Here is a 72,089-nt window from a genome sequence, read left to right on the forward strand (position 1 = left end):
GTACCCTATTGTTGATGTTGTTCTTATTGTATTGCTATGGTTGTTATTGTTGGTATATTGTATTGGAGGAGGCACTTGTTACAGGGAAGATGATGCCCAAATTTACATAAACGAGCTACTAGTTTAAGTTGCGGACTTAGCCTTTACTCAACACTGATTTTAAATCTCCTTATGCTTTGGTAGATTGAGTTGAGTTGTTTGAAGAATTGCTTGGAAGGTATTAAGGGATCAAAAGAGTTAAGGTATATTAAGGTTGTCCCTTCTTTACTTTTGGCATGATCCATATGATACAAATGAAACGAGCAAACACAAAACTTTCACAAATAACTCTATTCTTAGAAGTGCTAGGGGTGCCTATGTTCTTGATTCCCCATGTGTTCTATTATTATATCGTCTGTTCATGGGTCTCAGAAAATATGTAAGTTGATAAAGTTTATTTCATGATATTAACCGAAGGCATATTGATCTTATGACATCCCGAGATATCGTTTTGACTTACTTCTTATGCATTGCATTCATTTATACATATACATTGACCCATGACCAGATGGCATTGTTTAAGTGTATATTATATATATATATATATGGGGTATGTGGAAAGGTTATGACATTATATACGTACCACCACCTGATCAGCTGATATACGTTGATGATTTCGCCCACAAAGGCTGAGATGATATGATGGGATGCCCTCATAGGCTTGATGATATTATGTACGCATATACTTATGCATGATATCACATTTATACACATATGCATGACATTATAAATGTTTCATGATTCACAAAGCTATTCAGACTTACAGGTTGAGTCCTTTACTCCAAGTTTATTTCATGTCTTTTTTATACTATTTTTCATGCCTTACACACTCGGTACTTTATTTGTACTGACATCCATTTTGCCTGGGGACGCTACGTTTCATGCCTGCAAGTCCCAATATATAGGTTGATAGTCCTCCTAGTAGGCTATCAGCTCAGCGGAAGGTGTTGGTGCACTGCACTTGCTCCGTAGTTACCTATTTGGTCAGTATACTTTGGACATGTATAGATTGGTATGGCGGGGCCTTGTCCCGGCCTTTATGACATTTATGTACTCTTAGAGGCTTGTAGACATATTTCATGTATATGGATGATTGTATGACCTTGTCGGCCTATGTTTTGAGTGTACAAATGATCATTTCAATCCTATAAGCCCTTATGTCATATGTATAAGTTTGTATTCCATGTTGGGTCGTCCTATGTCGAGTGTTCCCTTATGTTTTATCCTGGTTATCTCATGACAGTTATTCGCTCATTTACCCATTTTAGTATGATAAGAAAGATACGTTATGTGGGTACTCGGTTGAGTAAGGCACGAGGTGCCTGTCGCGGCCCATCGGTTTGGGTCGTGACAAAAGTGGTATAAGAGTAGTTCTGTCCTAGGGAGTCTACAAGCCGTGTCTAGTAGAGTCTTATTTATGGGTGTGTTGTGCACCACACTTATAAGCAAGAAGTTACAGGGCTTTTAGGACTGTCACTCTTTCTTCTTACTCTAGATCGTGTGGTAGAGCTCAATTGTAAGAATTCAAACTCCTAAGTTCTATTTTATTCATAATACAATGATACCTACGTCCAGAAAAATAGTGGTAAGAGATTGAATGTGGATGTGGAAGAGTTGAGTCAGAGGAACTCGATTTTACATCTTGCTTATGATGAGTAAGTGTAAGGTCTTCGACAAATCATGTGTGTACTAAGACGTGTAAGCTTCTTGATAAGGAGCCCTAAGGCATGAATATCTATCCACCCATATGGTAAAAAGCAACGAGAGAATCAGAAGGTAGATACAAGTTTCAACAAGCAAAAGAAGCAAGGTGAAGAAGGGTACGCGGTACCCAATTAGTGAAGCTTATTAGTATTTACAATTCAGGAAGAGATAAGCATTCTGAGTTACTTTCAACAATAATAGAGATATATACAATTGACCACACTCATCTTAGTTATGACCTATGGGAGCTAATATATATAGTTTAAGAGAATGATGGGACATCAATATACAGCTGGGGTTAGAGTAACCCAAAATGGTGGATGGATTGTTAGCGTTAGCTGACATTTCCGAAGGATATTGTAAACGTGGTAATAGTTCTCCTTGTCAGACACCCAGGCGGTGCACTCTATAACAGTACAGTCAGATATGAATACTTGAATGTACAAAAATTTCAGAAGATAGGCACTTGAATCCTTGTATGACTCTTGTCCCTAGTTAAGAGAGAATGGTAGGCCACCCGAAGAGCCAGTGGATGGAGCAAGGGGAGCTAAAAGTGAAAGAATGTTTTATTGAAGTGTTTAGAATAAAGTGATTGAAAGAAATATTAGCAGGAGAATAAGAAGAGAGTAAATGAAGCATTATGCGTAAGATGTGATAAATGAGTGATAACGGTAAATCAACATATGATAGAATGACAGAGTCTATCAAGTGAAGGAAAAGACAAGAGGTGACAGGCCTTGAGACAATAAAAATGCATAAGCCGTAAAGTCATACTCTCATTTAGAGAAATGAGTTGGTGACTCGAACATGATTACCAGAAGTCTAAGTTAGACTCCTGGAGTAATAGAAATCAGTATGGGCTAGTGAACAAGATAAACTGAACATGAATTAGGGATCAAAATATTTGATAATAGTCGGCATCGTGAGAATTTCAGAGATAGCGTTCCGGCAATAATAAAATGGACAACAAAAGAATAACCTTTAAAGTTCATTCAGGAAGACGCTACCCTAAAACAAGCATTGTGAGAAGAGTTAAGCTTAAAGGACTAAGTGTGCTAGTTATACTAGGAGTCACCATTGTGCATAAGGAATTCAATTATCCCTGGTACAGAAGGGTTACCGTAAGGCGAGTACGGGTAATTGATGATGTGAAAAGACGCCAAATATGAAGAGGTAAAACATCTATAGTTAGATCGTCGTAACACTAAATCTTAGTACTCCCCTAAAGGGGGAAAGATGGTGTGATGTGGTATTAAGTCGGAGTTAAGTAGTTCAGGTAACTATGGAATGGTAAAGGAAGAATGTGGAAAAAGGCGAAAGGGATGAGGTTGCATTTATTCAGATCTTATAGATATGTCGCGACTCTAGAACATTATGTAAGCACGATATCAGGGAGAGGTAATAAGAGTTCCCGGCCATGATGTTATTGATAATAAGTGCGAATGGACACTTGATACAACAGGAGCCAATGCGAGAGGTAAGTTAAGACAAAGGACGTATCCCAAGAGAGATTAATCGGAATATAGATATAAGAATGGACCAACGAGTAGTTAGTAGTTGATTAAGGAAGAGTCTAGTTATGGATAAACAAGAGGATATGGATAAATCAACAGATCATGCAAGATAAACTTAGTGAACCCCAACATAGGGAATTCAGTCTCGCAGATATGACATCGTGATCCTTGAGAAATATTCAGATAGGAGTTAAGGTAGTTAAAGGTACCGTATAGGCGTTATAGAAATAAAAGAGAGTGACACTGGGGAGACAATCAAAATTTCAGTTCAGAAGCAACCATACGAGCACAAGAGTGCGAAGATATGTAACTAAGGATAATTATGGGCAAGTAAGAACATCAAAAAAATCCTTCGAGTATATAATGTAATAAGCTCATAGCTTTACACAAGTCAGAGGGTCTCCCCTAAATACTACAATGAAAGACTAGCTGAGGAAATAAGGAAGAAGGCTTCAACCTAAGCATAGTGACCTAAAGAGGAAATGATCTTGTAATAACAGTCTCACTACAATATTGTATGCACTCCATAAAAAAGTGGCACCTATCGTGGCTAATGAATAGTAAGAAAAAAAATGAAAAGTGATATTTGAGATCATATTAGTTACAGGGAATTCAGTATTCGTGGGCACTAAGATAAGCCAAGTATCCATGCAGCAAGTGGCAAAACGACCAGGAAAAGTAATTGCTTATGTTTAAAGACAACTGAGAAGGCATAGAAGGAAATCTATGGTGCTAGCAAGTTAAAAGGAAAGTTGCTAGTAGCATAAATAGATATGTGTAGGTATCAAGCTAAAGTATGGCAGAGTGATAAGGTTTTAGGTAGATAGGAGTAAGGATAAGAAAATGTGAGTGAGAAGGTGACAAGAATAGGTAAGGCTTCGGAATTAAGCACATCAAAATGAGAGGGCTGATGGTTTTCATAAGTTATAGAAAGCTCAATATAGCTTGAATTAACTCGGAGGAGTCTAAGACTAGGAGCATTTAGAAGAGACGGAATGTGCCCTGGTAGTAAAATAAGGGTATAATTATGATAGATAAGAGGATGACATTAGTACTTTGATTGAGTATTGATTTAAAAAAAGGTATTTCATGAATTGCAAGGGATTAGAATACCTCCCATAAGATGAATCAGGTTGGGATGCTATGAAATATGTTTATTGAAGTATAGTATCGTCCCTTGGTGGATCATGGAAATCACTTCATATGTTCCCCGATGAGACGCGAGCCCTAGTGTCACGCCCCGAACTCGAGGAGCGCAACCGGCGCTCCACCGAGTAAACCCGATCAAGCAAGCCTGTTAGATACTTTCTACCCAAACTCACTTATGAATAAAGAGAATGCATATTTCGTTAATTAGACAATAAGGAGATCATGTGTACAATACCAATTCATTGCCATTAGTTACATCATTTTAAACTCTCAAATTAAACACATTTTATGGTCTGAAGTGGAACAAGTAATTCAAACACAACATAACGTGTTTGACTTCCCCAGCACTAATATACAACCCACACTATGTCTACAGAGCCTCTAATAGATACAAAAGATTACTATGACAGTGCCAACAACATGGCCCCAGCTATACCTCAGACACAATACACAAGGAACAAAAGATACATGACCCCGAAATGAAGTGGGACTCACCAAGTCAGCTGAGAAGAGGGTATACCACTGATCAATGTCTCTTGCTGTGGAACCACCTACATTCATTGAAGATGCAGCGCCCCCAGCAAAAGGGACGTTAGTACATATGGAATAGTACTAGTATGAATGACAAAACACCCTCTCAATAGAACGATTAATAATACAAGCAAGAACAATCATAATATTAGTGGAAGCCTCAAACAACATCAAACCTCAAGCTAGGACCAAGACAGTGTTCAAATAAATTTCCATATATTAAGTTGGTAGTGGAGCCATCTGAATGCTCGACTGGTAGCTATTATTATAAGCAAACTCCGCAAGTGGTAAGAAATGATCCCAAGAACCTCCAAAGTCTATAACACAAGTGCGAAGCATATCTTCCAATATCTGAATAGTGCGCTCTGACTATTCGTCTGTCTGTGGATGAAATGTTGTACTCAACTCCACCCGCGTGCCTAAATCACGCTGTACAGCCCTCCAGAAATGTGAGGTAAACTGCGTACCTCGATCTGAAATAATAGACATGGGCACACCGTGAAGGCGGACAATCTCACGAATGTAAATTTCAGCTAACCTCTCTGAAGAATAGGTAACTGCCACTGTAATGAAATGGGCTGACTTGGTCAACCTATCCACAATGACCCAAACTGCGTCAAATTTTCTCTGAGTCCATGGGAGCCCAACAACAAAATCCATAGTGATACGCTCCCACTTCCACTCAGGAATTTCTAACTTCTGAAGCAAACCACCAGGTCTCTGATGCTCGTACTTAACTTGCTGACAATTCAGACACCAAGCTACATGTGCAACTATATCCTTTTTCATTCTCCTCCACCAATAATCTTGCTGCAAATATTAATACATTTTAGCGGTACCTGAATGAATAGAATACCTGGAACTATGTGCCTCTTCAAGAATTAATTCACGAATCCCATCCATATTAGGCACACAAATACGGCCCTGCATTTGCAGTACCCCATCTTCCCCCATAGCAACCTGTTTGGCATCACCGTGCCGCACCGTGGCCTTACGGACAAGTAAATGAGGATCATCATACTGCCTCTCTCTGATGCGCTCATATAAAGAAGACCGAGCGACTGTACAAGCTAGAACCCGACTGAGTTCTGAAACATCTAACCTCACGAACTGATTAGCCAAAGTCTGAACGTCTGCAGCTAATGGCCTCTCACCAACCGGAATATATGCAAGACTGTCCATACTCACAGCCTTTCTACTCAAAGCATCGGCCACCACATTGGCCTTTCCGGGGTGATACAAAATGGTGATATCATAGTCTTTCAACAACTCCAACCATTTTCTCTGCCTCAAATTAAGATCTTTTTGTTTGAACAAATATTGAAGGCTATGATGATCAGTAAATACCTCACATGAGACACCGTAGAGCTAATGCCTCCAAATCTTCAGCGCATGAACAATGACTGCCAATTCTAAGTCATGAACATGATAATTCTTCTCGTGAACTTTTAACTGCCGCGACGCATATGCAATTACCTTGCCATCTTGCATTAATACTGCACCAAGCCCAATGTGAGATACGTCACAATATACCATATACGATCTTGAGCCTGTGGGTAATACCAATACTGCTGCCGTAGTCAAAGCGGTCTTGAGCTTCTGAAAGCTCAACTCACACTCGTCTGACCATCTGAATGGAACACCCTTCTGGGTTAGTCTGGTCAATGTGCTTGCTATAGATGAAAACCCTTCCACGAACCGACGATAATAACCTACCAAACCCAGGAAACTCCGGATCTCTGTAACCGAAGTAGGTCTAGGCCAATTCTGAGCAGCCTCAATCTTCTTAGGATCCACCTTTATGCCTTCTGCCGATACTACATGTCCGAAAAGGCAACTGAGTCTAACCAAAACTCACATTTTGAAAATTTGGCATATAATTGATTATTCTTCAAAGTGTGAAGCACACTTCGAAGATGCTGCTCATGCTCCTCTCGACTGCTGGAGTAAATTAAGATATCATCAATGAATACAACCACAAAAGAATCCAAATAAGGCTTAAACACCCGATTCATCAAATCCATTAATGATGTTGGGGCATTTGTCAACCCAAATGACATCACTAGGAATTCGTAATGCCCATACCGAGTCCGAAAAGTTGTCTTAGGGACATCAGATGCCCTAATCTTCAACTTATGGTAACCAGATCTCAAATCAATTTTCGAAAATACCTTGGCACCTTGAAGCTGATCAAATAAGTCATCAATTCTTGGCAGCGGATATTTGTTTTTGATAGTGGCCTTGTTCAACTGCCGATAGTCTATACACATCCGCATCGAGCCATCTTTCTTCTTTACAAATAATACTGGTGCTCCCCAGGGCGAGACACTGGGTCTAATGAATCCCTGATCAAACAAGTCTTGTAACTGCTCTTTCAATTCTTTCAACTCTGGCGGGGCCATACGGTATGGTGGAATAGAAATGGGCTGAGTGCCCGTAGCCAAATCAATACAGAAGTCAATATCTCTGTCGGGTGGCATCCTCGGCAGATCTGCAGGAAATACTTCTGAAAATTCATGAACAACTGGTACTGAGTCCATAAAAGGGACATCCACACTGGGATCGCGAATATAAGCCAAATAGGCTAGACATCCTTTCTTTACCATACGCCGAGCTCCCATATAAGAAATAACCCTGCTGGCAGAATGGCCAGGAGTTCCTTTCCACTCTAATCGAGGTAACCCCGGCATAGCTAGGGTCACTTTCTTGGCATGACAATCCAATATAGCATGATAAGGAGACAGCCAATCCATACCCAAGATGACATCAAAATCTACCATATCAAGAAGTAGAAGATCTACACTAGTTTCAAGATTACTAATAGTTACCACAGACGAACGGTGGACATGATCTACTACCACAGAGTTTCCTACCGGTGTCGATACACACAGAGAAGCATTCAGAGAATCACAAGGCACAACCAAATATGAAGCAAAATAGGAGGACACATAGGAATAAGTAGATCCTGGATCAAATAGAACTGAAGTATCTCTATGGCAAACTGGAATAATACCTATGATCACAACATCAGATGACTCGGCCTCAGACCTAGTTGGAAAAGCATAAAACCGGGGTTGGGCCCCACCACTCTGAACTGCGTCTCTAGGACGGCCTCTGGCTGGCTGGCCTCCACCTCTAACGGTCTGACCTCCACCTCTAATGGCCTGACCTTCACCTCTAATGGCTTGAACTCCATCTCTACCTGCTTGACCCCTACCTCTAGCTAGCTGAGCAGGCGGTGAAGCAACCGGTGCCGGTATGATGGCACGAGAATCTTGCCGAGATCTGTTACTCGCCAATCTAGGGAAATACCTCCTGATGTGGCCAATGTTCCCACACTCATAACACCCATCCTGATGTCGTGGCTGCTGAAGCTGAAGCTGACCCAGATGGGCTGGATAACCACTCTAGTAACTCTGGAGTAGTGGTGCACTGATAAGAGCTGAATGTGCACTGAATACTGGCTGCCCAGAGTAAGGCATAATAGGATCGTGAATCCCTGAAGCACCGGGAGATACATAAAGTGCTGAATGAAACGGTCTGGCAGGATGACCCCTACCAAAATTACCCCTGACTCCAGACGAGGCACCACTGTAACCACCGAACTGACGAGGCCTCTTATCGGACCTCTGCCCTCTTTCCTGTGCAAGAACCATCTCGATCCTCCTTGCGACATTAGCAGCCGCCTGAAAAGAAATCTCACTTCCGGTCTCCTTGGCCATCTGAAGTCTGATAGGGTGAGTGAGTCCCTCAATGAACCTCCCCACTCTCTCTCCCTCCGTAGGTAGTAAAAGGAGAGCATTACGGGTCAAATCCACAAAAAGGGACTCATACTGAGTAATAGTTATACTGCCCTGCTGTAGACACTCAAATTGCTTGCGGAATTCCTCTCTCAGTGTGATAGGGAGGAACTTCTCTAGAAATAGCTGAAAGAACTGCTCCCAGGTAAGTGTAGGTGATCCGACTGGTCGGGTCAATGCGTAATCTCTCCACCACCTCTTGGCAAAACTCGTCATCTAGAATACAGCAAAATCAACCCCATTAGTCTCAACTATGCCCATGTTCCGCAGCACCTCATGGCATCGTTTAAGATAATCCTGTGGGTCCTCAGAAGGTGTACCACTTAAGTGAACTGGAAAGAGCTTAGTGAACTTATCCAGTCTCAATAAGGCCTCAAAATACATGGCGGGCCTATCACCGGTCTGTGCCGCAACAACTGGCTGAACTACCCCAACTGGCAGGGCTGCTGGAGCCTGATTCTAGGGAGCCATCTGCTCCGGGGCGGGAGTAGTGGGAGTTTGTGCTCCTCCCCTAGCCTGTGAGACGGCTGGTGCCACTGAAAATGTACCATTCTGGTCCACACCCTCAATAAGACTCACCAATCGGACTAGAGCATCCTGAAGCACTGGAGTGGCTATGAATCCTTCCGGGACCTGAACCGGTCCAACTGGTACATTCTGAACTGGGACCTCCTCTTGAAGGTCTATCTGAGGTTCTTCAATAGGTGCAGCTGCTCGAGCTCTGAACTGAGCTCTACCTCGGCCTCTACCTCGGCCTCTAGCACGACCTCGGCCTCGATCTCTACCCCTGGCCATAGTTTCCACCGGGGGTTCTGGTATCTGTCCATCGGTAGAAGTATTATGCGTTCTCACCATTTGCGAGAGAATAATAGTAGAATGGTTCAATCATCGATGATAGAATAAAATCGCATGACAGAATAAGAAAGAAGTGATATTGTTCCTAAACTTCATAGCCTCTGAGAGATAAGTACATACGTCTATGTACCGATCCTTTAGACTCTACTAAGCTTGCTCATGACTCGTGAGACCTATGTAAGCTAGATGACGCATTATGGGCGTATCGCACTGCATACAAGACCCCCATAGGTACTTCTCTGTACAGGTTGGTTTATGGGAAGGCATGCCATTTGCTCGTCGAGCTTGAACACAAAGCATATTGGGCGATTAAAAAGCTAAATATGGAGATGGACTTGGCCGGTGAGAAGATATTGCTACAACTCAACGAGCTTGATGAGTTTCGATTGCATGCGTATGAAAATGCCAAATTATATAAAGAAAAGACCAAAAGGTGGCATGATAAGCACATCCAACATCGTGAGTTTGAGCCAGGTCAAGAAGTTCTCTTGTTTAATTCAAGGCTAAAGCTTTTTCCAGGAAAGCTTAAATCTCGATGGTCGGGTCCGTTTGAAGTGGTTAGTGTGAAATCTCATGGTGCGGTAGAATTGCGTGATATAGGTTCCAATGCGACATTCTTGGTAAATGGCCAGAGAGTAAAATACTATTGGGGTAGTGACATATCACGTCACAAGACCTCGATGGATTTAGTGGAGGCATGAAGAACGTGTTGCGTCGTGCCGCGACATTAAATCAGGCGCTTCTTGGGAGGCCACCCAAGTTAGTTAGTTCATTGTTTTGTAGGAATTAGATCTTGTATGTAAAAAAAAAAAAAAAAAAAAAACTCGGTCTAGATATGGGAAAGCAGAGGGGATGCGTCACATCCCCCTCAGCATGAAAAAAATTGACGAACCAATTGCTCAAGGCAGTGAAGTCTGTCTATAGCGTCCGCGTCGCGTCCAACCAATTTTTGGAAAAATTAGAGGGGATGTGTCCCGTCCAAGCTCGCACGCACAGGTAAGTGCTATATTTTAACACATCATAGGCAAAAAAAAAACAAAATTCAAATATAAGAGCAAATACGACACCCTAACATAAAAAGCCCGTCTCCCTCGTTCTTTCTTTAATCCCAATTGCGACGCATCCAAACGCGACAGGTACGCATCATCTTCTTCGTTCTTTCTTTTTCTTCTCTCCTAATTCTCCTCTCTTCCCTCTCTCAATGGTAGCAACAAGTTAGGTTTTGCCAATTTCAAATATCACACATGTGATTAAGAGAGGAACTGAAAAAGCCTGAGGTTTAGGGCTGTCGTTCTTATTAGTTGTAATGGTTGCGAGATGATAAACTATAATTCCCTTCATTTCATTAATTTTGGGAGGTTAGTCGCATTACCCAACTGATAGAATGAACTAGGCACAACTATTGCATATCACATGTTCGATGAATTGACCGTGAGGTAAATTTGGGCGCCGGTGAAGTCTGAGTAACCGAGCAACATTGGTATATGCTTGTGTATAAGTGTGAGGTTGTTTGTGTTGATTGTGTACAACAATGTTTTGAGCCTATGATATATTGTCTAAATGAATTGAACATCCGGCCCATGCTAGACATCTTGAATTATAAAGTGTTACTCGATTTACATTGTGTGAGCGCTATGCGTAATGATATGTCGTGAGAATAAGTGTGGGGTCGAGTGAGGTGCTATGTGCAATTGAACATGGTTAGTGAGCGTCGCTCGGATAAACCTCATGTTGGGCATAATGATATCTATATAGCCATGAGCTATAGTTTCATGAAGTATTGAATGGCATGACTCTGCGAATAATTGGAAGTGTAAGTTGTTGCAACTGTTTTAAGAGCTGAACTTCACTGTTTTATACACTAATTGTTGATTTCTTTGCATTGCAGGTAATTAGGTTCGTAAAATGGCAGCAACGAGTAAACCGTCCAAGCAACAAGACAAAGATAATAACAAGCAACCGCCCAAAAAGCCTACCGGAAAGGCAGCAGGTGCCCCAAATCCACAGAAAAAAAGGAAGCGGATGGAGAAGGAAAAGGAACTGCAGCCTAGGCAGTTAAGTGATGATTCAGAGCAAGAAGAAGAGGAACCATTAGTCAGGAGGACAGTGAAGAAGGGTATTCCAAAAACATCATTAAATCCACCAAGCACAGGGATAGAGATAAGAGAGCCTGTGACATACCAGAGAAAAGCCTCCAGAAAGAGTGATCCGACTGAGAAGGGAAAGGAGAAGATTACTGCAGAATCTGAATCCGAATCCGATTCGGATAATGACCTTCTATATGTCGACATGAGTGATGAAGATGAGGGTGAACCCATAGACCGAGTTGCCTGGGAGAAGAACTTTTTTAATGAGAAGGCATTCCGAGCCTATAATAAGATACTGGGTTCAAAGAAGTACATTCCAGAAAAGCCGATCAACATCGGAACACTTAAGAAAAAGTACCCAGAGTTTCTGAAATCAATTCGCGAGGTGCAACAATGGGGACCCATCTTGAAGGGTCACGGCAAAGCCAACCTCACTATTGTTAGAGAGTTTTACGCCAATTGGCGTCACGCCAGGGGCAACATTGTGAGAGTAAGAGGGGTAGATATTAATGTGTCAGCTGAAGCTCTGAATAATTTCTTAGGGGTGCCACACACACTAACAGATAGGTTTGACTCCATATGCAAAACATCAGATTATGCACACATTAAGTCTGTCCTATGCCCTACCTAGGCCTGGCAAGTGGGCCGATCCAGGCCCGGGACCGGCCCACGACTGCGGGCCAGACGGGTCAAACGGGCCAGGACCGTTTGGTCCGGTTTTAGCGGGCCTGGTCCGGTCTCGTGGGCCGGTCCTATGATTGGGCCCGCCAGGCCCGGGACCGGTTGGCCCGCCTGGGCCCGGGACCGGCCCGGTCCCCTTAGCGGGCCTAGCGGGCCCAACGGCTAATTGTTTTTTTAAAAAAATGTTGGACTGTAAAAAATAGCCGTTGGGCTGTCAAAAATAGCCGTTGGCTATTTATGAAATAGCCATTTAACCCCTCAACTTTGTTTTAATCCCAAACTTTTTATAATTATACTTTTTCCCTATTTTCAACTATAAATACCCATCATTATTTTATTTTTTCTTACAAAATCATCAATCTATCACAATCTCTCTCTAATTTACTTCTACTATTGCTTACTTTATTGTTACAATTTGTGAAACAATTGTGAAGTTGGTGAATTGAAGTCTTCAACGATAATCAATTTCCAACAAGTTGTTCGTCAATTCGGTAAATTCGTTCCAACTCTTAAGTTTTAATATTATAATTTTGTTTGTTTTATTTACTTTTCTTGATTAATTAAGATGGCTTATTCCTTAAAAACTATGTTTAGTAAAAATAAGGAAAAATCGAAGAGTGGTGAATCTAGTGGCCAATATGTTCCTCCTCCACTTCCCCCGGCTCCACGACCCAAACATGTTACCCGTCCTACACCTCCTATTCTTGATAGCGATAATAGTTTATTATAATTTACCGAGAGTCAATTTTTTCATAATATAGCACCCGGTGAACAATTAAACCATGAATATATGAATGCTCTTTATGGTAATCCAACTATTGATGAAAATGATGATGAAGAAATAGATTTTGATGAAACGCAACCGGATGATGATACACCTACTAGTCCTGCTCCTGAAGTTAACCCAAATAATAATAATCTAGATGATCCCCCATCTGACCCTCCTATTAGTGCCCCTACTTTTTCTAGACAACCTCCTAAACGGGCAGAAACATCTCTTGTTTGGTAATTTTTTACTCAACTAAGAGAAAAAAATAGGGCTAAGTGTAAAACTTGTGGCAAAGAGTTAGTTTTTCAATATGTTGGAAGTCGGGGGGGACGGGAAGTTTGACTAGACACATATTGCTACACCCTCAAGATAAAGCTAGATATTTTCGTATGAAAGCTTTGGCTGAGGGGACAAGTGCACCTAGTCAGGCTGACCTTAGTACCGGGTCAAATCAATTTCAACCGGGAATTAACACTGTTACCGGTGGTATTTTATATTTATGATCCAAAAAAAGATCGGGAAGAATTGGCAAAAATGGTCACTGTTATGTGCTTACCCTATAGTTTTCCTTCTAACCCCCACTTTGTGCATTATATTAGAAAATTTTTTAATCCTACTTATAAAGGTTTTCCTCGCACAACCGTAAAGAGTGATATTTATAAATATAAACATGAATATGAACAATATTTGTGCTATTTATTTACTCATATAAATTGTCGTCTTGCTATTACAACTGATATTGGTAGAAGTGGTAATGACTGTGATTACCTTATTGTTACCAGTCATTGGATTGATGAGCATTGGATAATGCAAAAGCGCATTATTGCTTATAGAATAATTAATTCACGTCATACAGGGCAGTTTATTTCTAGCACGATTGCGGATATTTGTAGATATTTTTGCATTAGTGATAAAATAATATCAGTTTCAATGGATAATGCTACTAGTAACACAAATACTGTAGCCTTGCTTACCACGATACTAAGTCCTGTATTTAGTAATATTTTTCATGTTAGATGTATTTGTCATATTTACCATTTAATTGTGGGTGATGGCATGCGAATTTTAAATGTTGAAATTGAAAAAGTTAAAATGGCTCTTAATTGGCTTTTTTATTCAAATCGTAGAAGTAGACTTAGAGAATATTTTAAAAGATGCGATGAATTTGGTCTAAGAGAAAGAAAGGTTCCTAAACCTTGTCCAACTAGATGGAATTACATGTATGAAAGTTTAGTTATTGCATATGAATATAGAAACCCCATAAACTCAACGTTTAATGCTCATGTAAGTGATGATGATGAGCACCTTACAAATGCGGATTGGGCTAATGTTAAAATGCTTGTAGATTTTTTAGAAAAATTCCATATTGCTACAAATGAATTTTCTGGACAATATTATCCTACTATTTCTAACTGTTTAGTTTATATTGCAGAACTTGCAAATTTGTTTGATCATTTTTCAGATGGTGGGGAAATTTATCAACTTGCTATTGATTCCATGAGAAAAAAGTTTAAAAAATATTTTTTCCCTATTCCCCCTATTTATGGTATTGTTGCATTGTTAAATCCTACTATGAAATTAGGAGGTCCTCAATTTTGGTATGAAACTGTTTATAATGGTTTAGCACTTGAAGATGAGGAGTTGTCTAAACTTCCGAACGCAATAGCCTCAATTAAAATAAATGTTCAAACTATTTATAATGCTTATCAAGTTGCATTAGATCATGCTAGACCAAATGTTCCAACTCCTTCTTCTTCTAGTTCTCAATCCTCTAAAAGAACTGCGGGAGTAAGAGCACTTAGTGCTTGGGCAGTGTTCAGGGGTTCTCAAGGTTCTAGTACTAGTGATTTTTCACAACTAAATGAGCTTGAAGTTTATTTGTCACAGGGAATTGAGGAAGTGAATCCCGACGGCTCCTTTAATATTTTGGAATGGTGGAAGGACAAAGAAAAATACTTTCCGATTCTTTCAAGGATGGCCCTAGATATTTTAACTATTCAAGCTTCAACAGTGGCATCAGAGAGCGCTTTCAGTCAAGCAAGACTTCAACTCAGTGATTATAGAGCGTCTATGAGGGAGAGCTTGGAAAAATCAGTACTTTTCAGAGATTGGATCCGTTCGAAAAGAAGAAATTTTGGACTTGCTGAATCACAACCAGAGATAGACGAAGCTTATGAAGAAATGCTAGCTGAACTTGCGGAGGATGATGCTTCGCCTGGAAGCGGTGATGAGCAAGCTTCATTTCCGCCACCACCAACGGAAATTCCTCCGAACCTTGAAGGATTTATGAAATTTGTAAGAGATACCATGTAAATTAATATGTAACTTGTATTTTGGCACATCTTGATTAGTTTCTTTTTCTTCTCAATGGTGGTATTAGCACCTTGTTGTGCTCATTCCATAGGGGGAGGAAGACTAAGAAAGATATTGCCATGATTTTTAATGCTATAATAAAAATATAACGCATTGATTTGAATATCTCTTTACAATATTTTTGTTCTTTTATATCTTAAGCTATACATATAGTATAATATAGTATAGTATATATATTATAGTATAGTTTAGTATACATATAAGCTTATATATATACTATACTATAGTCTATACTATATATACATCTCATAAGATATATAAACTATATTCGATATACTATATATACATCTTAAGATATACTATATATACTATACTATATATACATCTTAAGATATACTATATATACTATACTACATATACATCTTAAGATATACTATATATACTATACTACATATACATCTTAAGATATACTAAGTATACTAGATATACTAGATATATATAGTAGATATACATGTATATATAGTATATCTTAAGATGTATATATAGTATATAAATCGAATATAGCTTATATATAGTAAGATGTATATATATTATAGTATAGTTTAGTATACATATAAGCTTATATATATACTATACTATAGTCTATACTATATATACATCTCATAAGATATATAAACTATATTCGATATACTATATATACATCTTAAGATATACTATACTATATTCGATATACTATATATACATCTTAAGATATACTATATATACTATACTATATATACATCTTAAGATATACTATATATACTTATATAAGATATACTATATATACTATACTACATATACATCTTAAGATATACTATATATACTATACTACATATACATCTTAAGATATACTAAGTATACTAGATATACTAGATATATATAGTAGATATACATGTATATATAGTATATCTTAAGATGTATATATAGTATATAAATCGAATATAGCTTATATATAGTAAGATGTATATATATTATAGTATAGTTTAGTATACATATAAGCTTATATATATACTATACTATAGTCTATACTATATATACATCTCATAAGATATATAAACTATATTCGATATACTATATATAAATCTCATAAGATATATAAACTATATTCGATATACTATATATACATCTTAAGATATACTATATATACTATACTACATATACATCTTAAGATATACTATATATACTATACTACATATACATCTTAAGATATACTAAGTATACTAGATATATATAGTAAATATACATGTATATATAGTATATCTTAAGATGTATATATAGTATATAAATCGAATATAGCTTATATATAGTAAGAAATATCATTTCTCTTTTTGGCACTTTCTCGTATGACTTGATATCATCATTGTCATCTTTAGTAATGGAAGCAAAAGTATTACTTTGCTTAAAAGAAGTATCTTTCTGTTTTTGAGCAGTCAAATATGCCTGCAAATGTGCGTATAACGGACTATCTTCTGGAATATCTTCCAGATGGACGGATGGTCCAATCGATGATTCTTCTCTGAGAGATATCCTCTCATTGACTAAACTCCTTCTTCCCATTTGTATAACTGGGGAGTTTGATGAGGATCCGTATGACGATCCCTAAGGTGATGACCTTCCTTTGGACTGTGGGGATGATCTTCCCCAACCTCTACCTCTTCCCCTACCCCAGGGGGGTTCCATCCTGTAAATATTCACGAGATAAGAAATCTGGCAGAGAATTATCAATTCCCTTTTTATATTGTATTTCAAAATCAAAAGGGGCTAATTGAGCTTGCCATCTTGCAAATATCATTTTTGAGGCATCATGTTTAAAATCTTTATTAAACATATATTTAACAGATTGTGCGTCAGTTTTTATCAAAAACTTTTGATTGTATAAGTCGTCCTGAAATTTTAAAACACATTTTACTATGGTTAACATTTCATGTGCCACAGTAGCGTATTTTTTCTGGGCTTCAGACCATTTACCAGAATAAAATCTAATCAGATATTCATGTTTATCATTGGGATTTATCTGTTTTAATATCCCTCCATAACCAATATTAGACGCATCAGTCTCTATAATTTTTTGCCATGTAGGATTAGCAAGGGTTAAGCAAGGTAAAGATTTAACACGTTGTTTAATATTTTTTACCAAAGTAGTGTGACTATCAGTCCAAGGGCTTTTATAATTCTTTTTTAACCTATCATATAAGGGGGCTAAATCACGTGACAGATCTTTATAAAAAGGTGAAATATAATTTAAACTTCCCAAAAATCTTTGTAACTGAGTTCTATCAGTAATAACATCGGGAAATTTTGAGGCAAAATCAATCGATCGTTGAATAGGAGTAATCTTCCCCTGACAAATATAATGTCCTAGGAATCTAATGTTAGTTTGAAATAAGCTCATTTTTTGTTTTGAGATTACCAAACCATTTTGTATAACAATTCTTTTGAAAATATCTAAATGCTTAATATGCATTTCAAGTGTTTTGGAAAATACCAAAATGTCATCGATATATACAATGACGAAGTCTAGATAAGGGTTGAAAATATCATTCATAATTTTTTGGAATTCTGAAGGGGCATTTTTAAACCAAAAGGCATAACATTCCATTCATATTGCCCAAATGGAACATTAAAAGCAGTTCTATAAGTATGCTCTTTAAATATTTGAATCTGCCAATAACCAGATTTTAAATCAAATTTTGAAAATATATTGGCGTCATATAATCTAGACAATAAATCTCTTTTATTAGGAATAGGATACCTAACCCATTTCAAATATTTATTCAAGGGCTTATAATTAATGACTAATCTAGGAACACCACGTTCCTTTTCAGCTGCGTTATTAACATAAAAAGCTGTACAAGACCAAGGAGATTTTGAGGGTTTTATCAAACCCTTTGATAGCAGACTATCAATCTCTTTTTTGCAAAATTCCACCAATTCTGCATTCATCTGACAAGGTCGAGATTTAGTAGGAATATCATCCTCAGTGAAATTATCTTCATATGGAAGAGTAACAATATGCTTTTTTCGATTCTAAAAAGCACTAGGATGCTCAGCACAAATATCAATAGCAATCTGCTCGGAAATCAATTTGATTTTTTCCTGTACTTTAGTAGAATTCAGAGTATCAAATATATTCATACTAAACATTTCTAATTGTAAAGAATCAACATGTTTTTGCTTCATATCAATTAAAGCATTAATATCTCTAGTTACTGGATCTGTAACAAAAGTATAACTTATCTCTTTATCCTTATAAGTAGCAGTAAAACCTTTCGAGTCTATGCTAGTAAAAGGATAAACGGCGTTAATAAACGGTGTTCCAAGTATAATTGGAGGGTATAACTGGTTTTTTACCAAGAAAAAGAAGTGAGGAATACAGACTTTATTCTGACAAATACCCGTATTAGAAAGTTTATACTTTATATCTAAAGCATGTCCGGATGCAGATCTAACCATATGAGTAGTTTTTTGAAAATATTTCGTAGGTACTAAACCTTCTTGAATGCAGCTAACATCTGCTCCACTATCAATCATGGCAATGTTTGTAATTGAGAAACTATTATCAATGAGAATAGTACATTTGATGTACCATTTATGAGCAGTAATAATTTGCATCATTCCTAGAAACATATCATGTTTAGGATTAAAATTAATAGGTTTTTCTTCAATATCATTTTCAAAAATACCTTTGTTTTTATCATTAGATTTCTCAGCTGGAGAATTGATTTTCTCAATCTGAGTAATCCTATGATCACAAATCATTTGATTTTGTTTAAGAGATTTGATCTCTCGTTTTAAGTTTTCAACTTCAATTTTTAAATCATCGAAAGAAGAATCTCTTGCTGGAGATGCATTTTTGTTTAACAAACGGTTATTAACCTCTAGTAAGGAATAAGGCGGGAAATATTCAAATTCTTTTTCAAAAGGTTTTGCAAAACCAGAACTTGAACTAGCAGCCAAATTAATAATTTTTTCACGAAGTTTTTCATCATTAACTTCTTTTAAAAGTTCTATTACATTATCAGAAGTAATAGTTTTCATGTTTAGGTCTTGAAACTGTGATTGTAATTTATAAAATTCATCATCACAAGTACATGTATCACCTTTGCAAGTTGTACAAGTATTATCAATATTTTTATCACTATCAGATAAATCAAGCAAATCAATTTCAGCTTCGGATTCTGATTCAGAATAATAATCAGATTCCGATCCAGAAGTATATAACAAACTATAAACCTTATCACGTAGTTCATCTTCTAGTCCTAAGGTTTTCAGCTTTTGAAGCTTACAATTTGGAGCTATATGGCCAAATTTACCACACTTATAACACTTAATGTCAGCAAGATCTCGCTTAGACCTATTTTTGGTAAATCTAGTAGACTTGCGATGTGCTTTCTTGGCTTCTCGTTCTTCTTTGGATCTATATCTAGATCTCTTTTTCCTATAAGGACTGTCTTGGTTGGGGTATCTATGATACTTATGTTTCTTTTTCCTATGAGTAGAAGTTTCGGGTAAACCGAACTGGGCGCAAAAGTCCCCTAACTGGTTTCTTTCTTTAAGCTTATCCATCTTAAGTTGTCTGGACAATCTTAATTCATTGCACAGGTTTAATCCTTCCTGTGTGCAAATTCCTATTAATTTACCATAGGTATAGTCTGCATAAGGAATTTCTCCATAACTACCTCTTAAAACCTTTCTAACTCTTTCGGCAAATAAAGAGGGAAGGCCATCTATGAACTTAGCTTTCCAATGTTCAAACTTATTTTCTGGTAGTTCCATCACTCTACTCATAAAGGTGTCTTTATACCACCTAAACTCACTTAAAGTCTTACATCTAAGGCTATTAAGGAGAGTACGAACAGTTTCATTTTGGTTGGTAAATCTACCATTGAAGTGTTCTAATATAGTAAGAATAAGGGTATAAACGGCATCTTCTCTATTTGCCACTAGGGCCATGCCTAAGTTATCAAGTCCTTCGTCAACGGCTTTAGCGTTAATAACCATTGCCCTTTCTTCGACAGACAAATAATTGTCCCACCAGCCACGAAGTTGGCCAGTAAAACCTGCAACAATCATTCTGCAAATATTCCTATCTGTATTTTTTATACTTTTACAGATAGTTGCATACATAAGCATTCTATGTACTAGAATAGTTAACTGCCTATCAGTCAAACCATCAAGATTCCATTCGTAAATTTCGGAACCACTGTAAGACGTATTAGTCTGATTCCAATCACGTTCCTCTATTAAAACATCTTGAGGAGTAGGACGATTGTAATAATAAGTCTGCATTCTAGGTTTATCAGCATATCTGCTATCTGCAAACTTATTATTCTTTTTGGGGTAACTTCTGAGTTTATTAAATTCTGACAAAACATCCTTTTTATAGTCAAAAGTAGAATCTAATTTATCAGCAAAATCATTTGATAAATCAATGGGTTTGATATTCAAACCGGATAACTTTTTATCAAGAAGTTCTTCTAAGTCTCCAAAAGATTTAAATTTAAAATCCTGAATATCAGGAGGTCTTTGAATATGAGTAACAACAATCTGAGGTTCTGATTTGCTTCCTGAAGAAGAGGCAATATCAGTCAAAGTCTTTTTCGTATTCATCTCCTTAATCAAGACTGTTAAATCATCAAGTTTTTTATTAAGAAAACTAACATTTTCACCCAAAAATTTAACATATAAACTCAAATAATTATTTTGAGAAATTAATTTATTAATTTCTGCGATGCTGACTGCAGCAACATCTTCATCAATAAATTTTTGAAATGCAGTAAAAGTAATACCTGTATTATTAGGTAAAACAAAAGATGATTGAGGAGGGTAAATGGCTTTAGTAATATTGCCACTCCCGTCTTTATAAGATCTTTCCAAAACTTTTATAAAAAGTGGTAAATATGTGGTTATAAACCAAGGAACAAAATACATAATTTGATTATGTAAAGCACAAGTTTCATAAAACTCTTGTGAAATATTGTTTAAATCTTCCTTACTATAAGTATCAAAAAACCAAGTTTTAAACTGGTTCCATTTATCAGTAAAAAATTCTTTTTGAATATAACCTCTAGCTTGTGACCCTGGACTAAAATCAATTTGGTGTGGAATCATTAAGAATCATTGGGGTCAAAATCCATTTCGGACGCAGAAGGAATATCCTTATCAGAAATATTATCACTATCCTGAACAATATTTATTTTGGGGTTAATCTTAACCCTTTCAACAGGTTTATCACCTACTTTAGTAAAAATTGTGTGTAAAGATGCATCACGATTTCTAGCTGGTCCATAGACTGGTTCAGCAGGAGAAATGTGTTGAATATCAGGCAACAGTCTACGACTAGTAAAGGAATGTCTGTTATAACTAGAATTAATAGTAGGCAACATTCTATTATTAGAAAATGACTGTCTACTATAAGTGGAACTATTATCGTCAAACTGAATGCAAATCCTACCATCCGGATTTTGAGTAATATGAGAATACTCAGTATTACTAACAGTATCAGTTATCTGACTGGGGGATATAACCGAATCCAAAGTCCATGTGGTTGGAAAATTAATTTCTTCCCACTTAATAGGTCTTCTCGTGGTGACCTTAGACTTTGCAAAATTCATTTCCACTAGAATAGTCTGATCAGATGTATCATATAATTTACATCTGGGGTTTAACGTAGATAGTAATTTAAAATATATTCTATACGATAAACATATCAGTTCAGAACCAGGCGCATAATTATAACCATGCGTTTTCACATTTAATGTTAATGCATCAAGTATATTAACATCAGATAAAGATAATTGCAAATTGGGTTGAGTATTAAAATATACTGGGCCATAGGCGACAGTAGATTCAATAGAACCCATCAGAGACTGTCTAAAATTCAAATTTCTGGCATCTCTGAGAGCAGCCAAAAATGTCTCTGGTAACCCTTTAAGGGTTAAAGGCTTAAAAGCAATTTGAACCATACCAATATGCAAATAATTATACTGGTGTTTATGAATATCTACATCATGTTTGTTTAACAAACGAATAGTCTGTTCAGACGAACTTAAAACTAAAGATTGCTCAGTTGTTTTAATAAGTTGTTTAGAAGAGAGTTTATCAAACCATCCATAATCATAGATTGTTCTAATAGGGATTTTAGGAATAGTCCATTTGTTTAACAAATCAAGGTTTTGAGGTATATCTACCTCTTCCAATCTAGTATTTTTCATACTAGTTTCTCCTAAATCCATATTTCAGAAACATATCTATGTCGAATATTTCATATATAACTTATATATACCATGAAAGTACCTGGGCTCTGATACCATTTAACAGGATCAAGTGGCGGGCGGTAATCCGCCATGCCTTCTCAATTAAATTAAAACAGAAATCATCATTTGACCGGGAACTGGACTTGTTTCACACCTCACATCTGGCTTTAATATGCCTGGAAGGCTTATATATAGTAAGATGTATATATATTATAGTATAGTTTAGTATACATATAAGCTTATATATATACTATACTATAGTCTATACTATATATACATCTCATAAGATATATAAACTATATTCGATATACTATATATACATCTTAAGATATACTATATATACTATACTACATATACATCTTAAGATATACTATATATACTATACTACATATACATCTTAAGATATACTAAGTATACTAGATATATATAGTAAATATACATGTATATATAGTATATCTTAAGATGTATATATAGTATATAAATCGAATATAGCTTATATATAGTAAGATGTATATATATTATAGTATAGTTTAGTATACATATAAGCTTATATATATACTATACTATAGTCTATACTATATATACATCTCATAAGATATATAAACTATATTCGATATACTATATATACATCTTAAGATATACTATATATACTATACTATATATACATCTTAAGATATACTATATATACTATACTATATATACATCTTAAGATATACTATATATACTATACTACATATACATCTTAAGATATACATAGTATACTAGATATACTAGATATATATAGTAGATATACATATATATATATATATAGTATATCTTAAGATGTATATATAGTATATAAATCGAATATAGCTTATATATAGTAAGATGTATATATATTATAGTATATCTTAAGTTGTATATATAGTATATATACTATACTATACTAAAATATATATACATCTTACTATATATATGTATATATAGTATATAAATCGAATATAGCTTATATATCTTAAGATGTATATATAGTATAGTATAGTATATATATATATATAAGCTTATATATATATATGTATATATAGTATAGTATATCTTAAGATGTATATATAGTATATAAATCGAATATAGCTTATATATAGTAAGATGTATATATATTATAGTATATCTTAAGTTGTATATATAGTATATATACTATACTATACTAAAATATATATACATCTTACTATATATATGTATATATAGTATATAAATCGAATATAGCTTATATATCTTAAGATGTATATATAGTATAGTATAGTATATATATATAAGCTATATATATATATATATATATATATATATATATATATATATATATATATATATATATATGTATATATAGTATAGTATATCGAATATACTATGTATATATAGTATAGTGTGTATATAACTATAGTTCGTGGTCCCGGTCCCGAGCCGGTTCCAGCAATAAGCCCGCGAAGCCCAGGACCGTTTAGGACCGGACCGCATAGGACCGACCCACTTAGGACCGGCCCACTTAGGACAGGGCCCGCGAAGCCCACTTAGGACCGGGCCCGGCCCACTTGCCACCCCTAGCCCTACCAGGAATGATGCAGATTGGAAGCATGGGAGTATGGAGTACCATTCTATAGCCAAGGAATTCATGAGTGCGTTAGCACGTGTGGCTCTAAATTTCATATGCAACCGCCTGATGCCATGCCAACACAAAACTGATGTTCCTCGTCACCGCGCACTAGTATTGTACGCTTTATTGGAGGGGATACCGCTCAACTTAGGAGCCATCATGCATGATCAAATGCAGCGCACCAGGATGAATTACAAATGGAGGTTGTTCTTTGCAAATACCCTATCGGCTTTCTTGACAGAGATGGGAGTACTATGGGACAAGGAGAATGACGACATTGAGGCTAAAGCTCCAGGACCATACGATGTCACTCATGTTCTAGAGCTGAACAAGGGAAGGTCTTCTAAGCTCACCATTCAACAGTTATTTGAGCAGATGCAGGCAGATATGCAAGAGAACTGGGCTGAGTTGATAGCGACTCGTGTCGAGTTGAGTGCCACCAGGGATGAGTTGAGTCAGACTAGTGCGGATCTAAGCCGAGTCCAGACTGAGCAGGCAACGATGATGAGGGAGATATCATTACTTCTCAGAGCTCTAGTTCAACGTGCAGATATAGACATCTCACAGCTGATTGCATCGTCCACTGCCAGACCATCCACTCATGTTCCTCCTATAGTCCCCGAGGCTCCACACACCAGGCCTACTGAGGTCGATGTACCACCTGCTATAGAATCAGCTCCAGTTGGTGATGATAGGACAATGACAGCTCTCCCTATGCGTGAGGATGATGTTGCAAGGCCGGAGGGGGTCTTGATGAATGCCATGGATACCGATGCTCTTCCACAGACTGCGGATGAGCCTTCCACCTTGATTTGAGGGAGTTTCTTCTCACCCTACTTTACCTTATTTGTGTGCATTGGGGACAACGCACAGTTCTAAGTGTGGGGTGGAGGTTATTCATTTTTTTTTTCAGTCTGGATGAATGTACTAAACTATTACAATTTGATTGTTGGGGGCTGTAAGGATTAATGGCATGTAATAGTAATAAATTCATCTATACGGAGTAACTCTCAGAGTTGATTCTTGAAATTAGTTTAGTGTTAAAAAAATAAAATCCCCTATGGTTTTTTTTATATGTAGTAGCCTTGAGTAATTAGTAAATTTTTTGTGTAGGTAGTAATAATCTCCTGTGGTTTTTCTTTGTGCATCGGTTCTTTTCCATGTGATATATTTTGAACCGGGTAGTAAATTTTTTTTTTCTTTCTTTCCTTTGAGAATAGATTAGAGTTTAGAAAATAAATAGAGGAAGATATATGAGATTCATAGGGGTTCTTGACTTGTTTGATAGTAGCATGTTCAGAGTAGCATGTGTAGTGCCTTTCCTATGTTTTAAAATTAATCATGAAGCCTTTATAAATTGGATAGCATGTTTTGTGGCACCTATTTCTCGTTTTCTTGACTTGTGTTCACTTTGCGCTTCATGCTCAATATCTCGTGGCTCCGTGAATACTTGCATTGCTTGAGAGTCGGAATGTGATCGTCCTTAGTGAGTCATGTGCCATGTGTGGTGAGGTTTTTGTGTTGTCCATGTATTGTACTTGTGTCTAGAACTTGCCCGGTATGTGAGTTGAAGCGAAATTTTAGGTGATGCTCGGTTTGAAAAATGATTTTAGGCTTTCTTTGATCTTTTTGAGCTTATTGCTTATCACAAATAAAATCTATCCCTAGTTAACCCTTTTGAGCCTGTAGACCTGTTATTTGGTACCCACATTACAAGCCTATACCCTTTTTATTTTTTATTGACATTGTTTTGATCCTTTTACCTCTTAAAGCACTTTAATTGTTAGATGAGCGCTAAAAGAAGTAAGAAGGGACTAAGTGTGGGGTGACTTTTGAGTGGAACAAATGAAAGAAAGAAGGGTGCACTTATTTTGTAAAATAATACACCACTAGCGGAAATTGAAAAAAAAAAGAAGAGAAAAATCTGAAAAAAAAAAGAAAAAGAAAAATATAGATGAATAAATTGTTGTCTTGTTCTTGCTAGTGGGTATGAATTAAAGTAGTGCTTAAAGAAAGAGGAAATATTGTTGGGGTGATATTATTTGTGAAATTGAAGTGGTGTTGAAGAATTTGCGCTTAAGTTATTTGATGATGTGTTAAAGTGCTTAGGAGGTTGAGTCACTATTCCTAAAATATATCCTACCTTTCCCTTAGCCCACATTACAACCATGAAAAAAGTCCTAATTGATTTTAGATCGAGCGAGCTTACATTAGTAGAGATTTACATTAAGGGCAAGCCTATGGTACCAATTGCATGCATGTGACTTCTCTGTGAGAGTGAGCGATTTTCTTTGATATATGTGAGTCATTAAAATATTTGATCATGAGATTCGAATGTGTGGATTGAACTCGCTCTCTTGTTCTTGTTGTGAGGGCACATGGTTTCACGAGGGATAGGTAACGTTATTAGACTTCTCTATGATGTTGGTTGTTCAAGCCATGAGTGCATTGTGATATTGAGTCAGTTTTTGAGGTTAGGATTGTTGTGAGCATGTTGTCTTTGTTCGAATATGTTTAAAGAAGGGATAAGTAAAGGGAAGTGTGTGTGATGCATAGTCTAGAGCCTAATTGTTGCAAATAACCATGGGCATAGGTGCAGTGTGCTTTGAATGATAAGAACTTAATTTTGTTTCGTCTACTATAGGATGGTTTGTTCGAGGAAGAACAAAGGTTTAAGTATGGGGTAGTGATGTTTGGCATATTTCGATATGTGTTGATGTTACTTTACCCATGTTTTAACCGCTTCTTGATGTTATTTGATCTTTAAAATGCCCAACATGGTTTAATTAGTGGTTGTATGACTAATTGAGTTGTGTGTGGTGAATTAGGGTGTTTGGAGTGCAAAAATATGAAGAAAAGGTGCTCTAGGTAGAGGAAGAGAGATTGGATGCGTCGCATCCAATCTAGAAAAAGAGCAGATTTCGTGCACCCTTAGCAGTGAAGTCAGCCCATAGCATCCGCACCTGGGCAAAGCTGAGATGGAGGAACTAGGGGTGGATGCGTCGCATCCACCTTCGCAGGCAAAACTGAAATAGAGGACGAGGTGGATGCGTCGCATCCACCTTAGCATCAATCCCTGAAGCCGATTTGGACTATGAATAGGAGAGCTTTGGCCCACAACTTTTGTACGCAATATATAAGCCAAAAACGCCTCCTTTAGGTTATCTAACATATTGGAGAAGAGGAAAAAGACACAACAAAGTTCTAAAACCACAGAATTCGTCTTGAGTTCCTATTCTCTCTTTCGTTTATTGATTCTTATGCACTCTTGTGAATTTTTGATGATTGCCTGAATATGAATGGCTAAGAACCCTATTGTTCTAGGGTCATGGGTATACATGAATGTTGATGTTTGAAGTGTAAATTGACGAAATTGATTTTATCATATTGGGTTGTTTATTTAATTCTGTTTTCAATTATTTTGCTGAGTAGCTAACAGTAAAATACTATCTACGAATCTAGAGTTGAACTCGAAAGTGGGAACTCTAGATTGCATATAGAATTAAATAGAGCAAGTTCTTAAACCCGGGCATCGGGGAAAGGATTTGCAATTGGGATAGACATATACCTAATTGCCTTGCTTGGTTGCAATACAGGAATTGTAAATGCGTTCTTGTTAAATTTAATTCCATAGACATATAGGTATTAAGTTATCTTGAATAGGCGAGTAAGGGCTCGACAGATTCTTATGAGTAATATCAACCCTGTCAACCAATAATCCAGATAAATCAATTAGTTATTTTAAGCTAAGAATGGAACATGATTGTTAAATAACCTGTGACCCTGGAATATTATCTCCCATTGATTGTTATTTAAAACTATTTAAGTGTTGTGTTGATTTCTAGTATTTCATTACTTGATAGTCTTTAGGTAGTAAATTAGACAATTATCTATTTTATAAGATATCACTTGAATCGATAAGCTATTTGAGTTTGAATTAGTCAAAAGTTAATCATAAGTCCTCGTGGGAACGATACTCTATTCACTACTCTATTACTTGATGACCACGTATACTTGCGTGAGTGTGTTTGGTCCCAACAAATACATTAGAGAATCTCTCATTATGATACTTCTTTTTTTTTTTTCTCAAACTAAGTGTTTCTTCTCTTGTGCCCCTTACCGTATCTATTAGATCCAAACAACCTTTCTTCTATAACCGTTAAGTCTTCAAAATATATAATTTGTTCGTCTTTAAAACCTATAATCCCCCTTTTGGACAAAACTAGCTTTTAAAGTTCACCAAACCTAATAGTCTATCCATAGTAATCGAGGGTAGCATGGTAAGAAGATAATTAATCCATATCCATATGTACATTAGAGTCAACCATATCAAGTACAACTTGGTTAGCCAGGGTTTATTTCTCTTAACTTGAATCTTAAAAGTTTTAAACACATGTCTAACTAATATATGTTTTTCACAGATGTGGCGACCCAAAAAGGACCGCTTAATATCTCAAAACATTCTTGATTTTTAAATCTTCGACTCATATTAAAATCCATACTAAAAGAAATTCTAATCTCGATCTTCTTATGTGAGTTCTTGCACGCCTATCATGTCCATATTTTCAATCTTTCTGGTAAGCGCAACTGCTACAGAATAGGTTTAAGTCTTCATATATGAAGTTACTATCTTGTTTAAACAATTAACCAATCTTTCAACAAGCCTCTAAACTTAAGATGTTGCTTGCGTATCCAGCTGAGAAAGTTTGGTGTTATATGTAAGTATACCCAACATCTAAATCAATTTCTTAAATGATCTAGCAGGCACATTCACGTCACAAACTATCAAGAAGGAAGTGATTCATAAACACTTTAGTGAAATTATTCCTAAATTAGTTGTGTTGCTCTTGTTGGCATCTCTAAGAGTACCGTAGCATTTCATGTATTCGCCATGTTCTCTCGTCTAAAAGTTGCATGTTCCATAGACCTCTTCATGAAATATCCTATAGCTCATAATGTGGTAAGTATTTTACTAAAACCTTTAAGGATCCTTTGAACTATCAAAAATAGTAAACTTAGTAGTTTCAACTTTAGGAATTTTATTAAGAATATTTGGTTGTTCCCCATAATCTTCAAGGTGCATGAGGACTTTAGAGCCCTTATTTTATTGCTCATTCTCTCATGTTTATCTATTATATCCATAAAAATCTCAATTATTTTATTTTTTTTCATGGAGGTAAGTGCCTTTTTGTGATAGCACTCCTTTATCGCTGTAGTGGTGGACTAGTATAAATTTTCGAAATGGACTCTATTACGCATCTTACCGGAAAGCACCTCATATGGTACAATGAACCTTTCACTGGTCTTGTATACTACTTATGTAGCATTTCTTTGCTTGGAGATGGCTGCATGTCCATTGGCGAAATTTGACGTCTTTGAAGTTTGAACCTCTAGCCAAATTCTATTATAGGGTAATTGGTCCGAGCCATACATGAATAGGATAAGTAATGATAGATTTAGTTATTTGACCCTAATCGCCACACACGTACAGAGGAATAAGAAAAAAAGACAAGACACATCCTATCACGCCCTCGTAGAATCACGATTATGGGAATGGCCGGCTACATAACCATAATTGAGATTCTACTATCGACGTGTGCTCCATTAGTCACAAGAATAACCTAGGGCTCTGATACCAACTTTGTCATGACCCAATTTAGGATCATGACTGGCACTTAGGAGCAGGTGCTCCCAAGTAAGCCTCATCGATAATTTACAAAAAATCGGACAAAGTTTCCCCTGTTTTAGGACTATCCAAAAGTACACCCAGGGCAATATCCACCAAACAAGTTATAATCCCCATTTACAAAATTTAGCATTCTCAAATTCAGTACCATGATCAGACTTAATTGATGCAAGTTGATTACCTAGTTGTTTTTGAGTTTTCTAACAAATGAAGTGAGTTGTCAAATGCTTTATCTTTAGATGTTAAAAACAGTGTCCAAGTAAATCTAGAGTAATCATCAACAAGCACCATAACATATCTCTTACCACCTCTACTCATTGTCCTCATTGGTCCACACAGATTCATATGGACCAGTTCTATCGACCTGGTAGTACTTACCATTTTCTTGTTTTTGAAAGAGGATCTTACCTACTTTCGCCTTGCACAAGCCTCACAAACTTTATCTTCCTTGAACTTGATGTTAGGCAGCCCTATCATCAAATCCTTGGAGACTAGTTTATTGAGTTGGCTTAGACTTGTATGTCCAAGTCTCTTGTGCCAAAGGAGGGGATCATTGTCTAACACACTTAAGAAAGTGAGTTTATTATTTGAAAGTGTGGACAGATCCACCACATATATATTATTCACTCTTTTTCCCTGCAAAACTATTTTATCAGTGGTAAGATTTATCACAAAACATTGTATAAAGGTGAAAGCTACAATGATACCTCTATCACATAGTTGTGATGCACTTATTAGGCTTTATTTCAGTCTATCTATCAAGTAGACATTCTCAATAGAGTGAGAGTCAGACTTACTTACCTTTCCAACCCCAATGATCTCACATTTATTTCCATTTCCAAAGGAGACATTACCCCCTTTAAGGTCCTCAAGTGAAAGGAATTGGTTCTTGCTTCCTGTCATGTGCTTTGAGAAGCCACTATCCATGTACCATATTTGGCTATTCCCCTTCACTTGGACATGCAAAAGAAAATCAGGGGTTAGTCTTAGGAACCCAAACTAGTTTGGGTCCCTTTCTATAGGCAAAAGGAGAAATAAAATTCTTTTTAGCCCAACTTGGCAACCTATTCTTCCCTAGAACAATTGTTTTTATTTTTTTTGACTTGCCTTTTCTTTTGTAAAGCATTCACTCTTATAGTGCCCAGTGTTACCACAGTGTGTGTAAATTTTATTCTCAGGGAGTGTAAGGTACTTACTTTTGGGATTCTACTTTGGTGCAGAGTCCCCAAAGCCAAGTCCTCTTCTGTTACTACTATGGTGTTCTTGTAGTCATGAGAGTGCATCAGAGGACCTGTTCCATTTACATGTTCTATTTAGATGATGCTTAACCTTAGTCAAGTCCTTTTTCAGTATTCTCATCAGTTCATCTCTTTTATACAGATCATCTTTTACTCTTCCTAGCTCCTTTTCTAGTGAGAGTTATGTGTTACTAGCTATCTTTTTACCTGTTCCTAACTTCAGTTTTAAATTTTCAGATCTAAGTTCTAGAACAGATGTGTCAAGTGCATAAACCTGGTTCTTCAAAGTAGTATTTTCATTTTCAGTTTCACAAGCCCTAATTTTTAGGTTTTTGCGTACTGCTTTTAAAAAGTTACACTCTTTGACAACTGTTCTTTTTCAAAACATATATTCTTAGATTCAACAATTTAAGTTAACAAAAGTTCTGATAGTCTATCTTTAGAAAGGAATTTAATTTTATCCTTTAGGTCCAGAAGAATTATCTCAGATTCTTCATCAGGTTCATCTTCAGATTCTTGAATTGTTATAAGAGCTCGTTCGTCATCATCATCATCATCATTTTCCTCATCTGAACTGTCTTCCCAAGCAGCAACCATTGCTTTGTATGGCCCTTTGTTTTATTTCTTCTTATCATGAGCATATTCCTTCTTTCTGTTTCTTCTTCTAGATCTCTCCATTTTCCACTCGACTTCTCACATAGGACATTTCTTGATCATGTGGTTCTTTTTACCACATTTAAAACATCCATCAGTCACTTGAACATGATTTCTTATCCTCTCCTTCCATCAAAAATAGTAATGACTATTGAATAGTGGTGGCCTAGTGGTGGATTGCTCTTTATAGTTTCTAGGAAGTGCATTCAACTTGATCTTTTTCTAAGGTGTTAGCTTCTTCAAGGATAACCTGCTCTGATACCAATTGATGTTTTGTACTTCAATACCACATAAGAGGGGATGATTTGTGTGGTGTCCAATTTTTTGCGTGCACAGATTGCAGAATAATAAATGCAGAAACTAAAGAACATAAGTATTTTTACGTGGAAACACCCGACTCAAAAAGTAAAAAAACCACGACCTACTTCCTAGTAGGATTTTTCCAAACACTTAACTACAACTTTGAGCCAACAACAAAGTTTACAACCTCTTGCAAGCCTAAGGATTAACTCTAACCCTTGTAGCAACCAGCTACAGGTTGCCACGACTACTTCAAGTTAACTCTAACTTGAAAGATACAACTTGAGTTTACCTCTCGCAAACCTAAGGATTAACTATAACCCTTGTAGAAACATGCTATAGGCTGTTGCGACTATTTTAAGTTAACTCTAACTTGAATAATACAACTCAGGTACCTAGTACAATTTTATTCTAAGAAAGCTTAAATGTACAACTCAAAACGCCTACTACACTTTGAACTAGAAATAAAGAAAGACACATAAAACTCTTTATGGTACTGGTTCTTCAATCTGGTTCGTGTAGCTTCAGGATCACACTCTTGAATCTCACAGGAATTGCTCAAAAAATGTATTATTTTCTCTCAGTTCGTGCTTTCACTTCTGTATGTGTGTGTCACCTGTAAAAGAGAACAACAATGATATTTATAGAGTTAGTAAATAAAGATTAACTAGAGTTCTAATGCTTTACTCTTCCATGGTGGAAGAGTTCTAGTTATCTTTAACTTCTAACTCCTCAGTTATCTAGGATAGAGTTCTCGTCAAGTAAGGAGTCTTGCTCCTTATCAATTATGCAACCTTTTCGTTCAGGGAATATCAGATATAGCCACTTATACTTATCGCTTTCACGTGCATACCTTGTGTTTGAATCTGCATGTATCATGTGTACACTGTCCATGGACCTGGTTCATGCATGTGTTCCTTTGTCAATTATCAAAATCAAAATCACTCAAGTCAATAATAGGCAAAAACTCGGACATCGTGTGTCCATTAGAAAAAAACATCTCAAGGAAGCTTCTGGCATAAAAATACATACTCCCTTTATTTCTAAAAGATTGGCATAGCTCGGAGTACAAGGGTCAAAGTACTTAACTTTGACTGTAAATTTGCACATAGCAGATTCTTCAAGTTTTTGAAAATAAAATTTATGTTTTCGAAAACTATCTAAAAAGTATTATAGCCATAAAAGTCATAATTGAAAATATTTATAAAATATTTAAGAAATACGTTGTCAAAGAACAACCTCATAAACTTCTAAATAATAATAGTGTCAATCTTTTTAAAACGGGGTGTATATAGTAACTAATTTGTGTCACAACCAGGCAATGACGAGAAAAATAAAGTCAGACCAGAATCAGTATATCTTTCTACTCATATTGTTTCTTTCTCTCTTTTATATTCTTTTATTTTTAATCAAATCACCCTTTTTCTCAGGGTGGTATTTAATTATTGATCACAAACTATACAGAGAAGGGTACATAAAACCTATACCTTTTGTCGGAAGGTTGAAGGACAAGTCCAATTCATTACATTTGAGCAGAAAACATATGGGAGAGAAGTACATTTGAGCTTTCAAAAGAACAATAAAACATTACATTTACGTAAAGAAAATCCAAAGTGAGGGTAAATAGCACTTCATTCTTCACTTCTATTCAACTCTTCTCTGGTTTTCACGTGTTAATTATGCCAGACCCTTTGTCTTTTGCACATTTGCCTTATTTTTCTTTCTTCTTCACCTTCTCTCTCTCGTGAGTGCTTCTTCTACCTCTTTCCTTTTTTCCAATATTTTCTACTGGATTTTCTGTGTTATTTGCTTTTCCTGTTCTTTTTAAGTGTTATCGGTTGTTTCGATTTTCTCGCTGCGGAGAAATTGAGAAATGGACTTGCTAAAAGGGTTGATTCCTTTATTTGGGGATGGACATAATTAGACCAGTATCTTAGCTTCTTTAGTGTCGTTCATTTCTCATTTTCTCTCCTTCCTTCCACTCCCAGCTTCTTTTTCTGGTGAGTTATCGTTCCTTTTCTCTACAGCCATTTCTTCTCACTTGGTTTTCAATCTATGGTTTTTCTGCATAGTTTCTCTAATATTTTTTCTTTTTAATTTTGTTGTTTATTTGCTTGTTATCTACTTTTCCTTTTCCTTTTCCCGTTGGATTTTCTTGTGAATTTTTAGTTTCTTGACTACAAGTAGCAGGAAAAAGAAACATAAAAGTACTTTTAGTTTGTTGGGATTTGAAAAAAGATTTTGAGAAAATTACTTGATTTTACAATTTTTGGTTTCAGTAATCTCCGTCAAAATTTGCTTTGAATCTATAGTTTTGTTGGATATTTTATTTGCATGTCAGTAACTTTATCCAACTAATACCCTGATGCACTGAAAGCGTTTGATAGTATGCCTAAAACAACTAAACAATATTTTTTCTCTTGTGACAAGTGTTCTACCACATACTTCTATATCATTCAGCAAGCTGCAGGGTGCTTCTCTGTTGTAAATTGAGCCAAGTGCCTTTCAATTGTGAATTGATTTGTGTTTGGCTACTAAAAAACATAGTATCTCTGTTTGCTTGCGTTTATGACTCTCAATGTCTTCTTTCCTTTGGGATTATTGGGAATCTTCAAAACTAACATTAGTGTTATTGTTCTATTGTAACGATCCGGTCAGTTGTTTTGAATATTTTAGTCCAAATCCCCTATTTATTGTCTCCTCTATATTGTATTATGGTTATGTAACTTGCTGTGGGTGTTTGGTTTTTATTCGTATGAGTTTCGGAATGAGATGGGACACATAGTCCCTAAGTTGGAGTTTTAAGTTGAAAAAATTGACCGTTGTTTGACTTTTGTGTATACGACTCCGGAATAGAGTTTTGACGGTTTCAATAACTCCGTATGAAAATTTTGGATTTATGAGCATGTCCGGATGTTGATTTGGATGTTCGTAGGCCGTTTTGGCGTGAATTGGCGAAAGTTAGGAAGTTGAAGGTTTGGAAGATTTGGAAAGTTTGACCGAGAGTTGACTTTATTAATATCGGGGTTGGATTCTGATTCCAGAAGTTGGAATTGGTCCGTCATCTCATTTATGACTTGTGTGCAAAATTTAAAGTCAATCGGAGTTGTTTTGGTATGAATTGGCATTTTCGGAATTCAGAAGTTCAAAGTTTCATGGGCTTGAATTGGGGTTGCGATTCGTAGAATCGATGTTTTATATAATTTTTGGCCTCGAGTAGGTCCGTTATATATTTTGAAACTTGTTGGTATATTCGTACGGGGTACCGGGGGCCCTGGGTGTGATTCGGATTGAATCCATATCAATTTTGGACTTGGCCTTATTGCTGAAGTCCCAGGCCTACTAGTGTCATCACACATGCAGAGGGGTTGACCGCAGGTGCGGAATTGCGGGTGCGGAAGGTGAAGCGTATAAGTGAAAAGGAGAGCCCTGGGCTCACAGGTGTGGACACCTGAGCACAGACGCGGGCATTTCTTACGCAGAAGCGAAATTCAGGAAGGGCCTTTGGGCAGCACCGCAGATGTAGTCGTTCTTCCGCAGAAGCGAGATCGCCGGTGCGAGCCATTGTCCACAGAAGTGGAAGCCTTAGAGTTAAGTGGGAACCGCACCTGCGATGATATTTTTGTATGTGCGACTTAAGGGCTGCATATGCAGAATACCTGGGCAGAAAAGGGGTCTTCAAGAGTTTGAGTTTCATAATCCATTTTTGGACCTAGAGAGCTCGGTTTGTGGCAATTGTTCGAGAGTTTTTCAAGGAAATCATTGGGGTGAGAAATCTTAACTCAGTTTTGGTTATATTACATAAATCTATTATTAATTTCATCATTTAATTAGTGATTTGAATTAAAAATTTAAAATTTGTGAACACTTCTTAAGCTAAAATTTGGGGATTTGAAGTCGAATTTGAGTAATTCTTATATGATTGGACTTGTTATCGAATGGGTGTTCGAATTTTTTAATTTTGGTTGGGTTCTGAGACGCGGGCCTGAGTTGACTTTTTAATTCTTTGCAAAGATCGTAATTTTATTGTTCGAAATAGTTTCCTATAGTTTATATTTATAGTATGAAGTTGTTTTGGCTTGATTCGAGTCGTTCGGAGTTAGATAATCGAGGAAAAGGCCTACTAGTAGATTGAGTTAGCGTGTTTCGAGGTATGTGTCTTGCCTAACTTCGTGTGGGGGAATTACTCCTTAGGTTTACTATTGTTTTGTAATAATTGTGATGTGTGGAAGCCGTGTACACAAGGTGACTAGTGTGTACACGGGCTATATGTGAAAATTATCGGCTTTAGCTATGTAGATTCCTTCCATGCCTTAATTGAGTTATCTTAACATGTTATCTTCATCATTATTAGTCTACTTCACATGCTCTAATTGTCTTAGCTCTTATTTGTTAACTGCACTACATGTTTAGTTGAAGTTCGTATTTCCTTTATCCCATATTCATTATTTAACCGTTGAATTCTTACGTGAAGTTGTTGTTCTTGGAGTATCTTATTGTTGAAATTGATATTGAGTTATAAAAGTCGTGATTCACATTGAAGCAAAGTGTTAAGTTTAGAAATACTATTATGTTGAGTTATTCACTTCCGGTTGTTATTGTTGAGACTCATTGTGTACATTGTGGTAGAGCCATGAGCTCTTTATTCTGAGAACACTATTATTGTTGGTTTCTTTGGCGAGTTGTGATATTGGCACTTGAGTTGCGATTTGCGATACATTGTGATATTGATACATATGCGGTGGTATAAGGTTTTGGGGTTGAAACAGGTGCGGTGAGATAAGGTGTGCTTGATACGCGTGGCTAGTAAGGGAACTACTAGAAGTCATGCGGTGTGATAAGGTGGGCTAAAAGGCGGGATGCTATTTCGGGAAAATGATTTTCAAAACTAAATGCAAGGCTCCCGCGGTGATATAAGGAAAGATTGTGAATTATTCTTGTGATTTGAGACTACGAGGTGGTACCTCGGTAGTGACTCTTGTTGGTATTTCTCTATTGTTGTACTTGTCTTTGGTTGTTTGATTCCTTAGCATATTATTTCTTATTTTCTCCGTGTTGCACTATTTGCTTTAGTTCCGTGTAGCCAATCTTAATATGTTATTTGTTATTTCAATTTCATTACTATCATTACTACACTATCATAGACTTGTACAGTCTTCTTATTTATTCCAGTATGGCCTTGACCTGACCTCGTCACTACTCTACAGAGGTTAGGCTTGGCACTTACTGGGTACCATTGTGGTGTACTCATGCTACGCTTCTGCACATTTTTTTCTGCAGATCCAGGTACCTCCTACCAGCCCAAGCATTAGCGAGAGCTCAACTGCGGAGACTTCAAGGTATACCTGTCGGCGTCCGCAGGCCTTGGAGTCCCCCTCTACCTAGACTATTTTATTTGCCTTACCCTTTTATAGATATTGATGTATAAGATTATGTAGTACTATTATTTAGAGCTTATGACTTGTATTCGCCGGGTTTTAGGAGTTGTATATCCTGAGTTGCAAAGTTATTTTATATAGTTGCTGAGTTTTGAGACTTTAATTATTATTTCAGTTACTTTTGCATGAATGTTAGTCTTACCTAGTCTTAGAAACTAGGTGCCATCATGACATCCCACGGAGGAAAATTGGGGTCATGACAAGTAAATATCAAAGCTCTAAGTTCATAGGTGTTATGAGTCACAAGCAAATTTAGTAGAGTCTCGCGAATCGGTACAGAGACATTTGTACTTATCTCGGGAGGCTATGGAGCTGTTAGGAAAAGTTTCATTTATTTGATTCCATATCACGCGAATTTGTTAACTTTGTAATTCTAAATCTCTGTCTTTCTATTTCTATCACAGATAGTGAGTACACGCACAACTGGTTCTAATGATCAGGCACATGCGCCCCTGCTAGAGCCGCGAGAGACCGGGGCTAGGGGTAGAGGCCGATGACGGATACGTGGTGCAGCCAAAGCACCTGCCCGAGCTACTACAGAGGAGCCACCAGTAGCTCCAGTTGGAGAGAAGGCACCTGAGACGCCTGTTACTACTCCTGCACTTCAGGAGACTCTCGCTCAGGTTTTTGAGCGTGTTTGGCACTCTAGCTCAGGCGGGGTTGATTCCACTTGCTCCTACCACATCTCAAGCCGGGGGAAGAGCAATGATTCCCGCAGCCCGTACCCCAGAGCAGCGGGTCTAGGTTGACTATGTCCCAGTGGTCATACCAGTGCAACCGGTTGTCTCAGTTCAGCCTGAGATTAGGGTAGCCACTTCTGAGGGGGAGCAGCTCAGGCTCGAGAGGTACAAGAAGTACCACCCTCTTACTTTTAGCAGTTTGGCTTCAGAGGATGCCCAGGGTTTTCTTGAGCAGTGCTACCGTATCCTCCATACTATGAGTATTGTAGATTTGAGTGTGGTTGCTTTCACTATGTTCTAGTTTAAGGGAGTGGCTTATCAGTGGTGGCGAGCGTATGAGTTGGGTGGCCCGGCCGAGGTAGATTCACTCACCTGGGCTCAGTTCTTAGAGATGTTCCCCAAAGCCTTCGTGATGCATGGCACACAGAATTTGAGCAGTTACGCCAGGGTGCTATGACGTATCAGAGTATGCTGTCATGTTCAGCGAGTTGTCTAGACATACACCGGCTTTAGTCTCCGCTCTCAAAGAGTGAGTTTGTTGATTTATCGAGGGGCTTAACCCTGGTATCAGATTCAGCATGGCTCGAGAGTTGGAGATGGACATCCCATACCAGCAGGTAGTAGAGATCGCAAGAAGATTGGAGGGTATTTGGGACTGGGAGAGAGAGGAGAGGGAGTCCAAGAGGCCTCGATATTCTGGGACATATAATGGTGCATGTGCCCCAGTTGCAGCTCGTCATGGTAGAGGCTATGTGAGTCGTCCTATTCATTCAGCACTTCTAGCTTCCAACGGTATTTCGGCTACTCCCAGGCCTCAGGTTGCCCATTATGCACCGCCACTATCTAGTGCACCTCCTGCATGAGGTGCTTTCAGAAGTCAGTCCAGCCGACCAGGCCTGAGCTAATTCCAGCAGTCACTTCCTCCAAGAGCTTGTTTTGAGTGTAGTGACATTCGTCATATGGTGAGGGATTGCCCCAGACTCAGGAGGGGTGCACCTCCATAGACTACTCAGGCTCCGCATATTCCACAGGGTCCTCAGGCTTCTCAAGCCGTGGTTACCACACCAGTTGCCACTCCACCTGCATAGCCAGCCAGGGGTGGAGGTCGGGCAGGTAAAGGTCTCCCTAGAGGAGGAGGCCAGACCAGATATTATGCTCTTCCTACTAGGACGGAGGCAGTTGCATCTGACTCAGTTATCACAGGTATTATTCCAGTTTTTCATAGAGATGCATCAGTCTTCTTTGATTCAGGCTCCACTTATTCCTATGTATCATCTTACTTTGCTCCATATTTGGGTATATCCCGTGATTCTTTGAGTTCTCCTGTCTATCATGTGTATCGGTCGTGCTTAGTTGTTCTTTGACCGTGTGTATCGGTCGTGCTTAGTTGTTCTTGGTGGTTTTGAGACTAGAGCCGACCTATTGTTGCTTAGTATGGTAGATTTTGATGTTGTCCCGGGTATGGACTAGTTGTCACCCTATCATGCTATCCTTGATTGTCATGCCAAGATGGTGACGTTGGCTATGCCAAGTTTGCCGTTGAGGGAGTGGAGAGATACTTTATATTATGTTCCTAGGAGGGTGGTGTCTTTCCTTAAGGCACAATGGATGGTTCAGAAGGGGTGTGAGTCATATCTAGCCTTCGTGAGAGATGTCAGTGTTGATACTCCTACCGTTGAGTTAGTTCTCATAGTGAGGGATTATCCAGATGTATTTTTGGCAGATCTTCCGGGCATGCCACCCGACATGGATATCGATTTTGGTATTGATTTGTTATCGGGCACTCAGCCCATTTCTATTCCACCATATCGTATAGCCCCAGCAGAGTTGAAAGAATTAAAAGAACAATTACAGGAATTGCTTGATAAGGGCTTCATTCGGCCCAGTGTATCACCTTGGGATGCTTCTGTCTTATTTGTGAAGAAAAATGATGGTTCTATGCGGATGTGTATTGATTACCCCCAGCTGAACAAGGTTATAGTGAAGAACATGTATCCATTGCCACGTATTGATGACCTATTTCATTAGTTGAAGATTCGGGAGCCGGATATTCTGAAGACTGCCTTCAGGACTCGGTATGGTCATTACGCGTTCCTTGTGATGTCATTTGGGATGGCCAACGCCCCAGTAGCATCCATGCACTTGATGAACAGTGTATTCCAGCCCTATCTTGACTCATTCATCATTGTGTTTATTGACGAAATTCTAGTGTACTCCCTGAGGACCGTGCTCCAGACTTTGAGAGAAAAGAAGTTGTATGCAAAATTTTCAAAGTGTGAATTCTGGCTTGATTCGGTGGAGTTTTTGGGCCATGTAGTGTCGAGTGAGGGCATCAAGGTTGATCCGAAGAAGATGGAAGTAGTGCAGAGTTGGCCCAGACCATCTTCAGCCACTGAGATCCGGAGTTTTCTTGGTTTGGTAGGATATTACAGTCGATTCGTAAAGGTTTTCTCATCTATTGCATCACCTATGACAAGACTGACCCAGAAGGGTGCTCCGTTCAGGTGGACCGAGGAGTGTTAGGAGAGATTTCAAAATCTCAAGACTGCTTTGACTATAGCCCTAGTATTTGTGTTGCCTATGGGTTCGGGGTCTTACACTGTATACTGTTATACGTCGCGTGTTGACCTCGGCGCGGTGTTGATGCAAGACGGTAGGGTGATTGCCTACATGTCTAGACAACTAAAGGTACATGAGAAGAACTATCATGTCCACAATCGTGAGTTAGCAGCTATTGTTCATTCCTTAAGTATTTAGCGGCATTATTTGTACGGTATCCTTTGTGAGGTCTATACCGACCACCGGAGTCTACAACATCTGTTCAAATAGAGGAATCTTAACTTGCGTCAGCGGGTATGGTTAGAGTTGCTTATTCTATATCATCCCGGGAAGGCCAATATGGTGGCCGATGCCTTGAGTTGAAAGGCGGAGAGCTTGGGTAGTTTAGCATATCTACCAGCAACGAAGAGGCCATTAGCATTGGATGTTCAGGCCTTGGCTAACCAGTTTGTTACATTGGGTATTTCGAAGCCGAGCCGAGTATTGGCTAGTGTGGTTTCTCGGTCTTCCATATATGATCGTATCATAGAGCGTCAGTATGACGACCCTATCAGCTTTTCCTCAAGGACATGGTTCATCAAGCCGATGCCAAGGAGGTCACTATTGGGGATGAGGGTGTGTTACGGATGCAGGGCAGGCTATGTATGCCCAATGTAGATGGTTTACGTGAGTTGATTCTTCAGGAGGCCCACAGTTCGTGGTACTCCATTCATCCGGGTGTCTCCAAAATGTATCAAGACTTGAGGCAGCACTATTGGTGGAGGAGAATGAAGAAGGACATAGTGGAGTATGTAGCTCGGTGTCTAAATTATCAGCAGGTGAAGTATGAGCATCAGTGGCCAAGTGGATTACTTCAGAGGCTAGAGATTCCAAAGTGGAAATGGGAGCGGGTTACTATGGATTTTGTTGTTGGACTCTCACAGACTCAGAGGAAGTTCAATGCAATATGAGTGATTGTGTATAAGTTGACAAAGTCAGATCATTTCATTCCAGTGGTGACTACTTATTCTTTAGAGCAGATGGCTCAGGTCTATATTCACAAGATCGTCAGGCTTCATGGTGTGCCGGTATCCATCATCTCCGACCAGGGTACGCAGTTTACATCGCGGTTCTAGAGGGCCGTACAACGTGAGTTAGGCACGCTGGTTGAGTTGATACATCATTCCACCCTCAGATGGACGGACAGTCCGAGTGCACTATTCAAATATTGGAAAATATGCTCTGTGTATGTGTGATGGAGTTTGGAGGTTCTTGGGATCAGTTCCTGCCGCTTGCGAAGTTTGCCTACACCAACAACTACCAATCGAGCATTCAGATGGCTCCGTATGATGCATTGTATGGGAGGCAGTGTCGGTCTCCGGTGGGTTGGTTTGAGTCGGGTGAGGCTAGGTTATTGGGTACAGACTTGGTTCAGGATGCTTTGGAAAAGGTTAAATTGATTTAAGATCGGCTTTGCACAGCCCAATCTAGACAGAAGAGTTATGCGGATCGGATGGTTCGCGATATTGTATTCATGGTTGGGGAGCAGGTCTTACTCCGGGTTTTGGCCATGAAGGGTGTTATGAGTTTCGGAAAGAAGGGCAAGTTGACTTCCAGGTATATCGGACTTTTGAGAATCTTGAGAGGATTGGAAAGGTGGCCTACAGGCTTGCAGTACCATTCCATGTTTCGATGCTCCGAAAGTATCACGGTGATCTGTCTCATGTGTTAGACTTCAACTCAGTCCAATTGGACAAGGATTTGTCTTATGTTGAGGAGTCGTTGGCCATTTTGGACAGGCAGGTTCAATGTTGAGGTCGAAGAACATTGCTTCAGTGAAGGTTCAGTGGAGGGGTCAACCAATTGAGGAGGCGACTTGGGAGATGGCAGGTCGTCTCCACATCTTTTCACCACTTCAGGTATGTCTCTATACTCGTTCAAGGACAAATATTTGTTTTAAGTGAGGGAGGATGTAACGACCTGGTAGGTCATTTTGAGTATTTTAGCCCTGATCCCCTATTTATTGCCTCCTCTATGTTGTTTTACGGTTATGTGACTTGCTAGGGATGTTTGGTTTTAGTTCAGGTGAGTTTCGGAGTGAAATGGGACACATAGTCCCTAAGTTGGAGCTTTAAGTTGAAAAAGTTTACCGTAGTTTGAATTATGTGTAGACGGCTCCGGAATGGAATTTTGACGGTTCCAATAGATATGTATGGTGATTTTGGACTTAGGAACATGTCCGGATGTTGATTTGAAAGTCCGTAGGTCATTTCGGCGTGAATTGGCAAAAGTTAAGAAGTTGAAGGTTTGGAAGATTTGGAAAGTTTGACCGGGATATGACTTTATTGATATCAGGGTCGGATTCCAATTCCAAAAGTTGGAATAGGTTTGTCATGTCATTTATGACTTGTGTCCAAAATTTGAAGACAATCGGAGTTGTTTTGGTATGAATCGTCATTGGTTTCGGAATTCCAAAGTTCATAGTTTCATAGGCTTGAATTGGAGTTGTGATTCATAGAATCGATGTTGTTTTATGTGATTTTTGGCCTCGAGTAGGTCCGTTATGTATTTTGGAACTTGTTGGTATATTCAGACAGAGTCCCGGGGGCCCCGGTGTGATTGGGATTGAATCCGGATCAGTTTTGGACTTAGCCTCATTGCTGAAGTCTCTGGCCTGCTGGTGTCATCGCACCTGCAGAGGGATTGACCGCAGGTGCAGAATCGTGGGTGCGGAAGGTGAAGCGCAGAAGCAAAAAAGAGAGCCCAGGGCTGGGCTCGCAGGTGCTGACACCTGGGCGTAGGTTGACCTCCGCAGGCATGGAAATTTCTTTTGCAAAAGTGGAATTTGGGAAGGGCCTTGGGCAATACCGCTGATGCGGTCGTTCCTCCGCAGAAGCGAGCTTGCCGGTGCGAGCCATTGTCCGCAAAAGCGGAACCCTTGGTGTTAAGTGGGAACCGCACCTGCGATGGTTTCTCTACAGGTGCGGTGTCGCAGGTGCGACTTAAGGGCCGCAAATGCGGAATACCTGGGCAGAAAATGGGTCTTCAAGGGTTAGAGTTTTATAATCCATTTTTGGACTTAGAGAGCTCGGTATGTGGCGATGTTTCGAGAATTGTTCAAGAAAATCATTGGGGTAAGAAATCTTAACTCGGTTTTGATTAACTTACAAGAATCTATTATTAATTGCATCATTTAATTAGTGATTTACGTTGGAAATTTGAGGAAAAATTGTGAAAACTTTTTAGGCTAAAATTTGGGGATTTGAAAGGCAATTTGAAGTCAGATTTGAATAATTCTTATATGGTTAGACTCGTTATCGAATGGGTATTCGGATTTTTTTAATTTTGGTCGGGTTCTGAGACGCAGGGCTGGGTTGACTTTTTGAGTTGACTTATTAATTCTTTGTAAAGATCGTAATTTTATTGTTCGAAATATTTTTCTATAGTTTATATTTATAGTATGGAGTTGTTTTGGCTATATTCGAGCCGTTCAGAGTTGGATAATCGAGGAAAATAGTGGATTGAGTTAGCGTATTTTGAGGTAAGTGTATTGCCTTACTTCGTGAGGGGGGGGGGGGGGGAATTACCCCTTAGGTGTGCTATTTTTTTGTGATAATTGTGATGTGTGGAAGCCGTGTACACAAGGTGACGAGTGTGTACACGAACTATATGTGAAAATTACCGATTTTAGCTATGTAGATTTCTTTCATACCTTAATTGAGTTATCTTAACATGTTATCTTCATCATCATTAGTCTATTTCACATGCCCTAATTGTCTTATCTCTTATTTGTTAACTACACTACATGTTTAGTTGAAGTTCTTGTTTCTCTTATCCCATACTCATTATTTAACCATTGAATTCTTACGTGAAGTTGTTGTTGTTCGAGTATCTTGTTATTGAAATCTGGTACTGACGACAAAAATCTACGACGACGGGGATGAGGGGGCCCAGTGTGAAAGGGTAATTGTAAACACTTAAAAATCCTTCCACATGGGTGGTAATGTCTTCTTCCGGGGTCGGGATCACCACTTCGTTGCCTTTCCAGTTGTAGTCTTTCCTTACCTGCTTAAGGTACCCTTCAGTTATCGAACCTATGTACCTCGACACTGGCTCACATCGACCAGGAATCGATGAGGCTTTATTGGTTTTGAAGTCAGAAGTGATAACGCACCCCCCGAGAACACACTCTTCAGGTTGTGGTTCCACCGGTGTTTTGTCGCCGACGGCCGCGATGTAGAAGCGTTTTCCTTTTGAGGAACAGTCTTTGATGTTTTTGCCATTTTTGTATGGATTTGAAGTTAAAGATAGATGAAGATGATAATATTTAGTGTTTTGAGAAGATGGTAGCAGTAAAAATCGTGGATTTGCAGAGGTAGAAGTTAGAAGATAAAAAAAGCTTTGGAGATTAAGAATCTAAAAGTAAAAGTTCGAAATGGTGGAAAGAGGGGCTATTTATAAATTTCACAATGACGGTGCAATATTGGCGGTGGCCGACCATCGACTGACGTGCACTTAATGCCTAGGAAACTGTACAGACGAGACGTTTCAATCACTTCGGTCGCTTACGTTACAAGGATGATGTCATGACAGATCGAGGTAGAAAATCAAAGGCTCAATTCGTTTCTTGTCGTTACACTCCAAAAAATGAGGGGACTATCTGTATACAGTCAAAATTGGTTCCACCCGATTTTATTATTTGATCAAGACCGGGAGCTTGCATCGAAGGACAACTCCGAAGTGAATCAGATCGAGGCACGAAGACAAGGTACCGAGATCAAGATTTGAGGCACTTGCCAAGATCGAGGTCGACAGCAATCGAGACCAATAGAGACAGGCATCGAGCAATACCGAAGATAGCATAATAACGGAAAGGCGAGATATCCACGACTGGTCGAAGATCATGGCGGAAATCTCGGAACGGATCGAATCAAGAACGGTTGTTTAGTTAATCATGGGATTTTCTTCTGTAATTAGAATTGTACCATATATAGAATTCCTCTACTATATAAAGAGGGGTTCTAACCAATTGTAGGGGGACAACTGATAAAAAAGCAATATAATTTTCTTCCTCGCTCTCACTCTTGTTCTTCAAGCTTATTGTGTTCTTATTGTCCTTGCATCAATCAGTTCGAGGATACTCTAACTCAAGGGTTGAGTTCTACTCAAATACTGGTTTGATTTATTTTATTGTAAAATTCTATCTTTAATCTTCTTATTTATCAATCGGTATTAAGTGAAATTACGTGTCCTTAAATCCACATTATAATTTTAATTATTATCCAATTTCGAGGGTAAACAGTTTGGCGCCCACCGTGGGGCTATGGATAATAGTGATTGCTCAACACTGATTCTGATAACACACACTACTTTACGCTTGTTCTTGTAAGTGTTTTTGTTTTCAGGAAAAAGCATGTCAAACTCACAAACAACACCCACACATGGTGACAACAGTTTTGAATTTCACGAGGAAAACGATAATATAGTCGCCCCAGGAATCGAGGTGCCTCAGGCTGATCTCGAGGGAGTACCAATTGCAAACCCCATCGACGTCAGTTCACATATCGCCTTAAATACAAATTTGGGCGCTGATCCTGAAGGTAGCGTACGCAGGGAAGGTCGATCTGGTTGTCGAAGTATGCAGGGCGGAGGAGATGGTGGAGTCAGCCTCTAATTGATATTTGAAATGTTACAAGATCAACAAGCCGCTATAGCACAATTACAAAATCAACATCGAGCGCCGAGTGGGGTAGAACCAGAAGTCGTCCACAGGACCAAGCCAGTGCCGAAAAGGTCGATTGCCAATGAATCGGGGACTGACCTCGTCATTATAAAAATGTTCGAGAAGCTCACTAAATGAATTGAAACGGGAGAAAAGAAAATCGAGGCAAATGACAAGAAAGTAGAGACATATAACTCCTGGGTTGATCAAATACCGGAGGCACCACCAATTTTAAAAGGTATGGACTCGAAGAAGTTCGTGCAGAAGCCATTCCCCCCGAGTGCGGCTCCGAAGCCCATTCCAAAAGAATTCCACATGCCGGAAATCCCCAAGTACAATGGGACCACCGATCCAAATGAGCATGTCACCTCCTATACATGTGCGATAAAAGGAAATGATTTAGAAGATGATGAGATCGAATCAGTTCTACTAAAGAAGTTTGGATAAACTCTATCGAAGGGGGCAATGATATGGTATCACAATCTCCCACTTAATTCCATTGATTCCTTCGCCATGCTTGCAGACTCTTTCATAAAGGCACACGCCGGAGCAATAAAGGTTGCAACTTGGAAGTCGGACCTCTTTAAGGTAAAACAGAAAGATAACGAAATGTAAAGGGAGTTTGTATCTCGGTTTCATATGGAACGTATGGAATTACCACCAGTCACAGACGATTGGGCTGTGCAAGATTTTACTCAAGGTTTGAACGAACGGAGTTCGGTGGCCTCACGACAGCTAAAGCATAATTTAATTTAATACCCAGCGATAACCTGAGCCGATGTACATAATCGATACCAGTCAAAGATCAGGGTTGAGGATGATCAATTAGGTACTCCTTCCGGTTTTGCTTATCCGATCAGGCCCGTTGGAAGAACTCAGAAAGATATCGATAGAGAACCTCGATCGAACAGAGATCGATATCAGCCATACAATGCAAATCGTAGAAACAGTGGCCCAGGACGCAATCCCATCCGAAATGATCGAAGGAATGATCGAGGATAGAGCTCTCGAGGGCTCATGAGCAAAAACGGTTTCGATAAATGTGTTGATCCCACAAAGGCACCACGATTATCAGAATACAACTTCAGCATCGATGCATCAGGTATTGTGTCAGCCATTGGGAGAACCAAAGATACTAGATGGCCCAGGCCCCTACACACCGATCCATCCCAAAGGAACCCCAATCAAATATGTAAATACTATGGTACGCATGGTCACAGAACTAAAGATTGCATATAACTAAGGGATGAGGTGGCCCGTCTGTTCAATGAGGGTCACCTTCGAGTGTTCTTGAGCGACCGAGTTATAAATCATTTTAGAGACATGGATGCCGACAGAAAAAACGAGCAGGAAGAACCACAGCACGTGATACACATGATCGTTGGTGGGATCGATATTCCACAAGGGCCCATTTTTAAACGCACTAAGGTATCGATTACCAGGGAAAATCGAACTCGAGACTATACACCAGAAGGCACTTTATCATTCAACGATGAGGAAGCAGAACGAATCTCACAACCCCACAATGATGCATTGGTAATCTCTATCCTTGTGATTTAAGACTACGAGGCGGTACCTCGGTAGTGACTCTTGTTGGTATTTCTTTGTTGTTGCACTTGTCTTTCGTTGTTTGATTCCTTAGCATATTATTTCTTGTTTTCTCCGTGTTTCACTATTTGCTTTAGTTCCGTGTAGCTAACCTTCATATGCTATTTGTTGTTTCAATTTCATTACTAAACTGCCATATACTTGTACAGTCTTCTTATTTATTCTAGTAGGGCCTTGACCTGACCTCGTCACTACTCTACCGAGGTTAAGCTTGGCACTTATTGGATATCGTTGTGGTGTACTCATGCTACACTTCTGCACATCTTTTTGTGCAGATCCAGTACCTCCTACCAGCCCACGCATTAGCTAGAGCTCAACTGCGGAGACTTCAAGGTATACTTGCCGGCGTCCGCAGGCCTCGGAGTCTCTATCTACCTAGACTATTCTATTTTCCTTACCTTTTTATAGATATTGACGTATATGATTATTTTGTATTACTATTTAGAGCTTGTGACTTGTATTTACCGGGTCTTGGGAGTTGTATATGCTGAGTTGCAGAGTTATTTTATATAGTTTCTGAATTTTGAGAATTTTAATTATTGTTATAATTATTTCTGCATGAATGTTAGGCTTACCTAGTCTTTGTCATCACGACATCTTACGGAGAAAAATTGGAATAGTAACATCGATATGGATAGAAAATAGCGGACGAGCCTTTGAAGGGACAGAGAAAACTTTATCATATTGAAGGATGAAATGAATAATATTTATGTTGCTTGAAAAGGTACGTTTTTCTCATAAGAGCTGCAGGTTTCCATCGCTTATCCTTCTATATTCTTATAGCGTAATGGTCGATCTCTCTCATAACCTTTGTTTTTTGCCATTTGCAAAATCTTGTTTGCTGTTGATGCTGCTAATAGTTATAAATTTATATGCAACTAAATATTTCTTGTAGCGTAACATAAACACTTATTCGTGGGCGTGATCTACAGCAAATGTTTTCAGAAAAAGTTTTTAATGATATCTTTAATCCGTAGTACATAGCCTTGGTAGAATTTTTCGTTTAATATTTTGGCCTTGTCAAGATAGAAGGTACTTAAATATAAAAACCTAACTGAGTTAATTTCTCACTTCGATATAGGCATCTGCTCAGTTGAAAAAAATGTGCGAGATATGGTTGTCCATCTGCCTACAATTAACTAGGTGTTTTGAAGTTATAATGACTCATAAACATGGATGGAACTAATCAATTGAATCTTTTGATGTTCAAAATCTGAAGATATCTCATATCCTAAAGATTATGGAGAAATATTAAAAGGGTTGATGTAACTATTACTAATTCAGAATCTTTATTACCCTGGTAATGAAGTAGTAAGATGAAAGCTTATTAAAGAAATTGAGACTTCCTAAGCAGTACGCTCGATATATATATCCTTCGAAAGGATTAAAAAGATCTTCGAAACAATAGTTAATTCCTTTAGTTGCTTTCAAAAGAAAGTATTTAAGCTATGCATTTCATTCATCCATTGCTGGGTAAAGGTGCATTCACTCAAAAAAGGATGTAAAATAATGTTAAGATGAATACTTTATACATAGAACAGGGGTATTCCAATGCATTAAATAAGAAGAACATTCCCAAACAATCACCTCCAAAGAGAGTCACTGCAATGTGTCGCATCATGAAAGTGATGAAATTATATATTCTAAGTGTACAAAGTGAAGATTTTTTTGTGAATTCCTGAAGTCTATTTATGCTTGCCTTTCTATTCAAAGTTTCCAAAATTGAAATTTCTAGAGGTATAATCTTCAGAAATTCAAAAAAGAAAAAGTCAAACTGATCTTTTTTGAGGAAAAACTTGATTACCTTGTGCTTTTTGAAGTCTTTTAGAACCGTACTTTATGTTGTTCCTTTGTGGATTACCCTTTGAAAACCCAATCAACTGCAGTCTATTTGTTCTATTACTTCTCCGATGTCTCTCAATCTCTTTGATTGTTCTAACAATTCACAATATATATATATATATATATATATATATATATATATATATATATATATATATATATATAGTCTTTGAAATTTGACTTATTCTTTTTGTTTTCATTAACTTTATATCATGCATAACTGGGGTATTCCAGGTTTAAGTCTCTCTTCTATTTGTTCATTCTACTTTTCCAAGTAAATTTCATAATCTTTGGTGTTTGAAATTAATTTTACGTATGTCACTGAAGGAACATAAATCAACTTTTATCAATAATATTGGTTTTGAAACTGTATATTTTATATAGTTCACCTGAATATATAACTCTTGCTTTAGATTAGATTGTAATTACTTTCAGCGTGGCGAGGGAATGATCTTCAGGTGTATAATATGGGAGCAACTTTATTTCTTCTTTTTCATCCATTGAAAGCCCCAAACCAAATCTCTTACAAGTTCCTCCAATTTGCAATTAATTTCTTTAGTACTAATTTTCTGGTTCATACTCATTACCTTTCACGTCTCACCTAATATTCAAATTCAATGTCGTCATGCAAGTTGACTTGGAGCTTTTGCCTATGTACGTCACGTTTTCATTGCGTGTTTTCTTTTGTTCCTGTTGGCTAAAGAGACAAAACCTAATCAAATTAATCTCCTCCACCATAGTCATGAAAACATTCGAAACTCCCATAATTGTAAACCTAAGACCTCGACTTAATTATTTATCGCCGTAATTCTTTGATAAGTTTGATTTATCAGTTCTGTTACTTAGGGAAATTTATTTGATAGTGTTGAATTAGTACTCGGCTGGTATTTGGTTGGTTTGTGTAATAGAAATATTCTACATTTGCTTATTTAATATTGCCATTAATTTTACAGGTTCTGATACTGAATAATCTGTGAAAAGAAGTTTTATAACAACAATGTTTTATAGAAATGATACTCTCAAAGGGATGCATCTTCTTTGTAAATAGGTTTAAGCTGAACTATGTACCATAGAATGTAATATGTTGCAAATATATATTTCATAATCTTTTGGATATTCTGTACAACCTTGTTCCTCAATGAATGTATATATATTCTTGTTGTGTTTGAATGTTGTTGTGCTGCAGATGGACCTTGGGCTAATTACAATGATGGAACTTGGCCTGCTTATTGTTCTGGTCCCCAATTTTGATAAGAAAGAGGTAGATTACTAACCATTTTTAACCGTACCCCACCCTTTATTCTGCTGAAAGTGGCTAAAATTACTTGCACTGAAAGAATACATGTGTTATTTATCAGTTTTGTTTCCTAGTAAAACTTTTCGTGTTGGTCCTAAGCTGGCTGGATTCTTGGAGTAATTAAAAGGCAAAATACATAAGTTGCAAAATATATAAGTTGCACCTTAAACTTATCCAGAAAACTCGATTCCATACTAAAAGTTTTACGGGTATTTTAGTTTAGAGTGGAACTAATATCACCCGGAGAAAAAAATGATGAGCGCATTAATAACAAAATAATAATAGAAAAGGTGGGTCTCAATTCTTTCCTTAATTTTCAGCTGCTATCTTCCATTACGTTTTCTTCTTCAACCCCAGCTTCCTCTTTCGTTAGGTTTTAGTTTTAATGATGAAAAAATAATATAATTGCTTTTGGTGTAGAGATTCAAGGAAATCAACCAAGATCGAAGTGCACAAAGAGAAACAATCAAAGCTGAAGGAAGAAATCAATCAAAGATTGATTAAAGCATTCAAAAGGAAAAGAATCACTGACGATCCGGCGAGATAATCAATCCGAGATTGATTGAAGAGTTAAAAAGGAAAAGAAGCATTGAAGATCCGGCAAGATAATCAATCAATAGCTATTACTCGAAGGACCCAGAATTAAGGAGCAAATCCGGCGCTATCAAGACTTAAAAATGAAAAGCTGTCAAAGTCCACACATCAAGGAAGAGTAACAGGAATTAACCTTATTCTTGGAAAGAATCAATTTCTTTCCAAGGATCAAATCTCTTGGGTTGGCAAATCTCTTCGGTAACGGTCTCCTACAAAGTATTTATACGCTACCTTAAGTCTTAGAGAGACATACTTTGATCAAACCAATTACCCTCTCTTTGTTCTACTTCAAACAAACATTGTAGCTCTACTAGATCTGCTGTGTAATAAGTTAGAGAAAAAAGAGAAAAAAATACTGGTGAGGCATTGTATCATGAAAAGACGAGTGACATAGAGACTGAGCTGTTGGTGTAAACTACACCATTCACTTTGTACTCAAGAAACACAATCACTGAAAGAGAACTCCATTGCAACCCAAGGGGACTGGACTAAGATTCACATTGAATCTAAACCAGTATAAAAACTCCGGTGTCTTTCATTCCTGCACTTTATTTCTGCATTTTAATTCTGCACTTCTTATTATCTCGCTATTACATCTAGTCGACTAATTGAAAAATCAGTCAACTTATAATAATTAATTTTAAAATAAACAATTCACCTCCCTCTTGTACTTTTATCTTTCTCCTGCTTCCCCATTCTCTCATCCCTTTCTTCTTCACAGATCTGTTTCTCTTTTTCTTTATTCTTATTTTTCTAGTTTTTCTCTTCAAACAAGTTCAGCAGGATTATTTTTGGACTTGGAATATTATTGTCACGATAATCCGCGAAAGAAATTAGTTTTTAGGATGTCACTCCAGTAATAATATTTTTAAACAAAATTGAATAAAACAAACTTTAGCAACAAATTAATCTAACCCGAAAATAATTTCTGGAGTGAAACAGACTGTGCATGACTCTAGCTTCTCTCTTGCCGATATTCTTATTAGCTATAGAATCAGAAATTCAAGCTATTTATGCATGAATTAGAATATGTTAAAACAAGGAATAGATGGTGCGTGATACTTGTGACCGATTTGGTGTTAGACGCGAAGAAGAAGAAGAAGAAGAAGAAGAAGAAGAAGTTTATGTGGAGGAGATAGATGGGTGGAGTGCTTTCTGGTGATGGAAAGATATGATTATTAAGGGATTTTAGTGGTTAATTAGAGTAAAAATATAAGTTAAAAAAAAAGAAGAAAAATTGGCAATAAAAAAAACAAGTAAAATTTACAAAAGATAGAAGATCTTCTGATGGGCTGGTGACACAGTGGTGACATTGCGCCTGTAGAAAGCACCTCATATTGTAAGACAAGTATTTGTGCTTCAAGGGAGAAAAATAAATTACTCTAAATGACTTTCGGGGGTACTTAAATATCATTTCAAAAGTTGTTCGAACACGTTTAGAGTACAAGTTAAGTGAGATTATGTAATAACCCGGCCAGCCGTTCTCAGAGTTATAGCCATATTTCCCCATTCCTGCTTCTTTATGTGTTGTTCAGCGGTGTCGAGTTGTATCGAGTTAGTATGTTTGGGTCCGGAGTAGTTTTGGAGTGAAATGAACACTTAGTCTCTTAGTTAGAAAGTTAAGTTAGAAAAGTCAACCGGAAGTTGACTTATGAATAAACGAACTCATTGGGTGATTTTAGACTTAGGAGTGTGTCCGGAATATAATTTGGAGGTCCGTGGTAGAATTAGGCTTGAATTGGCGAAAGTTGGAAGTTTAGAAATTCTTAGGCTTGAATTCGAGGTTGATTTGGTATTTTGGTGTTGTTTTGGGTGTTCCGAAAATTTGACTAAGTTCAGGTAGTGATATATGACTTGTTGGACTTATTGATTAAGGTCCCGAGGGACTCGGGTGAGTTTCGGATAGGTTTGGGTTGTGTTGCGCTCGTTTTTCTTATGTTTCGATGCCGTTTCTTCAAGCATAAATGATATCATATTGCAAAAATGAGCTCCGATTTCTTTTTTTATTGAAGCATTAGATCCGTATCATAATTACGGACCCGTAGCAAAATGAATCATCGAATTTGGACATCGTATGAAAATTGTATGGTCATTTTACTAAGAATTAGGTTTCCAGATTTTTTTCAGATTAATTACGACATTGCCACTGACGGCGTATTTAAAAATCTGCACTATTTCCAAATATTAAAACCTACATATCTCCTTCATTATAAGGTCAAATGGAGTGATTCAAAAGCCTAGCTTGACTAGAATTTCACAAGGAATCCACTGATGGATCGTTTGGCATGACAAACGAGGCAGAATAACTAGCAAAAAAATATATAAAACGAGGGTTTGTTCATTCGGTGATATTTTGAGTTTGGGAACTCGGATTTGGGCGATTTGGGGGGTGATTTTCACCACAAGGATTGGGGTAAGTGTTCTCTACTCGGTTTTGGTTATATTTCATGAATCTATCTTCGTTTTTGGGATTTGATTGATGATTTCAAAGTGAAATTGAGGGAGTTAGGGCTTGAGTTTTGGAGAGTTTTAGGTAGGGATTTGAGGGTCCAAACGGAGTCCGATTTTGATAAATTTTATATGATTAGACTCAGGAGAGGATGAGGTTTATTATTCTGTAATTTTTGACTGATTTTGAGATGTGGGCCCCGGGGCCGGGTTTTGGCTGGTTTCAGATTTTTGGCATATTTTATAGTTTTTATTGTGAAATTCGATTCGTTAGCCTATGTTGATGGTATTAATCTGATTATGGTTAGATTTGGAGCTTTTGGAGACCGAGTCCAGAGACGAGGGAATCCTGGAGTAGGATTTTACGCTGTTAAGGTAAGTAACAGTTTTTACTCTGGCTTTGAGGGTATAAACCCAGAGAATTTGATATCGTTTAACTGTTTAGAGGTGATACCCACGCTAGGTAACGGGTGTGTGGGTGTATACCTTGAGGGAATGAGACTTGATCCGTACCGTGAGGCCTCATGGCCATCTTCTGTGTTTACGTAGTTACTTGTTGTTGAACTTGTCTGCCTTCATGTTAGAGATCATGTTTAGGCTTTATTCATGCTCACATTATTTGTTCTCAGTCATAGAAATTATTGTACATGTTTACCTCAGTCTGTATTATTTGCTAATATTTTGTGATACTTGATGTGGGATGTAACGACCCGGCCAGTCGTTCTGAGAGTTATAGCTCTGTTTCCCCATTCCTGCTTCTTTTTGTGTTGTTCAGCGGTGTTGAGTTGTATCGAGTTGGTAGGTTTGGGTCCGGAGTAGTTTTGGAGTAAAATGAACAGTTAGTCTCTTTTAGAAAGTTAAGTTAGAAAAGTCAACCGGAAGTTGACTTATGAATAAACGAACTCATTGGGTGATTTTAGACTTAGGAGTGTGTCCGAAATGTAATTTGGAGGTCCGTGGTAGAATTAAGCTTGAATTGGCGAAAGTTGAAAGTTTAGAAGTTCTTAGGCTTGAATCCGAGGTTGATTTGGTGTTTTGGGTGTTCCGAAGGTTCGACTAAGTTCGGGTAGTGATATATGACTCTTTGGAATTATTGGTTGAGGTTCCGAGGGCCTCGGGTGAGTTTCGGATAGGTTTGGGTTGTGTTGCGCTCGTTTTTCTTATGTTTCGACGCCGTTTCTTGAAGAATAAATGATATCATATTGCACAAATGAGCTCCGATTTCTTTTTTAATAGAATCATTAGATCTGTACCGTAATTACAGACCCGTAGCAAAAAGAATCGTCGAATTTGGACATCGTATAAGTATTTTATGGTTATTTTACTAAGGATTAGGTTGCCAGATTTTTTTTCAGATTAATTATGCAATTGCCACTGATGGCATATTTAAAATTCTGCACTATTTGCAAATATTAAAACCTACATATCTCCATCATTATAAGGTCAAATGGAGTGATTCAAAAGCCTAACCTGACTAGGATTTCACAGGGAATCCATTGGTGGCATAAAAAGCGAGTTTCAGGATTGTTTGTCATGAGAAACGAGGCAGAATATCTAATAGAAAAATATATAAAATGAGGGTTTGTTCATTCGGTCATATTTTGAGTTGGGGCATTCGGATTTGGGCGATTTTAGGGGTGCTTTTCGCCATAACGATTGAGGTAAGTGTTCTCTACTCAATTTCTACTATATTTCATGAAAACATCTTCGTTTTTGGGATTTGATTGATGATTTCAAAGTGAAATTGAGGGAGTTAGAGCTTGAGTTTTGGAAAGTTTAAGGTAGGGATTTGAGGGACCAAACGGAGTCTGATTTTGATAAATTTTATATGATTAGATTCGGGAGAGGGCGAGGTTTATTATTCTGCCATTTTGACTGATTTCGAGAGGTGGGCCGGGTTTTGGCCGGTTTCGGATTTTTGGCATATTTTATAGTATTTATTGTGGAATTCGATTAGTTAGCCTATGTTGATGGTATTAATCTGATTATGGTTAGATTTGGAGCTTTTGGAGACCGAGTCCAGAGACGAGGGCATCCTGGAGTAGGATTTTACGCTGTTAAGGTAAGTAACAGTTTTTACTCTGGCTTTGAGGGTATAAACCCAGAGAATTTGATATCGTTTGACTGTTTGGAGGTGATACCCACACTAGGTGACGAGTGTGTGGGTGTATACCTTGAGGGAATGAGACTTGGTCTGTGCCGTGAGGCCTCATGGCCATCTTCTGTGTTTACGTAGTTACTTGTTGTTGAACTTGTCTGCCTTCATGTTAGAGATCATGTTTAGGCTTTATTCATGCTCACATTATTTGTACTCAGTCATAGAAATTATTGTACATGTTTAGCTTAGTCTCTATTATTTGCTAATATGTTGTGATACTTGATATGGGATGTAACGATCCGGCTAGTCGTTCTGAGAGTTATAGCTCTGTTTTCCCATTCCTGCTTCTTTTTGTATTGTTCAGCGGTGTTGAGTTGTATCGAGTTGGTAGGTTTGGGTCCGGAGTAGTTTTGGAGTAAAATGAACAGTTAGTCTCTTTTAGAAAGTTAAGTTAGAAAAGTCAACCGGAAGTTGACTTATGAATAAACGAACTCATTGGGTGATTTTAGACTTAGGAGTGTGTCCGAAATGTAATTTGGAGGTCCGTGGTAGAATTAAGCTTGAATTGGCGAAAGTTGAAAGTTTAGAAGTTCTTAGGCTTGAATCCGAGGTTGATTTGGTGTTTTGGGTGTTCCGAAGGTTCGACTAAGTTCGGGTAGTGATATATGACTCTTTGGAATTATTGGTTGAGGTTCCGAGGGCCTCGGGTGAGTTTCGGATAGGTTTGGGTTGTGTTGCGCTCGTTTTTCTTATGTTTCGACGCCGTTTCTTCAAGAATAAATGATATCATATTGAACAAATGAGCTCCGATTTCATTTTTTATAGAATCATTATATTTGTATCGTAATTACAGACCCGTAGCAAAAAGAATCGTCGAATTTGGACATCGTATAAGGATTTTATGGTTATTTTACTAAGAATTAGGTTGCCAGATTTTTTTTCAGATTAATTACGCAATTGCCACTGATGGCATATTTAAAATTCTGCACTATTTGCAAATATTAAAACCTACATATCTCCATCATTATAAGGTCAAATTGAGTGATTCAAAAGCCTAACCTGACTAGAATTTCACAGGGAATCCATTGGAGGAATAAAAAGCGAGTTTCAGTATCGTTTGTTATGATAAACGAGGCAGAATATCTAGTAGAAAAATATATAAAATGAGGGTTTGTTCATTCGGTCATATTTTGAGTTGGGGAATTCGGATTTGGGCGATTTTGGGGGTGATTTTCGCCATAAGGATTGAGGTAAGTATTCTCTACTCAGTTTCTATTATATTTCATGAAACCATCTTCGTTTTTAGGATTTGATTGATGATTTCAAAGTGAAATTGAGGGAGTTAGAGCTTGAGTTTTGGAGAGTTTTAGGTAGGGATTTGAGGGACCAAACGGAGTCTGATTTTGATAAATTTTATATGATTAGTCTCGGGAGAGGACGAGGTTTATTATTCTTCCATTTTGACTGATTTCGAGAGGTGGGCCGGGTTTTGGCCGATTTCGGATTTTTGGCATATTTTATAGTTTTTATTGTGGAATTCGATTCGTTAGCCTATGTTGATGGTATTAATCTGATTATGGTTAGATTTGGAGCTTTTGGAGACCGAGTCCAGAGACGAGGGCATCCTGGAGTAGGATTTTACGCTGTTAAGATAAGTAACAGTTTTTACTCTGGCTTTGAGGGTATAAACCCGGAGAATTTGATATCGTTTGACTGTTTGGAGGTGATACCCACGCTAGGTGACGGGTGTGTGGGTGTATATCTTGAGGGAATGAGACTTGGTCCATACCGTGAGGCCTCATGTCCATCTTCTGTGTTTACATAGTTACTTGTTGTTGAACTTGTCTGCCTTCATGTTAGAGATCATGTTTAGGCTTTATTCATACTCACATTATTTGTACTCAGTCATAGAAATTATTGTACATGTTTACCTCAGTCTCTATTATTTGCTAATATGTTGTGATACTTGATGTGGGATGTAACGACCCGGCCAGTCGTTCTGAGAGTTATAGCTCTGTTTCCCCATTCCTGCTTGTTTTTGTGTTGTTCAGCGGTGTTGAGTTGTATCGAGTTGGTAGGTTTGGGTACCTAGTAGTTTTGGAGTAAAATTAACAGTTAGTCTCTTTTAGAAAGTTAAGTTAGAAAAGTCAACCGGAAGTTGACTTATGAATAAACGAACTCATTGGGTGATTTTAGACCTAGGAGTGTGTCCGAAATATAATTTGGAGGTCCGTGGTAGAATTAGGCTTGAATTGGCGAAAGTTGAAAGTTTAGAAGTTCTTAGGCTTGAATCCGAGGTTGATTTGGTGTTTTGGGTGTTCTGAAGGTTCGACTAAGTTCGGGTAGTGATATATGACTTGTTGGAATTATTGGTTGAGGTTCCGAGGGCCTCGGGTGAGTTTCGGATAGGTTTGGGTTGTGTTGCGCTCGTTTTTCTTATGTTTCGATGCCCTTTCTTCAAGAATAAATGATATCATATTGAACAAATGAGCTCCGATTTCTTTTTTTATAGAATCATTAGATCTGTATCGTAATTACAGACCCGTAGCAAAAAGAATCGTCGAATTTTGACATCGTATAAGGATTTTATGGTTATTTTACTAAGAATTAGGTTGCGAGATTTGTTTTCAGATTAATTACGCAATTGCCACTGATGGCATATTTAAAATTCTGCACTATTTGCAAATATTAAAACCTACATATATCCATCATTATAAGGTCAAATGGAGTGATTCAAAAGCCTAACCAGACTAGAAATTCACAGGGAATCCATTGTTGGAATAAAAGGCGAGTTTCAGTATCGTTTGTTATGATAAACGAGGCAGAATATCTAGTAGAAAAATATATAAAATGAGGGTTTGTTCATTCGGTCATATTTTGAGTTGGGGAATTCGGATTTGGGCGATTTTTGGGGGTGCTTTTCGCCATAAGGATTGAGTTAAGTGTTCTCTACTCAGTTTCTACTATATTTCATGAAACCATCTTCGTTTTTGGGATTTGATTGATGATTTCAAAGTGAAATTGAGGTAGTTAGAGCTTGAGTTTTGGAGAGCTTTACGTAGGGATTTGAGGGACCAAACGGAGTCTGATTTTGATAAATTTTATATGATTAGACTCGGGAGAGGACGAGGTTTATTATTCTTCCATTTTGACTGATTTCGAGAGGTGGGCCGGGTTTTGGCCGATTTCGGATTTTTGACATATTTTATAGTTTTTATTGTGGAATTCGATTCGTTAGCCTATGTTAATGGTATTAATCTGATTATGGTTAGATTTGGAGCTTTTGGAGAGCGAGTCCAGAGACGAGGGCATCCTGGAGTAGGATTTTACGCTGTTAAAGTAAGTAACAGTTTTTACTCTTGCTTTGAGGGTATATACCCGGAGAATTTGATATCGTTTGACTGTTTGGAGGTGATACCCATGCTAGGTGATGGGTGTGTGGGTGTATACCTTGAGGGAATGAGACTTGGTCCGTACCGTGAGGCCTCATGGCCATCTTCTGTGTTTACGTAGTTACTTGTTGTTGAACTTGTCTGCCTTCATGTTAGAGATCATGTTTAGGCTTTATTCATGCTCACATTATTTGTACTCAGTCATAGAAATTATTGTACATGTTTAGCTTAGTCTCTATTATTTGCTAATATGTTGTGATACTTGATATGGGATGTAACGATCCGGCTAGTCGTTCTGAGAGTTATAGCTCTGTTTTCCCATTCCTGCTTCTTTTTGTATTGTTCAGCGGTGTTGAGTTGTATCGAGTTGGTAGGTTTGGGTCCGGAGTAGTTTTGGAGTAAAATGAACAGTTAGTCTCTTTTAGAAAGTTAAGTTAGAAAAGTCAACCGGAAGTTGACTTATGAATAAATGAACTCATTAGATGATTTTAGACTTAGGAGTGTGTCTGAAATGTAATTTGGAGGTCCGTGGTAGAATTAGGCTTGAATTGGCGAAAGTTGAAAGTTTAGAACTTCTTAGGCTTGAATCCGAGGCTGATTTAGTATTTTGGGTGTTCCGAAGGTTCGACTAAGTTAGGGTAGTGATATATGACTTGTTGGAATTATTGGTTGAGGTTCTGAGGGCCTCGGGTGAGTTTCGGATAGGTTTGGGTTGTGTTGCGCTCGTTTTTCTTATGTTTCGATGCCCTTCCTTCAAGAATAAATGATATCATATTGAACAAATGAGCTCCGATTTCTTTTTTTATAGAATCATTAGATCTGTATCGTAATTACAGACCCGTAGCAAAAAGAATCGTCGAATTTGGACAACGTGTAAGGATTTTATGATTATTTTACTAAGAATTAGGTTGCCAGATTTTTTTCCAGATTAATTACGCAATTGCCACTGATGGCATATTTAAAATTCTGCACTATTTGCAAATATTAAAACCTACATATATCCATCATTATAAGGTCAAATGGAGTGATTCAAAAGCCTAACCAGACTAGAAATTCACAGGGAATCCATTGTTGGAATAAAAAGCGAGTTTCAGTATCGTTTGTTATGATAAATGAGGCAGAATATCTAGTAGAAAAATATATAAAATGAGGGTTTGTTCATTCGGTCATATTTTGAGTTGGGGAATTCGGATTTGGGCGATTTTGGGGGTGATTTTCGCCATAAGGATTGAGGTAAGTGTTCTCTACTCAGTTTCTATTATATTTCATGAAACCATCTTCGTTTTTGGGATTTGATTGATGATTTCAAAGTGAAATTGAGGGAGTTAGAGCTTGAGTTTTGGAGAGTTTTAGGTAGGGATTTGAGGGACCAAACGGAGTATGATTTTGATAAATTTTATATGATTAGACTCGGGAGAGGACGAGGTTTATTATTCTGCCATTTTGATTGATTTCGAGAGGTGGGCCGGGTTTTGGCCGGTTTCGGATTTTTGGCATATTTTATTGTTTTTATTGTGGAATTCGATTCGTTAGCCTATGTTGATGGTATTAATCTGATTATGGTTAGATTTGGAGCTTTTGGAGACCGAGTCCAGAGAGGAGGGCATCCTGGAGTAGGATTTTACGCTGTTAAGGTAAGTAACAGTTTTACTCTGGCTTTGAGGGTATAAACCCGGAGAATTTGATATCGTTTGACTATTTGGAGGTGATACCCACGCTAGGTGACGGGTGTGTGGGTGTATATCTTGAGGGAATGAGACTTGGTCCGTACCGTGAGGCCTCATGGACATCTTCTGTGTTTACGTAGTTACTTGTTGTTGAACTTGTCTGCCTTCATGTTAAAGATCATGTTTAGGCTTTATTCATGCTCACATTATTTGTACTCAGTCATAGAAATTATTGTATATGTTTACCTCAGTCTCTATTATTTGCTAATATGTTTTGATACTTGATGTGGGATGTAACGACCCGGCTAGTCGTTCTGAGAGTTATAGCTCTGTTTCCCCATTCCTGCTTCTTTTTGTGTTGTTCAGCGATGTTGAGTTGTATCGAGTTGGTAGGTTTGGCTCCGGAATAGTTTTGGAGTAAAATGAACAGTTAGTCTCTTTTAGAAATTTAAGTTAGAAAAGTCAACCGGAAGTTGACTTATGAATAAACGAACTCATTGGGTGATTTTAGACTTAGGAGTGTGTCCGAAATGTAATTTGGAGGTCCGTGGTAGAATTAGGCTTGAATTGGCGAAAGTTGAAAGTTTAGAAGTTCTTAGGCTTGAATCCGAGGTTGATTTGGTATTTTGGGTGTTACGAAGGTTCGACTAAGTTCGGGTAGTGATATATGACTTGTTGGAATTATTGGTTGAGGTTCCGAGGGCCTCGGGTGAGTTTCGGATAGGTTTGGGTTGTGTTGCGCTCGTTTTTCTTATGTTTCGACGCCGTTTCTTCAAGAATAAATGATATCATATTGAACAAATGAGCTCCGATTTCTTTTTTTATAGAATCATTAGATCTGTATCGTAATTACAGACCCGTAGCAAAAAGAATCATCGAATTTGGACATCGTATAAGAATTTTATGGTTATTTTACTAAGAATTAGGTTGCCAGATTTTTTTTCAGATTAATTACGCAATTGCCACTGATGGCATATTTAAAATTCTGCACTATTTGCAAATATTAAAACCTACATATCTCCATCATTATAAGATCAAATGGAGTGATTCAAAAGCCTAACCTGACTAGAATTTCACAGGGAATCCATTGGTGGAATAAAAAGCGAGTTTCAGTATCGTTTGTTATGATAAACGAGGCAGAATATCTAGTAGAAAAATATATAAAATGAGGGTTTGTTCATTCGGTCATATTTTGAGTTGGGGAATTCGGATTTGGGCAATTTTGGGGGTGATTTTCGCCATAAGGATTGAGGTAAGTGTTCTCTACTCAGTTTCTATTATATTTCATGAAACCATCTTCGTTTTTGGGATTTGATTGATGATTTCAAAGTGAAATTGAGGGAGTTAGAGCTTGAGTTTTGGAGAGTTTTAGGTAGGGATTTGAGGGACCAAACGGAGTCTAATTTTGATAAATTTTATATGATTAGACTCGGGAGAGGACGAGGTTTATTATTCTGCCATTTTGACTGATTTCGAGAGGTGGGCCGGGTTTTGGCCGGTTTCGGATTTTTGGCATATTTTATAGTTTTTATTGTGGAATTCGATTCGTTAGCCTATGTTGATGGTATTAATCTGATTATGGTTAGATTTGGAGCTTTTGGAGATCGAGTCCAGAGACGAGGGCATCCTGGAGTAGGATTTTACGCTGTTAAGGTAAGTAACAGTTTTTACTCTGGCTTTGAGGGTATAAACCCGGAGAATTTGATATCGTTTGACTGTTTGGAGGTGATACCCACGCTAGGTGACGGGTGTGTGGGTGTATACCTTGAGGGAATGAGACTTGGTCCGTACCGTGAGGCCTCATGGCCATCTTCTATGTTTACGTAGTTACTTGTTGTTGAACTTGTCTGCCTTCATGTTAGAGATCATGTTTAGGCTTTATTCATGCTCACATTATTTGTACTCAGTCATAGAAATTATTGTACATGTTTACCTCAGTCTCTATTATTTGCTAATATGTTGTGATACTTGATGTGGGATGTAACGACCCGGCCAGTCGTTCTGAGAGTTATAGCTCTGTTTCCCCATTCCTGCTTCTTTTTGTGTTGTTCAGCGGTGTTGAGTTGTATCGAGTTGGTAGGTTTGGGTCCGGAGTAGTTTTGGAATAAAATGAACAGTTAGTCTCTTTTAGAAAGTTAAGTTAGAAAAGTCAACCGGAAGTTGACTTATGAATAAACGAACTCATTGGGTGATTTTAGACTTAGGAGTGTGTCCGAAATGTAATTTGGAGGTCCGTGGTAGAATTATGCTTGAATTGGCGAAAGTTGAAAGTTTAGAAGTTCTTAGGCTTGAATCCGAGGTTGATTTGGTGTTTTGGGTGTTCCGAAGGTTCGACTAAGTTCGGGTAGTGATATATGACTTGTTTTAATTATTGGTTGAGGTCCCGAGGGCCTCGGGTGAGTTTCGAATAGGTTTGGATTGTGTTGTGCTCGTTTTTCTTATGTTTCGACGCCGTTTCTTCAATCATAAATGATATCATATTGAACAAATGAGCTCCGATTTCTTTTTTTATAGAATCATTAGATCTGTATCGTAATTACAGACCCGTAGCAAAAATAATCGTCGAATTTGGACATCATATAAAGATTTTATGGTAATTTTACTAAGAATTAGGTTGCCAGATTTTTTTTCAGATTAATTACGCAATTATCACTGATGGCGTATTTAAAATTCTGCACTATTTGTAAATATTAAAACCTACATATCTCCATCATTATAAGGTCAAATGGAGTGATTCAAAAGCCTAACCTGACTAGAATTTCACAGGGAATCCATTGAAGGAATAAAAAGCGAGTTTCAGTATCGTTTGTTATGATAAATGTGGCAGAATATCTAGTAGAAAAATATATAAAATGAGGATTTGTTCATTCGATCATATTTTGAGTTGGGGAATTCGGATTTGGGCGATTTTGGGGGTGATTTTTGCCATAAGGATTGAGGTAAGTGTTCTCTACTCAGTTTCTATTATATTTCATGAAACCATCTTCGTTTTTGGGATTTGATTGATGATTTCAAAGTGAAATTGAGGGAGTTAGGACTTGAGTTTTGGACAGTTTTAGGTAGGGATTTGAGGGACCCAACGGAGTCTGATTTTGATAAATTTTATATGATTAGACTCGGGAGAGGATGAGGTTTATTATTCTGCCATTTTGACTGATTTCGAGAGGTGGGCCAGGTTTTGGCCGGTTTCGGATTTTTGGCATATTTTAAAGTTTTTATTGTGGAATTCGATTCGTTAGCCTATGTTGATAGTATTAATCTGATTATGGTTAGATTTGGAGTTTTTGGAGACCGAGTCCAGAGAGGAGGGCATCCTGGAGTTGGATTTTACGCTGTTAAGGTAAGTAACAGTTTTACTCTGGCTTTGAGGGTATAAACCCGGAGAATTTGATATCGTTTGACTGTTTGGAGGTGATACCCACGCTAGGTGACGGGTGTGTGGGTGTATACCTTGAGGGAATGAGACTTGGTCCGTACCGTGAGGCCTCATAGCCATCTTCTGTGTTTACGTAGTTACTTGTTGTTGAACTTGTCTGCCTTCATGTTAGAGATCATGTTTAGGCTTTATTCATGCTCACATTATTTGTACTCAGTCATAGAAATTATTGTACATGTTTACCTCAGTCTGTATTATTTGCTAATATTTTGTGATACTTGATGTGGGATGTAACGACCCGGCCAGTCGTTCTGAGAGTTATAGCTCTGTTTCCCCATTCCTGCTTCTTTTTGTGTTGTTCAGCGGTGTTGAGTTGTATCGAGTTGGTAGGTTTGGGTCCGGAGTAGTTTTGGAATAAAATGAACAGTTAGTCTCTTTTAGAAAGTTAAGTTAGAAAAGTCAACCGGAAGTTGACTTATGAATAAACAAACTCATTGGGTGATTTTAGACTTAGGAGTGTGTCCGAAATGTAATTTGGAGGTCCGTGGTAGAATTAGGCTTGAATTGGTGAAAGTTGAAAGTTTAAAAGTTCTTAGGCTTGAATCCGAGGTTGATTTGGTGTTTTGGGTGTTCCGAAGGTTCGACTAAGTTCGGGTAGTGATATATGACTTGTTTGAATTATTGGTTGAGGTCCCGAGGGCCTCGGGTGAGTTTCGAATAGGTTTGGATTGTGTTGCGCTCGTTTTTCTTATGTTTCGACGTCGTTTCTTCAATCATAAATGATATCATATTGAATGAATGAGCTCCAATTTCTTTTTTTTATTGAAGCATTAGATCCGTATCGTAATTACAGACCCGTAGCAAAAATAATCGTCGAATTTAGACATCGTATAAAGATTTTATGGTCATTTTACTAAGAATTAGGTTGCCAGATTTTTTTTCAGATTAATTACGCTATTATCACTGATGGCGTATTTAAAATTCTGCACTATTTGTAAATATTTAAACCTACATATCTCCATCATTATAAAGACAAATGGAGTGATTCAAAAGCCTAACCTGACTAGAATTTCATAGGGAATCCATTGGAGGAATAAAAAGCGAGTTTCAGTATCGTTTGTTATGATAAAAAAGGCAGAATATCTAGTAGAAAAATTTATAAAATGAGGATTTGTTCATTCGGTCATATTTTGAGTTGGGGAATTCGGATTTGTGCAAATTTGTGGGTGATTTTCGCCATAAGAATTGAGGTAAGTGTTCTCTACTCAGTTTCTATTATATTTCATGAAACCATCTTCGTTTTTGGGATTTGATTGATGATTTCAAAGTGAAATTGAGGGAGTTAGGACTTGAGTTTTGGAGAGTTTTATGTAGGGATTTGAGGGACCAAACGGAGTCTGATTTTGACAAATTTTATATGATTAGACTCGGGAGAGGATGAGGTTTATTATTCAGCCATTTTGACTGATTTCGAGAGGTGGGCCGGGTTTTGGCCGATTTCGGATTTTTGGCATATTTTATAGTTTTTATTGTGGAATTCGATTCGTTAGCCTATGTTGATGGTATTAATCTGATTATGGTTAGATTTGGAGCTTTTGGAGACCGAGTCCAGAGAGGAGGGCATCCTGGAGTAGGATTTTATGCTGTTAAGGTAAGTAACAGTTTTTACTTTGGCTTTGAGGGGATAAACCCGGAGAATTTGATATCGTTTGACTGTTTGGAGGTGATACCCACACTAGGTGACGGGTGTGTGGGTGTATACCTTGAGGGAATGAGACTTGGTCCGTACCGTGAGGCCTCATAGCCATCTTCTGTGTTTACGTAGTTACTTGTTGTTGAACTTGTCTGCCTTCATGTTAGAGATCATGTTTAGGCTTTATTCATGCTCACATTATTTGTACTCAGTCATAGAAATTATTGTACATGTTTACCTCAGTCTCTATTATTTGCTAATATGTTGTGATACTTGATGTGGGATGTAATGACCCGGCCAGTCGTTTTTAGAGTTATAGCTCTGTTTCCCCATTCCTGCTTCTTTTTGTGTTGTTCAGCGGTGTTAAGTTGTATCGAGTTAGTAGGTTTGGGTCCGGAGTAGTTTTGGAATAAAATGAACAGTTAGTCTCTTTTAGAAAGTTAAGTTAGAAAATTCAACCGGAAGTTGACTTATGAATAAATGAACTCATTGGGTGATTTTAGACTTAGGAGTGTGTCCGAAATATAATTTGGAGGTCCGTGGTAGAATTATGCTTGAAATGGCGAAAGTTGAAAGTTTAGAAGTTCTTAGGCTTGAATCCGAGGTTGATTTGGTGTTTTGGGTGTTTCGAAGGTTCGACTAAGTTCGGGTAGTGATATATGACTTGTTTGAATTATTGGTTGAGGTCCCGAGGGCCTCGGGTGAGTTTCGAATAGGTTTGGGTTGTGTTGCGCTCGTTTTTCTTATGTTTCGACGTCGTTTCTTCAAACATAAATGATATCATATTGAACGAATGAGCTCCAATTTCTTTTTTTTATTGAAGCATTAGATCTGTATCGTAATTACACACCCGTAGCAAAAATAATCGTCGAATTTGGACATCGTATAAAGATTTTATGGTCATTTTACTAAGAATTAGGTTGCCAGATTTTTTTTCAGATTAATTACGCAATTATCACTGATGGCGTATTTAAAATTCTGCTCTATTTGTAATTATTAAAACCTACATATCTCCATCATTATAAGGTCAAATGGAGTGATTCAAAAGCCTAACCTGACTAGAATTTCACAGGGAATCCATTGGAGAAATTAAAAGCGAGTTTCAGTATCGTTTGTTATGATAAACGAGGCAGAATATCTAGTAGAAAAATATATAAAATGAGGGTTTGTTCATTCGGTCATATTTTGAGTTTGGGAATTCGGATTTGGGCGATTTTGGGGGTGATTTTGGCCATAAGGATTGAGGTAAGTGTTCTCTACTCAGTTTCTATTATATTTCATGAAACCATCTTCGTTTTTGGGATTTGATTGATGATTTCAAAGTGAAATTGAGGGAGTTAGAACTTGAGTTTTGGAGAGTTTTAGGTAGGGATTTGAGTGACCAAACGGAGTCTGATTTTGATAAATTTTATATGATTATACTCGGGAGAGGACGAGGTTTATTATTCTGCCATTTTGACTGATTTCGAGAGGTGGGCCGGGTTTTGGCCGGTTTCGGATTTTTGGCATATTTTATAGTTTTTATTGTGGAATTCGATTCGTTAGCCTATGTTGATGGTATTAATCTGATTATGGTTAGATTTGGAGCTTTTGGAGACCGAGTCCAGAGACGAGGGCATCCTGCAGTAGGATTTTACGCTGTTAAGGTAAGTAACAGTTTTTACTCTGGCTTTGAGGGTATAAACCCGGAGAATTTGATATCGTTTGACTGTTTGGAGGTGATACCCACGCTAGGTGAGGGGTGTGTGGGTGTATACCTTGAGGGAATGAGACTTGGTCCGTACCGTGAGGCCTCATGGCCATCTTCTGTGTTTACGTAGTTACTTGTTGTTGAACTTGTCTGCCTTCATGTTAGAGATCATGTTTAGGCTTTATTCATGCTCACATTATTTGTACTCAGTCATAGAAATTATTGTACATGTTTACCTCAGTCTCTATTATTTGCTAATATGTTGTGATACTTGATGTGGGATGTAACGACCCGGCCAGTCGTTTTGAGAGTTATAGCTCTGTTTCCCCATTCCTGCTTCTTTTTGTGTTGTTCAGCGGTGTTGAGTTGTATCGAGTTGGTAGGTTTGGGTCCGGAGTAGTTTTGGAATAAAATGAACATTTAGTCTCTTTTAGAAAGTTAAGTTAGAAAAGTCAACCGGAAGTTGACTTATTAATAAACAAACTCATTGGGTGATTTTAGACTTAGTAGTGTGTCCGAAATGTAATTTGGAGGTCCGTGGTAGAATTATGCTTGAATTGGCGAAAGTTGAAAGTTTAGAAGTTCTTAGGCTTGAATCCGAGGTTGATTTGGTGTTTTGGGTGTTCCGAAGGTTCGACTAAGTTCGGGTAGTGATTTATGACTTGTTTGAATTATTGGTTGAGGTCCCGAGGGCCTCGGGTGAGTTTCGAATAGGTTTGGGTTGTGTTGCGCTCGTTTTTCTTATGTTTCGACGTCGTTTCTTCAATCATAAATGATATCATATTGAACGAATGAGCTCCAATTTCTTTTTTTTATTGAAGCACTAGATCCGTATCGTAATTACAGACCCGTAGCAAAAATAATCGTCGAATTTGGACATCGTATAAAGATTTTATGGTCATTTTACTAAGAATTAGGTTGCCAGATTTTTTTTCAGATTAATTACGCAATTATCACTGATGACGTATTTAAAATTCTGCACTATTTATAAATATTAAAACCTATATATCTCCATCATTATAATGTCAAATTGAGTGATTCAAAAGCCTAACTTGACTAGAATTTCACAGGAAATCCATTGGTGGCATAAAAAGCGAGTTTCAGGACGTTTGTCATGAGAAACGAGGCAGAATATCTAGTAGAAAAATATATAAAATGAGGGTTTGTTCATTCGGTCATATTTTGAGTTGGGGAACTCGGATTTAGGCGATTTTGGGGGTGATATTCGCCATAAGGATTGAGGTATGTGTTCTCTACTCGGTTTCTATTATATTTCAGGAAACCATCTTCGCTTTTGGGATTTGATTGATGATTTCAAAGTGAAATTGAAGGAGTTAGAGCTTGAGTTTTGGAGAGTTTTAGGTAGGGATTTGAGGGACCAAACGGAGTCTGATTTTGATAAATTTTATATGATTAGACTCGGGAGAGGACGAGGTTTATTATTCTGCCATTTTGACTGATTTCGAGACGTGGGCCGGGTTTTGGCCAGTTTCGGATTTTTTGCATATTTTATAGTTTTTATTGTGGAATTCGATTCGTTAGCCTATGTTGATGGTATTAATATGATTATGGTTAGATTTGGAGCTTTTGGAGACCGAGTCCAGAGACGAGGGCATCCTGGAGTAGGATTTTACGCTGTTAAGGTAAGTAACAGTTTTTACTCTGGCTTTGAGGGTATAAACCCGGAGAATTTGATATCGTTTGACTATTTGGAGGTGATACCCACGCTAGGTGACGGGTGTGTGGGTGTATACCTTGAGGGAATGAGACTTGGTCCGTACCGTGAGGCCTCATGGCCATCATCTATGTTTATGTAGTTACTTGTTGTTGAACTTGTCTGCCTTCATGTTAGAGATCATGTTTAGGCTTTATTCATGCTCACATTATTTGAACTCAGTCATAGAAATTATTGTACATGTTTACCTCAGTCTCTATTATTTGCTAATATATTATGATACTTGATGTGGGATGTAACGACCCGGCCAGTCGTTCTGAGAGTTATAGCTCGGTTTCCCCATTCCTATGTATCATCTTACTTTGCTCCATATTTGGGTATATCCCGTGATTCTTTGAGTTCTCCTGTCTATCGTGTGTATCGGTCGTGCTTAGTTGTTCTTTGACCGTGTATATCGGCCGTGCTTAGTTGTTCTTGGTGGTTTTGAGACTAGAGCCGACCTATTGTTGCTCTGTATGGTAGATTTTGATGTTATCCCGGGTATGGACTAGTTGTCGCCCTATCATGCTATCTTTGATTGTCACGCCAAGATGGTGACATTGGCTATGCCAAATTTTCCGTTGAGGGATTGGAGATGTACTTTATATTATGTTCCTAGCAGGGTTGTGTCTTTCCTTAAGGCACAACGGATGGTTCAGAAGGGGTGTGAGTCATATCTAGCCTCCGTGAGAGATGTCAGTGTTGATACTCTTACCGTTGAGTTAGTTCTCGTAGTAAGGGATTATCCAGATGTAGTTTTGGCGGATCTCTCAGGCATTCCACCCGACATGGATATCGATTTTGGAATTGATTTGTTATCGGGCACTCAACCCATTTCTATTCCACCATATCGTATAACCCTAGTAGAGTTGAAGGAGTTAAAGGAACAGTTGCAAGAGTTTCTTGATAAGGGTTAGGTGCTCCGGTCTTATTTATAAAGAAGAAGGATGGTTTTATGCGCATGTGTATTGAGTATCCATTTCCACGCATTGATAACCTATTTGATCATCTACAGGGTTCTAGAGTGTTCTCAAAGATTGATTTGTGGTCAAGCTATCATTAGTTGAAGATTCGGGAGCTGGATATTCCGAAGACTGCCTTCAGGACTTGGTATGGTCATTACGAGTTCCTTGTGATGTCATTTGGGCTGGCCAACGCCCCAGTAGCATCCATGAACTTGATGAACAGTGTATTCCAGCCCTATCTTGACTTATTCGTCATTGTGTTTATTGACGAAATTCTGGTGTACTCCCTGAGGACCGTGCTCCAGACTTTGAGAGAAAAGAAGTTGTATGCAAAATTTTCAAAGTGTGAATTCTGACTTGATTCGGTGGAGTTTTTGGGCCATGTAGTGTCGAGTGAGGGCATCAAGGTAGATCCGAAGAAGATGGAAGTAGTGTAGAGTTGGCCCAGACCATCTTCAGCCACTGAGATCCAGAGTTTTCTTGGTTTGGTAGGATATTACAGTTGATTCGTAGAGGTTTTCTCATCTATTGCAGCACCTATGACTAGACTGACCCAGAAAGTTGCTACGTTCAGGTAGACCGAGGAGTGTTAGGAGAGATTTCAAAATCTCAAGACTGCTTTGACTATAGACCTAGTGTTGGTGTTGCCTATCGGTTCGGGGTCTTACACTGTATACTATTTATCCAATGTCGAGGATAAATAGTTTGGCGCCCACCGTGGGGCTATGGATAATAGTGATTGCTCAACACTGATTCCGATAACGCACACTACTTTATGCTTGTTCTTGTAAGTTTTTTTGTTTTCAGGAAAAAGCATGTCAAACTCACAAACAACACCCACACATGGTGACAACAGTTTCAGATTTCACGGGGAAAACGATCATATAGTCTCCCCAAGAATCGAGGTGCCTCAGGCTGATCTTGAGGGAGTACCAATTATAAACCTCATCGACGTCAGTTCACATATCGCCCTAAATACAAATTTGGGCGTTGATCCTGAAGGTAGCGTACGCAGGGAAGGTCGATCTGGTTGTCGAAGTATGCAGGGCGAGGAGATGGCGGAGTCAGCCTCCAATTGATATTTG

Source organism: Nicotiana tabacum, chromosome 24 (genome assembly GCF_000715075.1).
Source record: "Nicotiana tabacum cultivar K326 chromosome 24, ASM71507v2, whole genome shotgun sequence".
Lineage (NCBI taxonomy): Eukaryota > Viridiplantae > Streptophyta > Magnoliopsida > Solanales > Solanaceae > Nicotiana > Nicotiana tabacum.